Raw genomic sequence first — 72,089 nt, forward strand, 5'->3', positions numbered from 1 at the left:
AAGGGAAGGGGAGGATAAAGATGCCAGATCATGGTAGGAAAGAGGGGGGGGAGGAGGAGGAGGGAAGGAAAGGAGAGGAGAGGAGTATGATACCAGACCATAAGAAGGGGAAAATGGAAGGAGAGTGAGATGTTAGACTATTGGAGGGGAGGAAAGGAGAGAAAGATGCCAGACTGGGGAAGGGAGAAGGAGGGAAGGAGAGGAGAGATACCAGACTTCAAAAAGGGGAAAAAGGGAAAGAAAGAGATGCTGGACTACTGGAGGTGGAAGGAAAGTAGGAGAGAGAGATTCCAGGCTAAGGGAGGTGGAAGGAAGGACAGAGACATGCTAGACCATGGAAGGGAGGAGGGAAAGGAAGGAAAGGAGAGAGACCCCAGACCACAAGAAGGGAGACAGGGAAGGAGAGAGATGTCACTGGAAGGGGAAGGGAAGAAGAGAGAGAAGCCAGACCAGGGAAGGGAAGAAGGAGAGTTTCCAGACTAAAGGTAGGGGAGAGGGGGAAGAGAAGTACAGAGAGATGCCAGACCTCAAAGGGGGAAGAGAGAAGGGGAGGAGGGGAGAGAGATTGTCAGACTATATGGAAAGGAGAGGAGAAAGATGTCAGATCATCAGAAGAGAAGAGAGAGGGTAAAGATACTGTGCAGGGATGGAGAGGAAGGGGAGAAAGAGGGAGGAGATGGTGCACAGGGATGGGAGGGGTGAGGAAGGGAAAATGAATGGAAAAATGTTGTTTAAGAAAAGATGGGAATAGGGGAAAAGAAAGAGGAAGGAGATGATACAAATGGATGGAGGGGAGGGGAAAGGCAGAGAGAGGGAAGAGATGGTGCACATGGATGGAGAGGAGGGGAAGACATGGAAAAGTAGACAGATTGAGAAGGAAGCAGAAACATGGAAGAAAGCTAAATGTTAAAAGTTAATGCCAAAGATGGATTTAGTTAAGACCAAACACAGGGACTTTATGTAAAATGTAGTCAGTAAAGAACTATGATTATGAATGAAAAAACTGACTATAATAAATACCAGTAAAGAGAGAGCGAATGACTCCTTAGATGTATGCTCAGAGAGGGTGAAAACCTCCTCTTGAGGTAAGAGTTTACTGTCCAGTCATTGCATATACTTTGTAAATAATCATTCTCTGAGAACTGGTAAAATATTATACTGGTTGTAAGACTTTTCTTAATCCTTCCAAAGATAGCGTGTATTCTTTCTAAATTTCTTATGACAATAAATCTCGCCAGAATGCTGATGCAATACACTTATCTTGTGAATATAGATCTTAGGGGTCCCAACGTGGCCCCGTTTCGTGTTCTGCTTCAGGAGACCCAGATACACTCATTTAAGTACGCTGTGCAACTGTAATTAAGTTCCATGAGATAACCTGAAATACAAAAACTCTATCAAAACCACACACATAACGTAGAAAAATGCTTAAATAAACTACGCTATGGAGAGTCTTAACATCTTGCTGGCAATAAGTGAGTGAGAAGCACAAAAAATTACATACCATTTGCAAAATTCATTTAAAAGTTCCAAACAACGGAGAACGCTGCTCGCCTCACCAGATTTAAACCAAAGGAGAGGGGGGAGTAGAGACTCCGTATGAAAACGTGATGACGTAATAACGTCAAGAGAACAAAAATGCTTATGTGGATGAAACACTGTCACTGTTAATAAAGAGAATGACATTTTGAAAAAATGAAAAAACAATTTAAAGAAAGGCAACCCATTCTATTTCATTATTCAATCCATGCGGATGTAATGTATTTAATTCATATATTCACTTTTGTTCTTTTCTCCAAAGAAGTTTGGCTGTATCACCACCTCTAGTGGTAACTATAGTGTCTAATACCGAAAATTTCAAGTCAGCTGGGTTATGCTGATGTTTAAGCCAGTGCTGAACTAGGGGAGCTTCTTGTGTGCCAGATCTGATTCTGCTAATATGCTCGCCTATCCGGGTCTTGACACTGTGGATCGTACACCCTACATACTGTAAGCCGCACGGGTATTGTATTATATACACCACTTGTTTGGAGTTGCAGTCGGAGGCCATCAGTGTATGTTTCTTCTTGATGGTGAGACGCATCTGTTGTAATGTGACACAGTGCTGGCATATTTTACAGTGACCGCACGGGTTGTGACCACCCGTGATGGCGGGAACATCCTTAATTTGATTTATGAATTGAGAATGAACCAATTTTTGTTTCAAATTCTGATTTTTGGAAAATGCAAAACGAGGGAGTTCTTGAAACTCTTGATGATATTGCATAATATGCCAATGTTGTTTAATAGTTCGTTTGATTTGAAACGCTAAATGTGAGTATGGTAAAACACACACTAAAGGTTGTTCCTCAGATTTGGGATGGGATTCTAGCAGCAGTGAACGATTGGCATAGAGCCCCCTCTTATAAGCTTTTTGAATAACTGTGGTGGGATAACCTTTTTCCCGGAACCTCTCTTTCATGGCATCTGATTTATAGATGTAGTCCTTCACGGAGGTACAAAGTCTTCGGAGCCTTAAGAATTGCCCGGCTGGGATGTTATTCCTCAAGTGTCTTGGATGGAAACTATCATATTGTAAGAGATTGTTCCGATCTGTGGGTTTGCGATATATGCTGGTTTGGAAACTACCATTTACCAAAGAAATACTAATGTCCAGAAAAGGTACTTGGTGATAGTCCTTAGTCATGGTAAATTGTAGATTAACATCACAATTATTGAGCCATGCTAGAAACTGATCTAATTCTCCTGCGGTGCCCGTCCACACTCCCAGGATGTCATCAATATATCGCTTCCAAAATATGAGATGTTGCCAATGTACAGAGGGGTATAGAAAAATTTGTTCAAACTCCGTCCATAGCCTGCCTTTACGTTTCCAAGTTTGAACAAATTTTTCTATACCCCTCTGTACATTGGCAACATCTCATATTTTGGAAGCGATATATTGATGACATCCTGGGAGTATGGACAGGCACCACAGGAGAATTAGATCAGTTTCTAGCATGACTAGCTTAAAAATTAGCGAAGACCACTGGCATAGGCCCTTAAATTTTTTCTTTTCTAGAGTTTGAACTGTGGTATACTAAAGCACATTTGAAAATCTTTGAAATCTGCTTGAGATTAGGCCTCAAAATAAATCTGAGTAAAGGAATGCGTTGTGCTATTAGGACCAGCTTGAGCTGCAAACCATTCTGGAAGCCATTGTTGGACCTCCCTGGTGTCTAAAGAATTGCAAAGCTGTTTTCCAAATCATTTCAGAAATTTCCAGTTTGATAAAATAAACTTGCAGGAAACTACTCATATTTAATATGTTTTGTTGTTTCATGTCCTGCCAGTCAGCTTCTACAAAAAGATCAGAGTGCTTAACTAGGTCACTGTTTGTAGACAAAATAAAATTAATCCCATAAATTTCATGGTTTAAACAATGGAGTCAAATTTTGAAACTGTATTCTGTTTAACAATAAGATACATTTTCTTTATTTTTTCTGTCTTTTCTTTGCATGAGCAGAGATGTAAAGCTTATTAAATTATCTTTTGGTTAACAGCATGAGAAACCATTTGAATAACAGCAGGGGGCTTATTTGGCATTACTATAATTCTCTATGAATAGCTACTCCAGTACTGAATAAGGAAAGGAATAAATGTACTTTTAATCACAGAAAATTACACTGGGTTTCCCTGCCAAATACTAAAAAAGTTGAGAAGCTATAGGGCAGGGGTGTCCAATGTCGGTCCTCGAGGGCCGCAGTCCAGTCGGATTTTCAGGATTTCCCCAATGAATATGCATTTGAAAGTACCGTATTTTCACGCATATAACGCGCGCGTTATACGCGTTTTTACCTACCGCGCATACCCCTCGCGCGTTATATGCGTGAGCGCGGTATACAAAAGTTTTAAAACATAGTTCCCACCCCGCCCGACGCCCGATTCACCCCCCCCAGCAGGACCGCTCGCACCCCCACCCCGAAGGACCGCTCGCACGCGCTCCCACCCGCACCCGTATCCACGATCGGAGCAAGAGGGAGCCCAAGCCCTCTTGCCCGGCCGACTCCCCGACGTCCGATACATCCCCCCCCCCGGCAGGACCACTCGCACCCCCACCCCGAACGACCGCTCGCACGCGCTCCCACCCGCACCCGCATCCACGATCGGAGCAAGAGGGAGCCCAAGCCCTCTTGCCCGGCCGACTCCCCGACGTCCGATACATCCCCCCCCCGGCAGAACCACTCGCACCCCCACCCCGAAGGACCGCCGACTTCCCGACAATATCGGGCCAGAAGGGAGCCCAAACCCTCCTGGCCACGGCGACCCCCTAACCCCACCCCGCACTACATTACGGGCAGGAGGGATCCCAGGCCCTCCTGCCCTCGACGCAAACCCCCCTCCCCCCAACGACCGCCCCCCCCAAGAACCTCCGACCGCTCCCCCAGCCGACCCGCGACCCCCCTGGCGACCCCCACGACCCCCCCACCCCCCTTCCCCGTACCTTTGGTAGTTGGCCGGACAGACGGGAGCCAAACCCGCCTGTCCGGCAGGCAGCCAACGAAGGAATGAGGCCGGATTGGCCCATCCATCCTAAAGCTCCACCTACTGGTGGGGCCTAAGGCGCGTGGGCCAATCAGAATAGGCCCTGGAGCCTTAGGTCCCACCTGGGGGCGCGGCCTGAGGCACATGGGCCCAACCCGACCATGTGCCTCAGGCCGCGCCCCCAGGTGGGACCTAAGGCTCCAGGGCCTATTCTGATTGGCCCACGCGCCTTAGGCCCCACCAGTAGGCGGAGCTTTAGGATGGATGGGCCAATCCGGCCTCATTCCTTCGTTGGCTGCCTGCCGGACAGGTGGGTTTGGCTCCCGTCTGTCCGGCCAACTACCAAAGGTACGGGGAAGGGGGGTGGGGGGGTCGTGGGGTTCGCCAGGGGGGTCGCGGGTCGGCTGGGGGAGCGGTCGGAGGTTCTTGGGGGGGGGCGGTCGTTGGGGGGGAGGGGGGTTTGCGTCGAGGGCAGGAGGGCCTGGGATCCCTCCTGCCCGTAATGTAGTGCGGGGTGGGGTTAGGGGGTCGCCGTGGCCAGGAGGGTTTGGGCTCCCTTCTGGCCCAACTACCAAAGGTACGGGGAAGGGGGGTGGGGGGGTCGTGGGGGTCGCCAGGGGGGGTCGCGGGTCGGCTGGGGGGGCGGTCGGAGGTTCTTGGGGGGGGGCAGTCGGTGGGGGGAGGGGGGTTTGCGTCGAGGGCAGGAGGGCCTGGGATCCCTCCTGCCCGTAATGTAGTGCGGGGTGAGGTTAGGGGGTCGCCGTGGCCAGGAGGATTTGGGCTCCCTCCTGGCCCGATATTGTTGGGGAGTCGGCGGTCCTTCGGGGGGAGGGATGTATCGGACGTCGGGGGGGGGGCATCAGGCTTTCAGGATGGGGACAGACCTTCAAGGGGGGACAGTGCACGGAAGTCAGGGGGGGTGAACGGAGAGTCGGAAAGTCAGGGCGGGCGAAAGGAGCGTCGGGCAGCATGCGCGGTATACCCGTGAGCGCGGTATACCAAAGTTTTTGTACATATCATCGTGATTTCTGCGCGCTATACCCGTGTGCGCGTTTTATACGGGTGCGCGTTATTTGCGTGAAAATACGGTAGTGCATGCAAATAGGTCTCATGCATATTCATTGGGGAAATCCTGAAAACCCGACTGGATTGCGGCCCTCGAGGACCGACATTGGACACCCCTGCTATAGGGTATTCACAAGAGAACAGCAGAAAATAGTGTACATTGTCCCTGGAATAGCTAGCAGTTTCTTACTTTTTAACAGTCGTCATGGTACTCATCTATTGTCACAACCAGACTCTTTAATGAACATAGCATCCCATGGATTTTATAAAGGCCACACAAATGTGCATATCCAAAAATTGGACTTGGATATCAGACCCACAAGCAAAGTAATTAATGAGCTCTAAAGATTTAATTATTAGGGTTAAGAAGTACTTAATTTGCATTAATTATGATTTGCATGCAGATCTGGTTTCATGCTATTCTATAACAGGTATTTAAATTGGATAATATGCAACTCAAAAGGAGGCATGGCCATGGGATGGCATAAGTGAGTCAGGGGTATCCCACAAAATTTAGGCACAGTGTAATAGAATACCAGAGATCCAATCTGCATTAGAGAATGACAAGGGGAAAAAATGTATCCCCGTCCCCGCCCCGTCCCCAGCCGACTATCCTCTGCACCACCCCGTCACCGCCATTCCCTTCACCGCCCCGTCACTGTCACCGCCATCCCTTTCACCGCCACTGTCATCCCATTCACCGCCCCGTCACCGTCACCGCAGCATGCATAAAAGCCTCAAACAGGTATGATTTTATATACTTATCTTTATTAACGTATAAAGGAAACATACTTTACAACTTAGTTAACTATACAAAAACAAAACACAACCTGTACTTTTAATTGTCCTTATTTTTTAACCCGTGGATGAACAACAAATCATCCACAATCTCTGGATTCAATCTACTTCTCCTTTCTTCCACAGTCCTTCCTGCAATAGAGAATGCCCTCTCTGAAGATGTGCTGGTAGCTGGAATGCACACCCCTGACCCCCATCCCCATCATAATAGTAAATAGTACTAATTGTAATGCAATTTCTTCCATTCATTTTTCATGTACACTACTGTATATAATATTAATTCATTATGGTAACCACAAAATTAAAAGAAACACAAAGCACACTGTATGCAGAAAAAATATTAATTAATATTTGTTTCATTTTTCAAAGAGGTCAAGACAGATGACTAAAATATGCAATGTCATTTCAGAAACAACTATAGAAAAATAGACAAATATAATGCAAAATATAGATAACTGATATAAATTCTCAAAACTGACACATTTTGATCACTAAATTGAAAATAGTCATTTTTCATACAATTTTTCTATCACTAATCTTCCCCCACCCCATATATATTCCGCAGGTTTTCAAAGAGGTCAAGGCAGATGATTTTATGCAATGTCACCTCAGGAACAACTATACAAAAATAGACAAATATACCCCCTCCCCTTTTACTAAATCGCAATAGCGGTTTTTAGCGCAGGGAGATGCGCTGAATGCCCTGCACTACTTTCAATGCTCATAGGCTCCCTGTGCTAAAAACCGCTATTGTGATTTAGTAAAAGGGGGCCATCGTGCAAAATATAGACAGCAGATATAAATTCTCAAAACAGACACATTTTGATCACTAAACTGAAAATAAAATCATTTCTTCCACAAGTGGACATGCTTAGTTACGTCAGCTCTATGGCTGCTTTAACTGTAAGGTGCCTGAATCTAAGGCTATATGCTACCATTCTGTAAAGGAACCTGGGAGCCCATTCACTGCTATAGAATAGCGTTCCCTGTACAGTCTCAGGGTGCCTACGAGGAAGAACCCACTTGGAGAAGTGCCCCTTATTTTTTTTAAGGATTATAAAAACAGAAGCAATAATGTGAAAAACAAAACCCAGCCTTAAAACAGGCTGAATTAATTTGTGAACCATTATTTAAAGGATACTCAGAAAAAATATTGTTTTCCCTTAACTTAAATGAAATAAACATATTCCTATCCATCATTTGACTATAGCTAAGGGCAAAAGAACCTCATAGAGCTGCAGTGAAATAGAAAAGTGATTTTGTTTTACTGTAATCTCTGCATTAAGTAGATTTGCACACCCCAAGCTCCTTAAATCCTGATGCACTTCTAGCTTTTCCTGTATCAGACTTTGCAAGATTAATAAATGGAGCATTCTTCTGCCTGCCAGTTAAAGGATGAAAAAAAAAAAAAAAAAAAGCCTATAAAGTTCAAATCACAGCTTGACTAAACTCGAACTTTTTTGATTTCATTCTTCCTGGCTGACCACAATAAGCACCAAGGTTGGGGAAGGGGTAAAACGCGGACCTCACGGACCTGGCGGACCTAAACCTTAAAAATCTGAGGTCCGTGTCGGTCCGTGTCCGTGGCGAGAGCAAGCAGAATCAGGTCCAATGTCCGTGCGTTTTGTTTTTTCTCAAATTGTATACCACTACACTTGCTGCTTTTACTTGCTTCGGGCCTTTCTCATTGCTGGGACCTGCCTACTTTCTGTTTCCGCGAAGGCAGGACCCGGCAGCGAGGAAGGCCCGAAGCAAGTAAAAGCAGCAAGTTGTAAGCTTCCCTCCGGGGCTCTATTGTGTGCGTGCTGGCTTCCCTTCTCTTCCCTCCGAAACCAGAAGTAGCGTCCCGGGGGGGGGGGGGAAAGAAGGGAAGCCGGCACGCACACGATAGAGCCCCGGAGGGAAGCTTACAACTTGCTGCTTTTACTTGCTTCGGGCCTTCCTCGCTGCCGGGTCCTGCCTTCGCGGAAACAGAAAGTAGGCAGGTCCCGGCAATGAAGAAGGCCTGAAGCAAGTAAAAGCATGCAAGGCAGGCGTCAAAATTTTCGGTGCGAGTCAGCCTGGGAATGAGCAAGATTAGCTGGGCGGTCATCTAAATCTGCCGGGGAGAACACTTACTTGTACCTGACGAAGTTTTCAGGCTTTCAGCTCCTCCCAGTGAAATGAGTGAAAAGTGAATCCAATCGAGCAAAAAGAACTGACCAATGAAGAGCCTGTATATTAGGGGGCGGAGTCAATACGGCAACGTGCAAGTCGGGTAGAGAGTTGGTGGAGACAAACATGGCCGCCGGAAAAAATCTGACACCCGGTCCCGAACCAAAGACACACGGTGAAGACAAGGTAAATAGCGGTACATAGAAGGAGGGACATTTGCCTGCGGGGACAAATCTTTTCACCGTTTTTGCGGGCGGTGAAAACTTTTGTCCCCGTGTCTGCGGCGATTTGGCTATGGAGTCTCCATAACCCGCAGCCAAATCGCAGCCACGCCGCGGTTCCCTGCGGGGATCGCTCCCTGTGTCATTTTCTAATCTGCATGCCAAGATTCATACCAGGCTGCAGCATATATTCCTTGCATTCAATGTTGTGTGTGGAAATCCACACTAAGAGGGGGATTCATCAATAGGCGTTAAGTGATTTAGCACATGCTAACTGCATTAGTGCATACTAATGGTTAGTATGCACTAAGGTCTAGATTCACTAACCCCCGATTCTGTATCTGATCCATTCCCGATTGCATGCAGGCCAACAAATTCACAAAGTGCCTGCATGCAATGGAGATGATCGTTGACACGCCTCCCCCCCCCCCCCCCCACATGGCATGGATCGCTAGAGAGTGATCCTTGAGCATGCGCAGACCCTGACAGTAGTGACAGGAGAATCAGCCTCCTGTCACTGCTGTCAGGGCTTCTGTCGGCTTTTTAAAAAAATTTTTAATCAGGCAGATATTTTGCCCCCACGAAGTACTTCCTCCCTTCTCAAACCCCTAAAAAATGCCCCTCCTCAAATGTTGCCCCGCCAAAGAACAAAAGAAGGAGGGATGAACATAAGAATTACCGCTGCTGGGTCAGACCAGTGGTCCATCGTGCCCAGCAGTCCACAAACGCGGCAGCCCTTAGATCAAAGACCAGTTCCCTAACTGAGACTAGCCTTACCTGCGTACATTCTGGTTCAGCAGGAACTTGTCTAACTTTGTCTTGAATCCCTGGAGGGTGTTTTCCCCTATAACAGCCTCCGGAAGAGAGTTCCAGTTTTTTACCACTCTCTGGGTGAAGAAGAATTTCCTTACGTTTGTACGGAATCTATCCCCTTTTAACTTTAGAGAGTGCCCTCTCGTTCTCTCTACCTTGGAAAGGGTGAACAACCTGTCTTTATCTACTAAGTCTATTCCCTTCATTATCTTGAATGTTTCGATCATGTCCCCTCTCAGTCTCCTCTTTTCAAGGGAGAAGAGGCCCAGTTTCTCTAATCTCTCACTGTATGGCAACTCCTCCATCCCCTTAACCATTTTAGTTGCTCTTCTCTGGACCCTTTTGAGTAGTACTGTGTCCTTCATGTACGGCAACCAGTGCTGGACACAATATTCCAGGTGAGGGCGTACAACTTCTTCCTGCCATCTCAAACCTGTCCTGTCCGGGCCTGGCCCCCACCCTCCCTGTACCTTTAAAATTGTTGGGAGTAGGAGGGGTGTTCAGTCCCTCCTGCTTTAGGTCTCCTCTGACACCAACTGCAGCCTTAGGCACATCATGTGATGCACGGGGAGGGGCCTAAGGCTCTGATTGGCTGAGGCGTCTCGGGCTCCTCCCTTGGGAAGATCCTGGGGCACTTCAGCCAATCAGGGACTTCCTTAGGAAGGAGTCTAAGTAACTCTCTTATTGGCCAAAAACAATGGACAGTCAGGGACTTCCTTAGACTCTCTTGGGCTCCCTCCTGCCGGTATTATTGGGGGTTTCACGGGTGTTCGGGGGGACCTGCGCTTTGGCAGGAAGGCTTTGGCTCCCTCATGTTGGTATTTTCTCAGAAGGGTTGGGGTACTGGCAGGAGGGCTTGGGATCCCTCCTGCCGGTAGTCATAGGAGGGTTGGGGTGCTGGCAGGAGGGCTTGGGATCCCCCCTGCCGATATTCAAGAGGAGTGCACATTTGGCAGGAGAGATTGGGCATCTCTCCTGCCGGTATTGAGTTTTTCGGGGGATGCCAGCAGGAGCGATTGGGCTTGGGATCCCTCCTGCTGGTATTCGAGGGGGGTACGCTGTGGGCAGGAGGGCCTGAGATACTTCCTGTCCATATTTGAGGAGGGGGGGCCTGCGCCTTAGCAGGAGTGTTTGGGCTCCCTCCTGACGGTATTGTTGGGGGTTTGGGAAGTGGGGGCCTGCGCCTCGGCAGGAGGGCTTGGGCTCCCTCCTGCTGATATTGTCATGGGAGGGTTGGGGTGCCGGCAGGAAGATTTGAGATTCCTCCAGCCGGTAGTTGCGGGAGGGTTGGGGTGCCAGCAGGAGGGCTTGGGATCCCTCCTGCTGGTAATTGAGGGGGGATACTGGCAGGAGAGATTGAGCATCTCTCCTTCTGTAGTTTGCAGCAATTCGAGGGGGATCATGATCGCGGCAGGAAAGATTAGGCATCTCTCCTGCTGGAATTGTTGCGGGGAGGCGGAGGGATTCTGTAACCGGTGTTGTTTTTGACAGACGCCGGTTATACAGTTCAGCTTTTAGGCAAAGGACTGGCCCCTCCTTCACCTAAAAGATCTTGTTTTGGGCATTTGGGACTTGGGGGATTTTTTGGTTGGGGAACGTGTTTTAATTTTACACGTAGTGGTGGTCTGGGCAATTAAACTGCTGAACGTAGAGGTAGGCCATTCTAAAAAAAAAAACAACAAACCCTCATTTTGGATGGTTTTTTTTTTGAGAATGGACATTTTCCCTGCTGCTACTTTCAGGGTTTAGGGCTTTAGGCCAAAAGAGGACTTAGACATTTTTTTTTTATTGTGCCCCTCCACTTCTTAGAGACTTTGTTGAGAGTACAGAACCTATAAAGAAACAAATCTGTTTATTTTTCCTTTAGTGCAAAAATAAAGTTTTCCTTTTGACCTTTGCACTACCTACTGTTTGCATTTTATGAGGAGACCAGGTTCTCCGATTGCTCATGTGATCACATGGTCAAAACTAAAATTGGGTGCCTAAATGTTCACTTATGTTAGCATTCTACATCAGATAAGGCAGTGGTCTCAAACTCAAACCCTTAGTGGGGCCACATTTTGGATTTGTAGGTACTTGGAGGGCCGCAGAAAAAATAGTTAATGTCTTATTAAAGAAATGACAACTTTGCATGAGGTAAAACTCTTTATAGTTTATAAATCTTTCCTTTAACTGTTAAAGGAAAGATTTATAAACTATAAAAAGTTTTACCTTAAGCAAAATTGTCATTAACTATTTTTTCTGCGGCCCTCACATTTAAAGTTTAATATCTTTCCTTTCTCAAAACTGACACATTTCAATCACTATATTGAAAATAAAATCATTTTCCCTGGCTGGTGACTTTATTTTTCTTTGCTTTTAACTATGTTTCCAGGGTCTTTTTGTCCTTTGACTGTTTTTCTCTCCGTCTTCACTTTCTGCCTTGCATCCATCTTTGTTTCCACTTTAGCAGGGACAAGGTAACTAGGAGTCAGAAAAAGCACTAGACTGTGAAAAAGACAGACTGACTCTATAAATTAACACAACCCAGGAGAAGGACCTGCTATACAAAAATTTAGCTCAGAGAAATTATTATATCTTGCATGGGTTTGTGGCTTTTTGAATGTATTAGCCCATATCTATTGCACATTTTGACATCATGTTTTTGCATTTCAGACTCTTTTTTTGAAATTCTTATGGTTGTTACTCTTCAGCAGTAGTCAATTAATCAGACGGGGTCTCCTGAAGCAGACACTGAAAGGGGGCCGCGTCGGGACCCTGATAAGTACCTTTGATTATCAACCAAATGAATGTAAAGTGTCCAGTGCTAACCTGAATGCAAGAAGTTTATTTGTTTTGACAGTTTTGAAAGCATACAGCAGCATATTAAGAGATTTATACAGTTACAACAATTTACACCCTTGAGTTGGACTTTCTTTTAACATTTATGAAGCAATGATTGGAAGATAAACTCTTTTCCCAAGAGGGGGTTACCTCTCCCTCTTCAGAGTTTTATTTCTCTGAGCTAAATTTTTGTATAGCAGGTCCTTCTGGGTTGTGTTAATTTATAGAGTCAGTCTGTCTTTTTCACAGTCTCTTGCATCCATCTTTGGCATTAACTTAATATTAAATTTTTCTGCTTTCTTTTCAAAATCTACATTTCCATGTCTTACCTTCCCTTCTATCTCTCTCTTCTTCCGTCCCTATTTCCATGGTCTGACATCTCTTTCTTTCCTTTCTTTCCCTGCCTCCTTCCTTTCCCCTGGTCTGTCATCTGTCTCCTTCCCTCCCCAAACTTTTTATTTCTTTCACCCTGCCCCCTTCTTTATTTCTCTCTCTCTCTCCATGCCCCCTTTCTTTCTATATGTCTTTCTCTCTCTCTCTGTGCTTCCTTTCTTTCTTTTTTCTTTCTCCATGCCCCTTTCTGGCTGTGTCCCGTCTCCCTTCTTTCTTTCTGTCTCCCTGTCCCCCCCTTTCTTTATTTCTCCCTGCCCTCCCTCAAGCCACCACCATTGGGGAACAGCCCGCCACTGCCGCAATTCAGGGAACATGCCAGTGCCAAGGTCTTAGCTCTCCCTGCTTATCTTCCCCAGTGTGGGACCGACCAATTCTTGCTGGCCCGGAACTTCCTCCCCGACATTAGAATTGACGTCAGATGGCGAGAATTGGTCGGCTTCGAGCTGGAGAAGATAAGCAGGCAGAGCTAAGACCTCAGCGCTGGCTTGTTCCCTGATTGTAGTGGCTTGAGGGAGGGCAGTGAGAAGGAAAGGGAAGCAGATTGGGGACCCCTGCTTTAGGCGAGCCGCAGTCGCGGTCTGTATGCGATTGTCCTCTCCACAATCGGAAAACTTGTCAAGTGGAGAGGACAGATCGTGGGCCGCAAAATAGTCCCTGGGGGGCCGCATGTGGCCCACGGGCCGCGTGTTTGAGATCGCTGAGATAAGCTGTACTAATATGCCATTATAGAATACTAGCTGAGCACTCTAATTTTAAGCACCTAAGTTTGCATGCCCTTTATTGAATTGACCCTCTGGTCCAGGTGATTTATCACTTTTTAACTTGACGATTTGACTTAGTACATCTTTCAGATGCACCGAGATTTCTTTCAGTTCCTCTGCATTATCACCTTTGAAAACCATTTCTGGTTCAGGTAGATCTCTTACATCTTCTTCTGTAAAGACCGAAGCAAATAATTAATTCAGTCTCTCTACTATGGCCTTATCCTCCTTGAGTGTCCCTTTTGTTCCTTTATCATCCAACAGTCCCATGGATTCCCTCACAGGTTTTATGCTTCTGATGTATCTAAAAAAAACTGTTATGAGTTTTTACCTCTTTGGCAAGTTTCTCTTCATACTCTTAGTTTTCTTTATCAATACTTTGTATCAAACTTGTCAGTGCTTATGTCTCTTCTTATTTTTTTCATTCAGATCCTATTTCCATTCTTTAAAGGATGTTTTATTTTGTTCTAACAGCCTTTTAAACATGCCGGCTCTCATTTCCTCTTTTTCCACCTTTGTTAATACATGGAATACATCTGGTCTAGGCTTCCATGATGGTATTTTTAAATAATATCCAAACCTAGTTTATAGTCTTAACATGTGCAACTGATCCATTTAGATTCTTTTTAACTATTTTCCTCATTTTATCCTAGTTGCCCTTTTGAAAATTAAATGCAGTTACAGCAGATTTCTTTTGCGATGTCACTCCAGGTATCAGCTCAAATTTGATCACATTATGACCACTATTTCCCAGAAGAGTCAACATAGTTACCGAAGGACCAAATCTAAAATGGCTCCCCCTCTTGTTGGTTCCTGGACCAGTTGCTCCAAGAAGCAGTCATTTATGACATCTAGGAATTTTATCTCCCTAGCACTCGCTGATGTAACATTTAACCAGTCAATGTTGGAGTAATTGAAATCACCACAATAGGTTTTTGTTGGTTGGAGCACAGTTATCACACAATATCAAATAGCCTGCTTCAGACTAAATAGTGAATTGAAGCACTCCTATCAGTTGCTTCCACACACCCCTCCCCCCCCCCACACACACTCTGCTATAATTCACAAGGTAAAGTACAACAGTAACAGTGCTGGCAAACTATGATGGCAAGAAGGGAGTATTTACAGCGAGGCTGTTCCCCTCCTCCCTTATTCTCCAGCCAATCTAAAAAAAAAAAATGCCGACCATTCAATGTGGACATTTAATCTGCTAGGGTGCAGCAAATTCAAATCATGGATCCAATGTTGCTCCGTCTAAGATAATGTCTCCAATCTCCTTTCCTAACAGATCTTTTACATTGTTCCAAGACAGCACATTTATGTTGCCTTTTTTTACAACCGTGAATTCTAGTGCTATATTTGAAGTGATCCTCTTATTGCGAGTTGCTGTGTTTGATTTCCCAGCTACAGTCTTTTCTTCTGAAATTTTTTTATTCTGGTTGTATCCCTTAGGGGATCTGTTGGACTTTATAGAAGTGGAGTTTTTTTTCTAACCTATGAAGCTCAACTGAGGTTTTTTTCTCCACTCCATTACTATTCGTTATTTTGGTGAGATGAATGTGGAAGTGACAGTTAGGAGTGCTTCAGTTCACTATTTAGTCTGGAGCAAACTATTTGACATTGTGTAAGTGAAATCACCGATTATACTGTTGCCCAATTTGCCAGCTTTACTAATCACTGAAAACATTTCTTCATCTGTCTACCTTTATATTCCTTCCCTTCACAAATGGAATTTCTATCCAGATGGATTCCACACTATCTATATTATGCAGAATGTTTATTTTGTTTGATTCCATTCCCTTTTTAACATCCTCCTCCAATTTGATCTACTCCATTCTTGCAATATTATTTGTATCCAGGTGACACAGTGTCCCATTGATTATCCTCCTTCCACCAGATCTCTGAGATGCCTATTATGTCTACTTCATCATTCAGTGCTATATGCTCTAACTCTCCTATTTTATTTTTTAGTCTTCTAGCATTTGTATACAGTCACTTCAGATTGTGTTTCCTCCTTGTATCTACAGGCTGCTGAGAAGATGATGGAAAATTTGAGTCTTTTACTCTGTCTTCCTCTTAAGCAATACTGGCTTTCTTTCACCATTATTGAAACATTTCTACTAGAATGCCCTAAATAGAGATACCGGTTTCTGAAATGGCGCCTATATTAGAGGCGTCTACAAAAATAAATTCCAGCTGCATGTCAATCATGCTTAGATGCTATTAACAGAATCACTAATGATACCTAAGAAAAAACTTATATGCCTGCAATGTAGGTCAGTAAAATGGTATCCCAATTTAATCAATGTAGGGAAATAAATCACAAATTAAATTAATACCACATTAAACAAACATAAGAATAGCCTTACTGGGTCAGACCAATGGTCCATCTGGCCCAGTAGCCCTCACAGTGAATTCTTCAGGATCATTCAAAAGTGACCGCTGTCAACAAACACTTTAGTGCTTACAATCTATGGTCAACAATCACCTCCTCATTGGTCCACAGTATACAGGGTGTCCCAAAAGTCACTACACACTTTTAATAAATTATTAAAAATTACAATAAACTGAGAGGGATATGGGTGACTAAAACTACATCAGGTATACACCTGACTGGGCCTCCGCTTGTGCGGATCACCGGACTCGATGGACCATGGGTCTGATCCAGAGATGGCAGTTCTTATGTTCTTATGAGTTTATTCATATTCTTAGCATCAACAAAAGAGTTGTTGCAGTTTTACTTCCTAGGCTTGCCATCACGTTCCAACGCCATGAAGACTAGTTGTATACCTAATGTGTCCGTCCTGTTTTCAGATCCCCTGTCCCGTTGTCCCCACACACAGCTTTGGGATGCTGAAATGTCCCATTTTCAGAGACAGCGTCCCGAAGCTGTGTGTGGGGACAATGGGAGAGGCGATCGCAGAGAATGGGCTCTTTCCCTGCTTCCCTGCCTGGTGCTGCAACTACAAGAAAGCAAGGTCCAGGTGCTAGCCCTCAAGTCTTCTCCCCGACGTCAATTCTGACATCGGAAAGGTAGTTCTGGGCCAGCCAATCGCTGCCTGGCTGGCCCAGAATTTCCTCTCTGATATCAGAATTGACGTCGGGGAGAAGGCTTGAGGGCCGGTGCCTGGACCTTCCTTTCTTGCGGTTGTTGCAGCGGCAGGCGGAAAGTAGCAGCGGGCTACAGCGGTGTACCGGGTGGGGGGAGCAGAAGAATTGGTGGTAAGCCAGACTTCGGATGGAGGGAGGCAGACAGACAGACAGGCAGGCAGGTAGGCTGGCTTCGGCGCATCAGGGAGGGAGGCAGGCTGGCTGGCTTCAGGGGAGGGGTAGGACAAAGGCTAGAATGCAGTGAGAGGGACATAGGAAGGAAGGAGGGAGGAAGGAAGGAGAGAGAGAGAGAGGCAGAGAAGGGGGGGTGTTGTAAGCAGAAGAAAGACTAGAGAAAGAAAGGCCTGGACCAAAGGGGAAAGGCAGGAGGCAGATGCTGGACTATGTGAGGTTCAGACAGTAGGAGAGTTCCTAAGGAAGAACAGAGAGATGGAAGATCATAACAGAGGACGGAGAGAGAGAGAGACCTGGAACAAATGTGGTGGTAGGTACAAAGGAGAACTGACATTGGATCTTGGGAGGGTAACAGGGAAAAGAGAGAGAGATCTGGACCCAAAGGGGATGGGGCTGGATTGTGAAAGAAATATTGGATGAGAAAGAAAGAAAGAAAGATTGCATGCACAGTCAGAAGGAAATGTAACCAGAGCTCATGAAATCACCAGACAACAAAGGTAGGAAAAATTATTTTACTCATATTTTCAATTTAGTGATCAAAATGTGTCAGTTTTGAGAATTTATCTGCTGTCTATATTTTGCACTATATTTGTCTATTTTACTATAGTTACCAAGGTGACATTGCATATTTTAAAGTCATGTGCCTTAACATCTTTGAAAACCCCCCACAACTCATAAATGATAATTAACATTTTCTCTGCGTACAGTGTGCATTGTGTTTTTTTAAAATTTTATGTGTACATGAAAAATGAATGGAAGAAATTAGGGGTGGGGCTGGTGTGGGGCTAATGTGGGATTGGGGGTGGGGCTAGGATGGGATTGGGGCGGGACTGAATATTAATAGATGTCCCGTTTTGATGAAAAAAATATATGGTCATGTGGCATACCTCCACATGAACGCCTCCATTTTTGATAACTTTCAGCCACCTTCGGACACAAGCCTCTCCGATGTTTTTCAGCATCTCTTCCCTGACCTCAAGCTGTGACAGGTTACGGGGCCTATGCTTTTGCTGATGGCCTATAGTCTCTGCAAATGATACCTTGAATGAAATAGAAAAGAAAGTGTGTAGTGACTTTTGGAACATCCTGAATTTTTCTTATAAAACTTTTCAATACTTTGGAACATTAATAGAGAGCTTCTATTTCAATAAACTAGAAAACACAAACTTATCTTTTAGGCTGTGTAAGAGAGCCCTTGCTAATATAGCTATGTTTCGGTTACTGCATCAGAGCAATGGGCCCCTAAAAACAAAGAAAAATATATTTTAAAAAATTCACACTCAGCAACAAAAAGTTCAAAAGAACACAATTTAAAAAAAAAACATATTAAAAAAAGCCTTTTATTATCCCAACTAAATGAAAGTTACCTTAAGCATATGCACATTCTCCTCAGCACATCGCACAAAAAAATGGTGTCCATAACTCTGTTTTCAACATAGTAACATAGTAGATGATGGCAGATAAAGACCCGAATGGTCCATCCAGTCTGCCCAACATGATTCAATTTAAATTTTTTTTTTTTTTTTTTTTTTCTTCTTAGCTATTTCTGGGCAAGAATCCAAAGCTTTACCCGGTACTATGCTTGGGTTCCAACTGCCGAAATCTCTGCTCATCTACACCCTCCCAGCCATTGAAGCCCTCCCCAGCCATTGAAGCCCTCCCCTGTCCATCCTCCACCAAACGGCCATACACAGACACAGACCGTGCAAGTCTGCCCAGTAACTGGCCTTAGTTCAATATTTAATATTATTTTCTGATTCTAAATCTTCTGTGTTCATCCCACGCTTCTTTGAACTCAGTCACAGTTTTACTCTCCACCACCTCTCTCGGGAGCGCATTCCAGGCATCCACCACCCTCTCCGTAAAGTAGAATTTCCTAACATTGCCCCTGAATCTACCACCCCTCAACCTCAAATTATGTCCTCTGGTTTTACCATTTTCCTTTCTCATGAAAAGATTTTGTTCTACGTTAATACCCTTTAAGTATTTGAACGTCTGAATCATATCTCTCCTGTCTCTCCTTTCCGCTAGGGTATACATATTCAGGGCTTCCAGTCTCTCCTCATACGTCTTCTGGCGCAAGCCTCCTATCATTTTCGTCGCCCTCCTCTGGACCGCCTCAAGTCTTCTTACGTCTTTCGCCAGATACGGTCTCCAAAACTGAACACAATACTCCAAGTGGGGCCTCACCAATGACCTGTACAGGGGCATCAACACCTTCTTCCTTCTACTGACTACGCCTCTCTTTATACAGCCCAGAATCCTTCTGGCAGCAGCCACTGCCTTGTCACACTGTTTTTTCGCCTTTAGATCTTCGGACACTATCACCCCAAGGTCCCTCTCCCCGTCCGTGCATATCAGCTTCTCTCCTCCCAGCATATTCGGTTTCTTCCTATTATTAATCCCCAAATGCATTACTCTGCATTTCTTTGCATTGAATTTTAGTTGCCAGGCATTAGACCATTCCTCTAACTTTTGCAGATCCTTTTTCATATTCTCAACTCCCTCTTCGGTGTCTACTCTTTTACAAATCTTGGTATCATCTGCAAAAAGGCACACTTTTCCTTCTAACCCTTCAGCAATGTCACTTACATACATATTGAACAGGATTGGCCCCAGCACCGAACCCTGAGGGACTCCACTAGTCACCTTTCCTTCCTTCGAGCAACTTCCATTAACCACCACCCTCTGGCGTCTGTCCGACAGCCAGTTTCTGACCCAGTTCACCACTTTGGGTCCTAACTTCAGCCCTTCAAGTTTGTTCAACAGCCTCCTATGAGGAACTGTATCAAAGGCTTTGCTGAAATCCAAGTAAATTACATCTAGCATATGTCCTCGATCCAGCTCTCTGGTTACCCAATCAAAAAATTCAATCAGGTTCGTTTGGCACGATTTACCTTTTGTAAAGCCATGTTGCCTCGTATCCTGTAACCCATTAGATTCAAGGAAATACACTATCCTTTCTTTCAGCAACACTTCCATTATTTTTCCAACAACTGAAGTGAGGCTCACCGGCCTGTAGTTTCCTGCTTCATCCCTGTGACCACTTTTATGAATAGGGACCACATCCGCTCTCCTCCAATCCCCAGGAATCACTCCCGTCTCCAGAGATTTGTTGAACAAGTCTTTAATAGGACTCGCCAGAACCTCTCTGAGCTCCCTTAGTATCCTGGGATGGATCCTGTCTGGTCCCATCGCTTTGTCCACCTTCAGTTTTTCAAGTTGCTCATAAACACCCTCCTCCGTGAACGGCGCAGAATCTACTCCATTTTCTCGTGTAACTTTGCCAGACAATCTCGGTCCTTCTCCAGGATTTTCTTCTGTGAACACAGAACAGAAGTATTTGTTTAGCACATTTGCTTTCTCCTCATCACTCTCCACATATTTGTTCCCAGCATCTTTTAGCCTAGCAATTCCATTTTTTATCTTCCTCCTTTCACTAATATATCTGAAAAAATTTTTATCTCCCTGTTTTACATTTTTAGCCATTTGTTCTTCCGCCGGTGCCTTCGCCAAACGTATCTCTCTCTTGGCTTCTTTCAGTTTCACCCTGTAGTCCTTTCTGCTCTCCTCTTCTTGGGTTTTTTATATTTCATGAACGCCAACTCTTTCGCCTTTATTTTCTCAGCGACTAGGTTGGAGAACCATATCGGCTTCCTTTTTCTCTTGTTTTTATTGATTTTCTTCACATAAAGGTCCATAGCCATTTTTATCGCTCCTTTCAGATTAGACCACTGTCTTTCCACTTCTCTTATGTCCTCCCATCCTAACAGCTCTTTCTTCAGGTACTTTCCCATTGCATTAAAGTCCGTACGTTTGAAATCTAGGACTTTAAGTATCGTGCGGCCGCTCTCCACTTTAGCCGTTATATCAAACCAAACCGTTTGATGATCGCTACTACCCAGGTGAGCACCCACTCGAACATTAGAGATACTCTCTCCATTTGTGAGGACCAGATCCAATATCGCTTTTTCCCTTGTAGGTTCCGTCACCATTTGTCTGAGCAGAGCCTCTTGAAAGGCATCCACAATCTCCCTACTTCTTTCCGATTCCGCAGACGGAACATTCCAGTCCGCATCCAGCAGGTTGAAATCTCCCAACAGCAGAACCTCCTCTTTCCTTCCAAACTTTTGGATATCCACAATCAGATTCTTATCAATTTGCTGCGATTGAGTCGGAGGTCTATAGACTATACCCACGTAGATAGAAGTTCCATCTTCTCTTTTCAGAGCAATCCATATCGCTTCTTCCTCTCCCCAGGTCCCTTGCATTTCGGTCGCTTGGATATTGATCTTTACATAGAGAGCTACTCCTCCACCTATATGACCATCTCTGTCCTTCCTAAAAAGATTATATCCCGGTATGTTTGCATCCCATCCATGTGATTCACTGAACCATGTCTCTGTGATAGCAACAATATCTAGATCTGCCTCTAATATCAGGGCTTGCAGATCATGAACTTTGTTGCTTAGACTGCGAGCATTTGTGGTCATCGCTTTCCAGCTATTTTTCAGCGATAATCTCCTTTTTTGTATGGATTTTTGTGTCGTTTCACTTTCCGTTGCAATACTAAGAAATGAGTTGCTGATATTGCTTATGTTGCAGCCTTTACTACTATCACATCTTTTCTTTTGCCGGGGGTGGTCTCTATAATTGTCCTTCGTACATACACCACCCCCACCTTCTAGTTTAAATGCCTAGAAAAATATTGTCTAAATTTCTCTGCAAGGTTTCTTTTTCCTGCTGTATTAATATGTAGCCCATCAGTGCAATATAGCTTCTTGTCCTTCCATGTATTTCCCCATCCTCCTATGTACCTGAAGCCTTCTTGATGACACCAGGCTCTGAGCCATCTATTAAAGTCCTCTGTGTTTTTCATTCTTTGCTCTCCTTTTCCATATGCAGGCAGTATTTCAGAAAAAGCTAAAGTCTTTACAAAAGGTTTCACGCCCTCACCAAGCTCCCAAAAAGCTTTCTGTGCTGCAAGTGTGGAGTTGTTGGCCAGGTCATTTGTTCCCAGATGGATAACAACATCAGTGTTAAAATCCTTAGTTTTTTCCTTAATTATAGTCAGTATTTGCCTGGAACTCCTGGTAGCTGAGGATCCTGGAAGACATTTCACTATTTTGGTCTCCTCGCCAAGGTTAATGCCTCTGATGATGGAATCCCCCAACAGTAATAGTTTTCTGTTTTTGGCTTTTTTATTTGTACTTAGGGTGCGCTTTGTTCTCTTGAGTTACCTTCATTGGTTCCAGTCCCACCTCCCTTCTGTTTTCCTGAGTATCACAGTGCACTAGTGGAGCGAAGAAATTCTGTAGAGGTAATATTAGTGAAGGTGGATGTTTCTGTGTTACATGTCGCAGTCTTCCTGAGCCTACTGTGACCCATTTATTCCTGGGCTGTTTTATTCTTTGAGGTAGAGGTGGTAAGTTGGTATGATTTTGTGGAGTGATGGAAGCTGCTTTAATTGTATTCAATTCCTGTTTAAGTTTGCAGAGCTCCTCCTTAATACTGGCAAGTTGAAGACAGATGGGGGCAAGCCTTAAGCCTCCAAATAGTATGTCTTGGAATTAAAGCACCACAGTGATTGCATAGAATAAAGGTCATCTTGATTGGTTGTGAAGTGACTTGATTTGAGTAGTCTTGATTATATGGGTCTCTATATATGAATAGTGGTCCCTGGGGTTGGTGGGACTATAAGTAAGACTACTAGTAAGGCAGAAATATAGGCTCTATACCACCTAAACAAAACTGCAGGTTCTATCAGTGCTACCCTAAAACACAGGATTTATAACAGGATTTTCCCTACTTTAGTCACCCTGAGCCACAGGCACCACTTTTCCAGAGAAAGGAAAATGGTAAAACCAGAGGACATAATTTGAGGTTGAGGGGTGGTAGATTCAAGAGCAAATTCTACTTTACGGAGAGGGTGGTGGATACCTTGAATGCACTCCTGAGAGAGGTGGTGGAGAGGAAAACGGTGACAGAGTTCAAAGAAGCATGGGATGAACACAGAAGATCTAGAATCAGAAAATAATAGTAAATATTGAACTAAGGCCAGTACTGGGCAGACTTGCATGGTATGTGTCTGTATATGGCCTTTTGGTTGAGGATGGGCTGAGGAGGGCTCCAATGGCTGGGAGGATGGGCTGGAGTGAGATTTGACGGAGACTTCGACAGTTGGAACCCAAGCACAGTACTGGGTAGAGTTTTGGATTCTTGCACAGGAATAGCTAAGAAAAAAAAATTTAGATTTAAAAATTTAAATTGAATCAAGTTGGGCAGACTGGATGGACCATTCGGGTCCTTATCTGCCGTCATCTACTGTGTTACTATGTTAGACCAGAAAGCAAGCAGAAGGTTACATATTGTAACAGTGGTGAGATCTGAAGAACTTCATGTTCAGAAGTATTGGAGAGAGAAACAAATCCATTGGTGTACCTGGATAAGGAACAGACCATAGCCCTGTCAGGATGAGCTGATGTTATCAGTTTCCTTTGATAAGAATACATAGGGAAATAAATGATTCATGGTGGGTCATGGTTTGAAGAAAAGGGGGGATAGGAGAGAGAGATTTTGAATGCTCACCTGAAAGTCCCATACTTTGTGGTGTTTTCTCTTTTTCTCTATAGGATTTTGTGGTCATCATGGAGCAATGGACTGTTGTCATTTGGGCTGCAGGACCGAGACCAGATCTGCAAATGACCCAATGTCAGAAACCATGAGGCAGATAGTTCAAGTGGAGCACGTTTGCAGCATCCCTTTCTGGATTTGATGAGAGAACAGATACAAGCCTTTAATGACAAAAGTTAATCAAGGAGGGCCCTCTGTCTGTGCCTCCCTGATTAACTTTATCATTAAATAAGATGACCTTAGAAGATGGCTACTTGTCTCAAGGGGGAAGCATTGGCAGCTTATAGGGCTTTGACCCCTGAGCTTGCTGCATCTTATGAAGAAGTAAAAGCCACCATTTTGGATAGGGTAGGCCTGACTGCTGAACATTATAGGAGAAAGTTTTGAAACTTCCATATGAGTAGAGCAGATAGGCCTAAGGCTTTTGTGCAAAAAGAAACTACAAGATTTGGCTAATAAGTTACAGCCCTCCAAAAAGATGGCCCTATTGAACACTATTTAGGGGCAGTACCCAAGGAATTTTAGGAATGACAGGGGAAACAAGGAGTTAAGACCCTGGGGCAGGCCTTTGCTATGTCCAAATTCTATTTTGACATGCTTTTTGGAGAGAATGGGAGGACATGAGGGAAAAAGGGAGAACCTGTCTAGGGAAGTTCCCTTGTATGTCACAAAAGGGGCTGGAGCCAAGGGGAAGGGAGAGTCTGTCCACAGAACCCCAAGTGACAAGTTTGGCATCAAAAGCATTGGGGGGAAGGATGCCCCAGTGTTATGCCTGTGGGGATATAGGACATTTCCAGAAGAGTTGTCCTGGGAGGCAGGATCTTTGGGGGCAAGGGTCAGATGAGAAACAACCTCCTCTCCACTTCCAAGTTCAGGTGTTGGTAGGGAACATTTAGTGGAATGCTTTATTGGACTCAGGGGCCAAGCAGGCAATGATATCCAGGAAAGCCTGGGAATGGATACAGGCCTGAGTTCAAAGATTGTAGGACAGTTTTGCATATGATGCATCCATGATACTTCTACTATGTATCCACTCAGACATATCAAGTTGTCACATGAAGATAGAACCTTTTGGGTTAGGGTAGTGGTCTTAAATAGATTACCCTATGACATAATCTTGGGCAGGGATTGAAATGTCTTTAAGAATCTGTTCCATTCTCATGTGATTGGATTAGATGCCTACTTTTTATAGAATTGTGTTTTTTGAGATAGGTGCCTAACTTTCAATTAAGTCCAATTAAAACCAATTATGAGGTATTAAGTGCCAATTATTGGCACCAATTAGGCTTATTAATCAATTAAGTTATGCACCTACATCAGAGTTTATGTGGGCACCTAACTTGACTATATAGAATTTGCTTATATACACACACATACATCTATATATCTATATAGATATAGATATATTCTGCAAATAAATTGTAGTCTTCTTTTATTTATTTTTATTATCAAGAGCTACGAGCACGTTTATTTATTTAAGTTATTTATATTCCGCTTATCAACGGAGGTTATCTAAGTGGTTTACATTCATGTATTCAAGCACTTCTATCGGTCCAAAATAAAAAAAACTGATATATGAATACTGCTTACTTAAACAAAGAATTACCAACTAGACCGCTGAAAGGGATTAATTTTGCAAATACCTTCTAATGTTTTTTGTTTAATCATTAATCATGCACCCACAAACATCTGGTTTTCTTTAAAGTGTTCTCTCCCCAAGCTTCAATTAATTTGTTCCTTGTGCAGGCATTTATAGTACAGATTTATCTACTTCCTTTTCTTAAAAAGAAAATAAGAACATTAGAAAGATGATAAAGGCTGAAATATTCAGTGAAATTTTTCAGTAGGTGTTTGTAAGGGGGTTAGGTTTATAATGGAACATTTAAAGAGAACAGCTCAGCCTTTAAATAACTAGAAATTGTTATCTCTGAGTTTATGTCTCAGTTTATCTGACACTGTATCTTAGATTCATTTATTAGCGTTTGAAATGTGCAAAAGTAAGTAGTAGTTCCATGTAACACTGCAAGCAGGGGGGGGGGGGGGTATCTGATCTGATACACAAACAGTTATACACAAGCATAGAAGGGAAAGGAAAATTCTTTATTAACTCAAAAGGAAAAATATCTGGTACTCTGTTACTTTACAAGGCCAGGCATACAATGAACAGTCTTTTGGTTCCAAAGTCCTGAGATAGGCCTGTGGCAGACAGGACCCAAAACATGGACTGCCACTCCCCAAACACAATCCTTCAACAGTTTTTCTCAATCAAACAACAGAGTTTGACCCCCAGCTAGACCTCATAGGTCTTCAGCAACAAAAGGAATATTGGTTTACCTCAGCCAAGCAGAGTATTTAAGGGTTGTAGTCAAGATGAATATGGGAATCACCTCTTCTTCCTTCTTTCCCCAGGGCCTCCTCTGGTTTTGGCCTGGTCTTATACTTCCTGATTCATTTCTCACTGACTCCTCCTTCCCGTAAAACTTCCCCCTTAGGAGAAATTACTTATCTTAAGGTAGCTCTGGCATTATGAGGGAGTATCCAGCAAGGGGAGTGGCAGCATCCTATAGACTCTCTCACATACCCTCCCTCTCAGCTCATCCATGCCCAGTTGAGTGCCTGCTATGATAGGGTCCACAGCCCAAGACATAAAGTCAGCATTCACATTCTGCCTGATGTTGCACCTCAAAACCGAAGGCTTGAAGGTGGAGGAACTACCTCATGATGCGAGCATTGGAGTCCATATGGTGAGCCATCCACTGAAGGGGAGCATGATTCATGATCAATATGAAGTAGCAATCTAAAAAATAGTACTAGAAGATTTCCAAGGCCCATTTGACAGCTAGGGCTTTCTTCTCGATTACTGCATTGTTTTTCTTTCTAGGGAACAATTTGCGGCTAATGTAAGCCACTGGGTGTTCTTCTCCATGAACCTCCTAGGCTAGGACAGCCCCATTCCACCTCTGAGGTATCTATCTGCACCACAAAAAGTTGATTGAAGTCTGGGTCAACCAGAACTGGCTCCGTAGCTATGCTATTTGTTTAACGCTTTAAAGATCAGCTATCTGAGTATTCCTCTGAGTGGTTCAAATGTATTAAGATGTAGAAAAGATTTTTGGATAATATTTTCATCATCTGGACATGGACTGAAGTTGAATTGACAGCATTTGTTGAATGGATTAATAGCTGTGATAGTCATCTTCAATTTATAGTGCAATTTCAACAGAAATATATTGACTATTTGGATGTTCATATTTTAAAAGATGAATTGTCTCTATCTACTAGGCTATATGGTAAACCAGTTGAGTGTAATGTGTTTTGGATTTTAGAAGTTTTCATCCATATACAGTACATTGAAAGTCAGCATACCAGTGAGGCAATTTTTACATTTATGCCAGTTATGTTCTTCTCTGACTGATTATAAACATTTTGCTAGAGATTTGAAGATCCGTTTTATAGATCAGGATATCCTCCTCAGATTATCCATAAAGCATACCTATGGGCTAAATATGCACAGCGTGATCTATTTCAGTAGTGAGAAGATTCAGGGAGACCTTTTGACAGCAGTTTGTCCTCATTCTCAATATGATTCCATATTGATATCTTTGCTGATGAAACATTGGGAAGGTTTATCTTTATATGGGTGCTTCAAGATTCAACCTATTTTTTCATTTAAGCAAAGCAGGAACATCAATGAAATTTTAAGTTACAAAAGAATTGATTATAAGCATGTTGAGAATGGAATTTTAGGTCAGTCTAGTTGTGGTGCATGCCAGTGATATGTCTGGGCTATTGTGGGTCCAGTATGATGTGATCTTTTTTCAGCTTTTTAGTGAGAATGGACATTATATGTGATTCTAGTGGAGTAATACGAGTATACTACATTGTATACCCATGTGATTTGATGTATTTAGGGCATACATCAAGGATTCAACAGAATATATAGTCTGCACCACTGGTTGCTCATTGAAATGAGAAATAACATTGTATTGATGATATCCATTAGAGAAGTTTGGATGCTATTGTGTTAGGGAGGGAGGATGGTCACTTTGAACACCAGAGAAATAGAAAGAAATGCATTTCATCCTGAACAGTATAAAATATAGACAGGTTAAAAAAGGGGATAAATCAACTTTACTCTCAGAAGTACCCTTTTTCTCCTTTTGTATTTATAATTGTTCTTCTACTTAATTCCTACAAGGTTTTGGAAGTGTCAGTGTCAGTGGCTTAAAATGTGTACAGATTACTCATTGCTGGTTTTATTAAACTGGAAATAAAAATATGCAAACTTTATCGGGTAGGTCACTTCACTAAAATCTTTCCATCAAAACAACAAAAGCCCATGTTGAATTCAGACTAATCTCCTTCCCTAATGAGCTAATTAAAGCAACACCCTAGCTGGAAGAATTTCTTTCAGGTTGAAAAACGTTCTGCCCAAAGCATAACCTTTTCTTTCTCTAACCAATCAACAGCACAGCTGGACTCCTTCTATGATGCTCTGCAGATCCTGTCCATTGCAAGTTCACATGGTAGACTGACTGAACTGTTCAAACTGTCTGGTTTAAAGCCAATTCAACAAAAAGAGAGTTGCCACAAGTTAACTGGAATCCCAGCAGCTAACTCTCTTGTCTTCATATACCACAATGATGAAAGTGATAAATAATTATTATGGGTGTATATTTGTTTGAAACAGAGGAAATATCAACAACATGTCCGATGTTGTTTTATGTCATTGACAAAGGTGGTCTTTTACTAAGTTGCAGAAAGCACTAACAAGTAGTTACCACAGGGTAAAAAGAACTACTGTGATGCGTGCTCCCAAGCATCCAGTGATAGTTTTGGGATTGGCACATGCTTTCCATGCACTAAAAAAATAGAATATATTTTTCAGTGCTGGGGGCATGTTTGGAAGGTGGAGAGTAGGTGTATTCTGCACTAATTGGTTAGTGCAGCTACTTTGATGGTTGGTAAGTGCTCACATGCTAATAACCACACACTAATAGGGAAATTAGCGCATGGCCATTAATAGGAATAAAGAAAAATGGGACCATTTTATTGCCACAACAAAGTGGCCTTAGTGCATGGCAAAGACCCGCGCTGGGGATAGGACTAGCCATGCTTTAGCATAGCATAGGAAAATGGCCCCAAAGTGAGCAGAAAAACACAAAATTTGGTGCCATCTGTAGTGCACACTATTTGCAGATAGAACCCGGATTCTACAGGTATATGTGGTGTTTTGAGTTGCTCATACAAATTTAGCCGTGCAGCCAATAAGACAATCAGCACCGATAATTAGCCACTAACAAGCAACTATTACAACTACAGTACAATTTATGTGTGCATCTTTTCAGGGATATTCTATATACAGGTATGTGTAAATTCTAGTTCATGGATCCAAAAAGGAACATGGCCTTGGGAGGGTCATGGGAGGAGCAGGGTCAATGCTACAATTTATGGGGTCCTTTTACCAAGGCACACATGCCGTTTTAGCGCATGCTAAATGCTAACACATCCATAGGATATAATGGATGCGCTAGCATTTAGCACACGCTAAAACAGCTAGCGCACCTTAATAAAAAGATCCCTATGTGCATTGTTATAGAATTAGGGGATCAGCATCCAATTTACACATGTGAATTTATACCAAGTTGTGCATAAATGTAACTGTGGTTCCCGGTGATAAGCGCAATTCTATAAACTGAGTCCAACTGTAATAGAAACATAGAAACATAGAAAGATGACGGCAGAAAAGGGCTACAGCCCATCAAGTCTGCCCACTCCATTTACCCACCCTATTAAGTCTGAGTGCTAATGACCTAGTTCCTTAACTCGACCGTCGTAGGGATCCCACGTGGATGTCCCATTTATTCTTAAAGTCGAGCACACTGGTGGCCTTGATCACCTGCACCGGAAGTTTGTTCCAGTGATCTACCACCCTTTCTGTGAAGAAATACTTCCTGATGTCACCACTAAATTTCCCTCCTCTGAGTTTGAGCGGGTGCCCCCTTGTGACCGAGGGTCCCTTGGGAAATAATATATCGTGGGAAAGAATATATCGTGCTAAACACTATTTTTTCAGGACCAATGTTTTAGGTGTCATTTATAGAATTCAACCCCCCCCCCCCTCCATGTGTACAAACTTTCCAAATAGTGTGCACATGCCTGCGAGAGTGTGCATAGTTTCTAAATAATGTGCATTCTTCAGGAAATATCTGCAGTATTTCAGAAAGAGTGCGTGCTCTTTCCAAAAGAGCACACATTCACATACTCCTGTGATCCGAAGGCACAAAAAGGGACACATGTTTCTGGAAGTCCAGGAATTGTATGTTTATTAAATGTGCGTCAGGTATAAATATTGTGTCACCAATGTTCAATACTCACTATGTGAACCTTGGACCCTATATGATCCATGTTTCAGTAACAATAAGCCTTCCTCAGGGGTCCGTAGAGTGTAGACACAATGGCCTAGATTCTCTATAATACGTCTAAACTTAGGTGTGCTTTAGACGTCCAGCAAGCTCAAGTGTCAATCAGCGATACTTAGACGTCCGGTAGACGTCTATAAAGACGCTGAGCGCAGGGTAGATGCGGCTTTCTGAAATGTCATCTAGACGTCTCTACATGGTCGTGCTTAGACGTCAGATAGACGTCTGTATGATGTTTTTAATATAAGTATATATAAATAAGTACTCTTTACTGATTTATTATCAGTCATTCAGCATTGTAAGCTTTCACATAATTTACCCAAAGTATAGGATGATGAAAAGGATAATCAAAGCACAGTATACCATTTTGTAAACTCTATATTTTTTTTGTAATATATTAGTTTTAGTGGGAGTTGATCTGGGAACACCAGTAAGTATATTGAAAAGGATGACATGCAGAAAACACTGCTGTGTTGTATCTTTTTCCTTTATGATTTCAGAATTGTAAAGTTTACCATTAATACAAACTAAAACAATATGTCATGTTTAAAAGGAGAACTAGAAGATGAAACGTACCGAGTGGGTGTTGAACTTACATTATCAAATACGGAAGGTGGGAAACTGTAGATGTATGCTACACAGAAAGTTGTACAGTAATGTTCTACTCACCTCCTATTAGAAGTGGAAAGGATCGGACTTTGAACACCATATAGACTTCTGATAAACCTAGTTTAAGTTCCACAAAGACTGGCAGGAAAGGCACCCTAAGTCATCCAATGATCTTTCTCTGGATTTCCCAGAGACATTATTTGAGAGAGGATGGTTTAGAAGTGATATCTTGCTCTAAATAACACTCTCCTGGTCTTAAAACATTGCTACAATCAGCTCATTCTTCAGAACAAAGGTAAATCCCAGAACTTAAACTGGCCCAACTTAGAAACAGAATCAAAACACAGATCAGACCTGAATGTGGCTTCTAGTTCATAGGAAGAGGAAGTAACCAGCAGCACAATGCTGACCTCATTGTGACATCATCAAGGTGCACCTGGAAGGTAGATATGCCACAAGTAAAAGACAAGCCGGGAGTTGAACTCACAACCTCCGGATGATCGATACAGCGCTTTTACTCACTGAGCTTCAGCACCTTTTACTCCAGTGTCTCTGGCTCCCTTGTCATAGCATACCTTAGTGATGTGCTAAGGTATAATCTACTTAGCTATCATCTCAGAGTCAGTTGAGGCAAAAAACTGGTAGCTCAATGGTGTAAAGCACTGCTGTCACGGATGCAAAACCCATATTCTTAAGTATGGTTCAATAAATGTAATACAGAGTCAAATTATGCTGTTTTTTTATGATCATCTCAGACCTGCTAATGACCCTGGGGAATAGAGAAATAGTTAATGGATAATCACCAAAAGAAGAAATCAGTTTTCCCTGAAGATACCAACTGGAATGTCTCTAGGATATATCAAAACATGTACACCTTCCTACAATACCTGTCCATGCCCTCTGACGTTTTAGTAAACTCTTCTATCTGTTGCCCTGTGCGGATATTGCATAGCAGGAAATCCATTCCTACCACAATGGCTTGTAGCTGAGAGCAAATGAATGTATCTGATGCACAATGCTGATGAAAAACAACAAAGTCCACATACATACATACTTCTTTCAGAGCTAATAAGAAGCTGTGCAAAATAGGAATGGTGAGGGTGGGAGTTGAACCGGTGACCTTGAGAGATTTCACCAGGCGCATTAACCTGGTGAGCCAGAAATGCTTTCTTTGAGCTGATTGTGACTTGATAGGTTAATACTGACGCCACTCTTGACCTAATCTTCAACGGACTAGGGGGGCCAGCAAAGGAGGTGACAGTATTAGCCCCGCTAGGTAACAGTGATCACAACACGATCCAGTGCAGGCTAGAAATTGGATCATCAAAGGGGAAAAGAACCACAACGACGGCACTCAACTTCAAAAAAGGAAATTATGATGCCATGAGGGAAATGGTGGGAAAGAAACTCAAAGGCAACATAGGGAAGATGGAATCCGTAGAAAAAGCCTGGACCTTACTCAAGGGAACTGTGCACGAAGCGCAAAACCTGTGCATCCCCAAGTTCAGGAAAGGGTGCAAAAAAATAGAACAAAAAACCCAGTGTGGATAACAAATGCAGTGAAGAAGGCGATAAGCGACAAGAAAGCATCGTTCAGAAAATGGAAAAAAGACTAAACAGAGGAGAACCAAAAAGTGCACAAAGAACACCAGAAGGAGTGTCACCGAGTGGTTAGAAAAGCAAAAAGAGAATACAAAGAGAGACTGGCAGAGGAAGCAACAAACTTCAAGTCGTTATTCAGATACGTCAAGGGGAAGCAACCGGCAAGAGAAGAAGTGGGACCATTGGATGATGGAGATAGAAAGGGAGTAGTAAAAGAAGAGAAAGAGATAGCTGAAAGGTTAAATGAGTTCTTCACGTCAGTCTTCACGGTGGAGAATACAACCAACATTCCGGGACCCGAGGAGATCGCAATAGGAGACCAAGATGATAAACTGGTCAATTTAGAGGTAAGCCAAGAAGATGTACTCAGGCAGATAGACAGACTAAAGAGCGACAAATCGCCAGGTCCGGACGGCATTCACCCAAGGGTACTCAAGGAACTAAAAAACGAAATAGCGGAGCCACTTCGACAGATATACAGCCTATCCTTAAAAACTGGAGAGATCCCGGAGGATTGGAAAATAGCAAATGTTACGCCCATCTTCAAGAAGGGTTCAAGGGGCGACCCAGGAAACTACAGGCCGGTGAGCCTGACCTCAATCCCGGGAAAGATGATGGAGGCACTAATTAAAGACAGCATCTGTGAACACACCGAAAAAAATGGGCAGCTAAAACCAAGTCAACATGGCTTCTGCAAAGGCAGGTCATGCCTCACCAACTTATTGTACTTCTTTGAAGGGGTGAACAACCAGGTGGATAAAGGGGAATCTATAGACATCATTTACCTTGACTTCCAAAAAGCCTTCGACAAGGTTCCACACGCGAGACTGCTTAAGAAGATATGGAACCACGGGGTGCAAGGGGAGGTCCACCGATGGATCAGAAACTGGCTGGCAAACAGGAAGCAGAGGGTTGGAGTAAAGGGCCATTACTCAGGCTGGAAAGGGGTCACGAGCGGAGTTCCACAGGGGTCGGTGCTAGGACCGCTCCTGTTCAATATTTACATAAACGACCTAGAGGCGGGAACCAAGTGTGAGGTCATTAAATTTGCAGATGACACCAAACTATACAGCAGGGCTCAAACCAGGGAAGACTGCGAAGATCTCCAAAAAGGATCTAACGCAGCTGGAAAAGTGGGCCGAAAAATGGCAAATGAGCTTCAACATAGGGAAATGCAAGGTCATGCACGTGGGGAAAAAGAACCCGATGTTCACATACAGAATGGGGGGAACACCGCTAGGGGTCAGTAACCTGGAGAGAGACCTGGGAGTGATGGTAGATGCAACACTGAAGGCATCGGCGCAGTGCGCCACAGCCTCAAAGAAAGCAAACAGAATGTTGGGTATCATTAAGAAGGGTATTACGACCAGGACGAAGGAAGTCATCATGCCGCTGTATCGTGCAATGGTGCGGCCGCATCTGGAGTACTGTGTCCAGTACTGGTCGCTGTACCTCAAGAAGGATATGGCAGTACTTGAGGGAGTACAGAGAAGAGCAACTAAACTGATAAAGGGAATGGAAAATCTGCCATATACCGACAGATTGAAGCAGTTGGGACTTTTCTCACTAGAAAAGCGGAGACTTAGAGGAGACATGATAGAAACCTTCAAGATCCTGAAGGGCATAGAAAAAGTAGACAGGGACAGATTTTTCAAATTAAGGGGCACCACAAGTACAAGGGGGCACTCGAAGAAATTGAAAGGGGACAGGTTTAGAACAAACGCTAGGAAGTTCTTTTTCACTCAGAGGGTGGTGGATACATGGAACGCGCTTCCAGAGGCTGTTGTAGACAACAAAATATTAAATGGTTTCAAAGAAGGTTTGGATAGATTCCTAGAAGAAAAAGGGATTGAAGGGTATAGATAGGTATAGACCACTACTCAGGCGATGGGCCTGATGGGCCGCCGCGGGAGCGGACCGCTGGGCAGGATGGACCTATGGTCTGACTCAGCGGAGGCAACTTCTTATGTTCTTATATGTTTCCTGTGTGGGTTTCTCAGATGTATAATCTAACAATGCAGCAGGTGAGGGTAATGTTATGCAACTGTAGCTAGATGAGGTGAGATGATATGCAATGTAAGCAGAAGGCTATGTGTGGAACGGAAGAGTAGTGAAACCCAGGTGTGTAAGAAGGAAACTATTTCCCTACAAACCACAAGATGAAACAATACCACCTTGTCCGTCCTCCCTAGTAATGCCATCTTCTTAATTATGCTATTTGCAGGCTCTGAGGTCATGTCATTGTACTGGTGAGCAAATGGGAGACATGACAACCCCTAGTTCCCCCCCACACACACACACACACCAGTTTGCTACCCCACTTCTTACCTTTCCAACCTGGCCCTCAGACAAAGATCAATGTGATAAGAGTGATCCATTTACAGTGGTACCTAAGGAAACAATAATGCCTGTGCACTACTCAATGTATCAGACTGGGCCCTGGCATTCCTTTGATAAGTAATCACAACATCCTTAAATGTTTTAAGATTTTTATTGTAGAAATCTAAGGAGACCAATATACCGCTCATCTGTCATATCAAGGAAGTTGTCCCTGGGCCTTTATACCCTGGGGGCCCGTGGTCGGCGTCGGCCTGGGCCTCTGTCTCTAAGCTGGCCAGGCCCCAGGAACGGGGCTGGACCCCTTCCTCTGCACAACAATCTATCGCGGGCAACCACACATACGACAAACTCCAAGTAGTCAGCCATCTCTCAAACCAACACCAGCCCAAAGACACCAATTGACAAGTACACAAGAAAAGGGAGAAGATGGGGGACAGGAGAAACAGTGAGATCACAACACAAAGTTACAATATCACAGATCAAGCACCAGAAGCACGAATGCACAGGAGTGTAAAGGAGACAAAAATTTGATGTTTTACAGCCCTCTATATACTATACACGTCTAATTAACGTCTGACGCATAGGCGTTGTTAAATCCTACTTTGTCCCGCATAGGCGTCATATGCGGAAAAACGGCATCCTTAGCGTTTTGCGGATCTATAAGTACGCCCATGTGGCGTCGAGTGACGTCATGCCGTTTCAGCATTGTGACATCACAGAATCGCCGATTTTTACAACGCAATTGATTTATGAAAAAATAGCTGCTAGAAGGAGTCCTAACTTCAGCTCTGAGGACTCCCGCCTCCTAGCAAGCCTCTTCCTCCCGAAGGAACACCATTTTTTTAAAGTGGCAGGGCGCAGGAGGACTTTCCTGCAATATCGTGCCTCCTGGGAGCGCCTCACCAGGAGGTATAATCGCCTGGCTTCCTATCCCAGGAATGTAAGTATTCATATTCAAGTGATCAAAGAATAAAGTAAATATATTTTCTTTACATAAATCTGTACAGAATATTGCTTACTTATTAAACCCCCGCCCCCCAAAGGTGGCAGAGTGGGATGTGAAATTGCAACCTCCAGTTCTTAATCATGGTCATTCATAAAGTGCACTTTTTAATCTTTGTGCCACATGTAAGTGATTCCAAACAGGATAATGTGGAGGGGCATAATCAAAAGAAACGTCTAAGTCCGTTTTAGACCTAAATCACTAGTCACCCAAAGTTGGACAAAAGTCGGACATGGGAAAAGTACCATTTTTGAAAAATACGTCCAACATATTTTTATTTTTGAAAATCGTCTAACTGTACATCCAGCCATCTGATCATGTAGACCGCGAAGTCATCTATCTTTCTACCCCATTTTCATCCAAAAATTTGTCCCAGTCAAAAACGCCTAGAAAAAGACCTTTTAGATATGGGCGGGGTCAGCAAAGTGATGGACTGGACACCCAAACATTGCACCAGGGTAGTGAAGTTATAAAGCTTACAGGGCACTGCTGTGAACTTCACAAAAAGGGTGCCACATAAACATCTCACCACAACTCCCTTATAGTGACCCACCAAAACACCCCTATAACCTAATAGACCACCCATCTACCACCCCAATAGCCCTTATGGCTGCAGGTGCCACTTAGATGGCAGTACAAAAGGGTTTGGGGGAGTTTGGGGGGGTGCACATGTTTCACCATAAATGCAGTGATTAGAGTGCCTTATGGGCCTGGGTCCTCCTCTCCATGGTTCACTAACCCACCCCCAAGACTACTTAAGCCACCTCTGTGGAGCTCTACTAGGCTTTCCTATGCCAGGCTGCCAGGTGCTGATGTTCTGGAGGAAGATATGTAAAGTTGTTATAATTATTTTTATGGGGTGGGGGCTCAATGATCACTAGGTCAGTGTGTGGGGGTCTGTGCATTTTGTCTGCAGTGCTTATCTGGTCACTTTGGATACCTTCTGTGGACTTAGATCTGATTTTAGATAGCCTAATTCACAATGTCTAAGTTCCTTCTAGGCAGTGTTGTAAAACTTTCAGTTATACATGTAGTACGACTTAGGCCCTCTTTTACTAAGGTGCACTAACCAATTAGCACGCGCTAATCGAATTAGCGCACGCTAAATGCTAATGCGTGCATGTTAGTCTATGAACACATTAGCGTTTAGCATGCGATAATTTGATTAGCGTGCTAATCAGTTAGCGCACCTTAATAAAAGAGGGGTACGTCTAGAACGGCCCACATCCCGTCCAAATCCCACCCTCAACAATCCACCTGAAACACCACTTTTAGCTCTGGGCATACAGCAGCACTGTGAAGGCCTAAGTTATTTTTAGATACATCTAAAACCTGGTTCGACTATCAGCACGTGGATGACTTGTGTTACTGATTGTCCAAATGCTGATTTAAGCCGGTTTTTAGATGTATTTCTGTTTTGATTATGAACCCCTTATTGTTTAGATGGGCAAAAAAAATCATAGGATATTTACAATATGAAATTAAAAAGTACACTATACTAAACTAACTACCTTAAATTAGTTTCCGTGATGAAAATAGACCTGGTTGTCCAGGCCAGTCTATGTATCTCCTGGATTGGAAGAATAAATAGCTTGAAGATGAATGCTTTAACTAAGCTTATATATTTTTCCCTCCAAATGTTATATATATAAGTGCCTATAATTGAATTAGTTCAAGATAGTTTGGGGGTTTGTTTTGTTTTTTTCAAATTTATTTGGAGGAACATGCTGCCTAAAACTAGCAGATCAGTTATGATCTGAGAAAAAAATTAAGAGACCTCAATTAGAATTTAAAGCTTGTTAGGTAAGAGCTGCTTCTGAATGGCAAATTTTAAACAATAAAACTTGATATGATCTAACCTAATCTAATCTTCGATTTATACAGTATACAGGGTCATCTCCCAACGGAGTTCGACTCGGTTTACAAGTAATTAAAGACCAGAAAAATAAGAATAAAGGCATAAGAGGAAAAAATGTTATAAAGCTATCAGTTCGTTGAATCTTTAGGCATATTGTTCAGGTATTGTGTATTTATGAAATTGTTGTAACTGACCTATCAATCTGACAGAGTCAGGAAGCCTGTTCCAAGTTTCTACCAGTTTGTAAGCGAAAGATTGACTCAGCTTCCCGGCTGATTTAATTCCTTTAAAGGAAGGAAACAGCAGTTTATATCTCTGTGTATTCCTCGAATAGCAAGATCTAAGGGTATTCCAATATAAAGGGACATGAGAGCCGAATATTCCGTAAAGAAGCTTAAAAGTGACACATGCACATTTAAACTGGATCCTAAAACGGGAGACAGTTGGTATATGTTCACTCTGGCAATTTTTGTGAATGCTCCCCTCAAATTCTATATGTGAATGTGGTGTATTATCTTGCACAGTCTTGAACTAAAAAGGTATGATGGGATATAAATAAAGCTATTATTATTATTATTATTATTAATTAATTAATTAATTAAATATTTGTGATTGCTGTAAGGATATCTTTCTTAAACTCCCTTCAAGATTAACCTTATATCAAACAATTGTTTACCCAAAATTACAGGTGGGCCTTTAATGCACTAATAAATACTATGTTTACCATGTATAATACTATCCCCCTCTTTTATGAAACTGCTATAGCAGTTTCTAGCACAGGGAGCCACGCTGAATTGCCCGCGTTGCTCCTGATGTTCATAGGAACTCAAGCGTCGGGAGCAGCACGGGCCATTCAGCGTGGCTCCCCGCACTAGAAACTACTATCGCAGTTTCATAAAAGAAGGCCCATGTTTGCCATGCTATGTTTGTATATATGTTTCCTTATGTTTGTGTATACAGCATATAAGACTATGTTTGCCATGCTAAGTTGTCATCCTATGTTTTGTCATACAATGTTTATGTCATGTTATGTTTTACCATGTTTTGCTACATGTAAACTTGTAACCCATTCTGAACTCTTCTGGGAAGATGGGATATAAATAATGTGACTGACTTTTAAACATTTTAACAAGCTTAATAATTTTTAATGCATCAGAACATTAAGCATCAGAACATTAAACAAAAGAAATATTTTGCCAAGCTTTTGTCTCTATTGGCCTTGCAGAGCTCTTAAGAAGTGTGCCAAACAAGAGGACATTTAGTAGAAATGATGTAAAGGTCCATTGTTGCTAGGTAATCCAGTGATGGATAGAGGGGCTGCTGCAGAACAGCACGGCATCACGAAAGAAATGCTGAAAAGGGATTAAAAATAGATCTTTTCTTTTTTAGAAAAGGATTTTTTGTTTTAACTTTTTTTCCATCTTTTCCTTCATGGTGCTATGCCAGTCCCTGGCAGCTCTGCTGTCCATCACGGGGTTGCCTATCAACAATGAACCTTTAAATCTCATGGCTTTTACAGGCTCCTCAATGTCGGTAGAAACAAAGGCTCTGCAACATTTTTCTTCTGCTTTTTAACCTCATGGCAAAATTGTTTCTTTTTCTTGTTTGTTCTAAGAGCCTGTTCTTGCACAGTCCCTCATTCTTTAGCAGTATGTACCATTTAAGTTGACTTGTGTACAGTATTGTGATTTAAAGCACATTCTCAATAAGAAAATAATTTGTATAAAACTACCTACAGAGACATTGTTCTGCAGAAGGACTTGTGGAATGGAAACCATAGAAGTAAGACAGGATGCCCAAGCTTGCAGGGTCACTGAGGACATATAGGTACCCCTGCCCAGATAATTGAACTATTTGAGTGTATTCTGGTACTTGTCCTCTTTTCCTGAGAATCCATCAGTTACCAGAATGGGAGCTGGAAGTGCTTCATCTCATATATATATATTTATAGCAAATTATGCAATTCTTAAAATAGTTTAATTTCTCTGTGACCATGTGATCAATTGTCAACGATCATAATCACTCAACCAATTTCCATCAACATTTTAAACTATGTTTACCACTACTCCAAATTACATAAAATCAACAATATTTGATGCATTGGAATAATGGATTTTAGTATAATTCAGGCCCCTTTTCCAAAGCCGCGGTAGTGATGATCCTGCGGTAAATGTACTAGAGTCCATAGGAATTGAATGGGCTTCAGTGCATTTACTGTGGCAGCACGTCTGCTCTGGCTTTTGTAAAAGAGACCCATAGACAGTTATGAGAAGAAGGGAGATGTTTGAGTTTTGCTAGGTTTAAGTAAAATACAGCGTATCTCAGATATGCTAAAGTATAAGGGTGATATTTAACACCATTTTTAATACTGTAAACCGGCCAGATACCTGTGATGGTTGGTATACCAAATTATAAATAAACTTGAAACTTGATCCAAGATAAGCAAGTATTCTTTCAGGTCACAAAGAGATACTACAGACAGTGTTGTTCAAAGTACTTAAGTAAAAGTAAAAATAAATGCATATTTAAATACTTAAGTAAAAGTACAGTGAAAAACATATTAAAAGATTTACTTAAGTGAAAGTAGAAAAGTCATTGCCTAATACTTTTTGAATAAAAGGCAAAAGTACTGCAACTACAATGAATACTATTAACATTTTTATCTCAATAACTTTATTGCTTTATAGTTCAAACCACTTTGCTTTTATTAAAACTAAATTTTTGAAAATCAGTGTCACTCATGCAAATGTGCTTGCAAGTCATTAATCCAGCACAACTATAAAGGTGTTCAACAACTGCATTTATAGAAAACGGATTGTTCAGTCTGAAAAAAAGTTATTTCAAATCAGGCTGGGCTGCAATATTACAAGGTACTGGTGTCTTCTGACTGGGCCTACTCTGAAATACGTGACTTTCATATAGCAAAAAATACTTTACCATCATTATTTTTAATTCCTCGCTTGTGGAAGGGCAGCTGCCTATAACACTAAAAAGAGCTTTGGTGTGCTCCTACTGAAAGAGATCCCTTGATGAGGACAAGCTCAAAAATTACTGACTAGTCTATAGCATTCTTTTTCTGGCAAAACTTATAAAATGGACAGTCTGCATTCAACTTAATGACTGGCTAATTGAAAGTAATTGGCTAGAACCATGTCAATCTGGGGATCTGCTTCGATACTAATGTTGCTGGATTTCTCAGCAGCCTTTGACACTGTGGATCACACACAATATCATGCTTACAAGACTGGCAGAAACAGGTATCTGTGGCACAGTATTTACATGGTTCAAATCCTATTTGTCAGAAAACAATCAGTTCTGTTCAACAACAGCAAATCATTACCTTGGGCACTGAACTGTGAAGTGCCACAGGGTCAATATTGTTTCCCATCTTATTTAATATCTACCGTAAGCCTCAGGCTGAGTTGCTTTAGTCCATGGACACAAAATTCTATATCTGTGCTGAAGATGTGCAATTATTCATATCCATTGTACGAGATCAACCCGTGGAGGGGCAAAATAAAAAAAAACATCTAAGTCCCCTTTTGGCCTAAGTCCCTAAACGTTCAACCCAGAAGCAGGGAAAGTGTCCATAACCAAAACATACGTCCATGTTTGGATTATGGCCTTCCTCTGCCTAAACGCCCAATCTCCACTACGTCTAAAAGTACCCCCACAGCACGTCTACACTTTTTAACCATAATAAAACAAAAACACGCCTAAGCCAAAAACGTCCAACAGAAGGGCTTTTAGGCGAAGGAGGAGCCAGTCCTTTGCCTAAAAGCTGGATTCTGTAACCGGTGTCTGTCAAAAACAACACCGGTTACAGAATCCTCCCCCCCCCCAACAACGATCCAGGCAGGAGGGTGCCCAAGCCCTCCTGCCATGTCAAATCACGACCCCCCCTCCTGACGATATCGGGGCAAGAGGGAGTCCAAGCCCTCTTGCCCTGTTGAAGCCGCGACCCCCCCCCCCCCGATAACATCGGGGCAAGAGGGAGCCCAAGCCCTCTTGCCCCAGGCACCCGCGGCACCCCCGACTCATTCGGGCCAGGAGGGAGCCCAAGCCCTCCTGGCCCAGGCGACCCCCTACCCCCACCCCCACTACAGTACGGGCAGGAGGGATCCCAGGCCCTCCTGCCCTCGACGCACCCCCTCCCCCCAACGTCCACCCCCCCAGAACCCCCGATCGCCCCCCCCAGCCGAACCGCGACCCACCCGGGCCATGTGTCTAAGGCCCCGCCCACAGGAGGGGCCTAAGGCTCCTGGGCCTATTCTGATTGGCCCAGGCGCCTTAGGCCCCACCAGGAGGTGGGGCTTTGGTGCCCCTAGGCCAATCCAGCCCCATTCTTCGTTGAGCTGCATGCCGGACGGACGGGTTTGGCACCCGTCTGTCCGGCCAACCTAAAATAGGTACGGGGAAGGGGGGGTGGGGGGGTCGGCCGGGGGGGTTGCGGGTTGGCTGGGGGGCCGATCGGGGGTTCAAGGGGGGGCAGACATTGGGGGGAGGGGGTTGCGTCGAGGGCAGGAGGGCCTGGGATCCCTCCTGCCCGTACTGTAGTAGGGGTGGGGGTAGGGAGGTCGCCTGGGCCAGGAGGGCTTGGGCTCCCTCCTGGCCCGAATGAGTCGGGGGTGCCGGGGTGCCTGGGGCAAGAGGGCTTGGGCTCCCTCTTGCCCCGATGTTATCGGGGGGTGGGGGTCGTGGCTGCCACAGGGCAAGAGGCTTGGGCTCCCTCTTGCCCCGATGTTATCGGGGGGGTCGCGGCTTCAATGGGGTAAGAGGGCTTGGACTCCCTCTTGCCCCGATGTTGTGTTTGGAGGGGGAGTGATTCATCGAGGCAGGAGAGATGCCTCATCTCCCCTATCACGATGTCATCACTCCTCTACCCGAACTGCCGCGGGTCGGGGCAGTTCAGGTAGAAGAGTGATGGCTTCGCGGTAGGGGAGATGAGGCATCTCTCCTGCCATGATGGTTAGGTTGCCGGGCCGCTGAACTGATGGCGCCAGCAGCCATCAGCTCAGCGGCCCGTTTTTCGGCACTTAGACCTGGTTTTATTTCGTCTAAGTGAAAAAGGTCTAAGTGCTGACTAAACTGTATTGGTTATACCTGTTGTACGATAGGTGTAGGTCGGCCCACCTCCCGCCCACTGCCCACCCTTTCCCCTCCTCTAAACACACCTCTTTTCTCTCTGTGCGTTTAGAGGCAGGGGAAAGGCCTAAGTTGGTTTTAGATACGTCTAAAAACCAGCTTTGGTTATGGGTACTTGGACGATCAGGCTTTTTGATCGTCCAAGTAACCATTTAGGACACTTTTTAGACGTTTTTTTTTTTTTTTTATTATTATTAATACCCCCATAACTTTTAGTAAACTAACCGCAACTCAGGAATGAGCAGACAACAACAAACTCTGCCTGAATCCAAGCAAAACAGAGATTTTTTGGGTTCCTAACACACATAGACAAACACTTGACTTCAAAATATCTTTGGGAAGTATGAACTCCTCCTAAAATTACAGGTCAGGAATCTCAGGATACTACTAAACTCATTACTCACTCTGATCCCACAAATTCAAACAACTTTTAAAAATGTTCTCTATCATCTACAGCAGCTATGAATTCTCTCTCCATATACTGAAAAGAAAAGTGTGACCACAGTGGTCCATGCCATAATAACAACACAACTAGACTACTGTAATGCCCTGTACACTGGTCTAACCCAAAAGAGTTCGCATCAGCTGCAACTAATTCAGAATGCTGCAGCATGACTAACGTGACCATTTATTTTTTTCATCAAAATGGGACATCTATAAATTGTCAGTCCTGCCCCCAATCCCACCATAGCCCCGCCCCCAATCCCGCACCTAATTTCTTCCATTCATTTTTCATGTACACATAATATCTTATTAATTCATAATGGTAACCATAAAATAAAAAAAAACCACAAAGCACACTATACACAGAGAAAATGTTAATTATCATTTATATTTGGGGGGGTTTCAAAGATGTCAAGACAGATGATTTTAAAATATAGAAATATAGTAACTATAGAAAAATAGACAAATATAGTGCAAAATATAGACAGCAAATATAAATTCTCAAAACTGACACATTTTGATCACTAAATTGAAAATAAAATCATTTTTCCTATCTTTGCTGTCTGGTGATTTCATGAGTCTTTGTTTGCGTTTCCTTCTGACTGTGCATCCTTTCTTTCTTTCTGCACTCAGGCCCAACAATTGTCCCTTTCTATTCCCTCCCTCCTTCTTTCCTATATCCTAAGTGCTCCCAGTGTCTGCTTTCTATGTCCTTTGTGCCCTTTCCTATGTCCTTAGTGCCCCCAGTACCTCCTTCCTGTGTCCTTAGTGCCCCTTCCCATATCCTTAGTTCCCCAGTGCCTCCTTCCCATGTCCTTAGTGCCCCTTTCTGTGTCCTTAGTGCCCTCAATGCCTCCTTCTATGGCCTAAGTGCCCTTTCCCATGTCCTTAGTGCCCCCAGTGCCCTTTCCCATGTCCTTAGTGCCCCCAGTGCCTCCTTCCCATGTCCTTAGTGCCCCTTCCCATATCCTTAGTGCCCCCAGTGCCTCCTTCCCATGTCCTTAGTGCCCCTTCCAGTATCCTTAGTGCCCCCAGTGCCTCCTTCCTGTCTTTAGTGCCCCTTCCTATGTCCTTTGTGCCCTCAGTGCCTCCTTCTATGGCCTTAGTGCCCCTTCCCATGTCCTTAGTGCCCCCAGTGCCTTCTTCCCATATCCTTAGTGCCCTCCAGTACCTCCTTCCTGTCCTTAATGCCTCCTTCCTATGTCCTTAGTGCCCCTTCCCATGTCCTTAGTGCCCCCAGTGCCTCATTCCCATGTCCTTAGTGCCCCTTCCTGTGTCCTTAGTGCCCCCAGTGCCTCCTTCCAGTCCTTAGTGCCCCTTCCTATGTCCTTAGTGCCCCTTTCTATGTCCTTAGTGCCCTCAGTGCCTCCTTCCTATGTCCTTAGTGCCTCTTCCCATGTGCTTAGTGCCCCTTCCTGTGTCCTTATTGCCCCAGTTCTAACTTCCTATGTCCTTAATGCCCCTTCCTATGTCCTTAGTGCCCCTTCCTGTGTCCTTAGTGCCCCCAGTGCCTCCTTCCTATGTCCTTAGTACCCCTTCCTATGTCCTTAGTACCCCTTTCTGTGTCCTTAGTGCCCCTTCCTATGTCCTTAGTGCCCTCAGTGCCTCCTTTCTATGTCAGTGCTCTTTCCTGTATCCTTAGTGCCCTCAGTGCCTCCTTCCTATGTCCTTAGTGCCCCTTCCTGTGTCCTTAGTGCTCTCAATGCATCCTTCCTATGTCCCCCTCACTGCCTTCCAGCCCCCACCCCCTCCCCCGAAGCCAGCCAGCCAGCCTGCTTGCCTACCTCCTTCCCTACCTCTGCGCAAAAAAAAGCCACCCTCCTTCCCTCCCTCAATCCCCACCACCCACCCCCGTCCGCCGCCACTGCTGCTGATTGCCAGCCTCTCTCCTTACCTCCCTCCAACGCCAACTCAAACCCGCCACCACTGCTGCTAATTGCCGCCCAGAAGCCTTCTTCCCGACGTCAATTCTGATGTCTGAGAGGAAGTTCTGGGCCAGCTAATCACTGCCTGGTTGGCCTGGAACGTCCTCTCTGACATCAGAATTGATGACAGGAAGAAGGCTTCTGGGTGGCAATTAGCAGCAGCAGGGGGCAGTGTTGTTGAATCGGCGCTGGAGGGAGGTAAGGAGAGCAGCAGCAGTGGCGGACCGGAGGGGTTGAATCGAGCGCTGGAGGGAGGTTTTTTTTTTTTTTTTTGCACGACAGGGAGGGAGAGAAAATGATCTCCTGTCCCGTTGTCTCTGCGCACAGCTTTGGGATGCTGCAGTCCTTGAAAATGGGATATTTTGGCATCCTGAAGCTGTGTGTGGGGACAATAGGACAGGGGATCTAAAAACGGGACTGTCCTGTTCAAAACAGGACGTATGATCACCTTAAACATGACTGATAAAAGGTCACAAGCAGTGTGACCATATTACACCCTTCCTGCAAAAACTACAAGGTGCTTCTAGCACCTTACAGGGCTAAAAGTAAAACTCTATGTTTGATTTTCAAGGTCCTCAGACAAAATGGGCCAGAATACTTAAATAATAAGCTAATCCTTTATACCCCTTTGAAACTTCTGAGATCCTCTCAAGGAGCATCACTATCTTTACCAGAGGGCTATGTCTAACTCGACTACTGCTACTTCAGGAAGCAGGTGAAAGCCTGGCTTTTCATCCAAGCATTTAATACATAGGGTAACTGACTATGCACTCATTCTGTACAAGGACTAGCTTCCTACATACACTGGGTCATATTCTATAAACAGCACTTAACCTAATTGGCAAAAGCCATCAAAAAATCATTAAAAAATGTTGGCACCTAGAGGTGCCTAATAATGTATACTTTGACCTTAGGCATTCTAAGGTGCCTCTGTAGACACAATTAAGGCACCTTTATCACATCTACAGAGGCACCTTAGAATGCCTAAGATCAAAGTATGAATTTTCCAGGTTCATTTGTGGGGGGGAAGCCCCTAGGTTGGCAAAGAAGATTTTATGGGCACCGAGGGAACAGGGAGAGAGGGAAGTCCCTAACTTGATATGGTATTACCAGGCAGCGCAATTGAGGTTTATGTTGGATTGGACTGTCTTAAGGGAGAATTTGGGGGTTCAATTAGAGCAATTTTTGTAGTGGGGGAGCGGTCATTGGGGGTTAGATGTGGGCATCTTATACCCATCACGAGAGATGCGGGATGTGTTGAGCCCATTTGTTCACCACTTGGTGGATTTGGGGGCAGCATATGGGGGAGAGAGGGGGTGGTATCTATATTAGCGATGCTTAGGGGAAACCCTGATTTAAAGTGTGGGGGGAATGGGGTGTATTTACCAGATGGGACACTTTGGGTCTTAAGGTCTTTAGAGATTTTCTGCAGGGTGGGGTGCTAGTAGATTTTGAGTCTTTGCAAGATCATTATAATCTCCCCTCTGGGGACTTTCCAGCCTATATGCAACTGCAACACTTTGTTCAATATCAGGGGGGGGTGGGATGGCACCTGTGTTAGGGGAACATGTGGAAAATTTATGGTGCCTGTTGGGGAGAGTGCCTTATCCGATTTCAGTTCTTTACTCTTATATAAGGGGATGAGATAAAGTTCATTGTACTTTTCAGAATCAGTGGGAGGCCGATTTGGGTGGGACTTTTATTTTTTTTTCCAGTTCAAAGAGTTTTATTTATTTTATTTGGGCGAGTCTTTTACTGATTCCCAATGGAACATATATGTTGAAAGGTGCAAAACCTATGTTTTGATTCAGGAAAATGCATATAACGTGCTGACTAGATGATATTACACTCCTGAGAGACTATATCATCTGTTTCCTGCTGTTTCTAATCTCTGTTGGAGGTGTGGGAGTCAGGTGGGGACCTTTTTACATGTTTAGTGGTCCTGTGCTTTGCTGCAATCCTTTTGGAAGTTAGTGGGTGTTAGACTGGTGCACTGAACTAATTGTCATGTGATATTGACTTCTCAAGTCTGTCGGGCTTGTATTCTGAGAAACCCTTTAAGTGGCAAACTCGATTATTTTGTTTGGTCTTCTCTGCAACTAAATGCCTTATTGCATCTCACTGGAAGCAGTCTCATGCCCCAACTTTAGTGGCATGGTTAAGTCGGCTGCAACAACATATTCATTTGGAATGTGTGGCTGATAAGAGAAGAAGACATTATGATCGCCATTATAAAGATTGACAATTGGTCCTGATTCAAGTATGCTCCCAATTGGTTGAAGGGTGGAGTGTGGGATTTGCTTTGTCTAAGTTTGAGTATGACTATTTTCTTATCATATTTAGCATGGTATTTTATGGAATACGGGGGTGGAGGGAGCGATTGAGAGATATGGTTGTTCACAGAAGAAAATCCTGGAGAAGGACCGAGATTGTCTGGCAAAGTTACACGAGAAAATGGAGTAGATTCTGCGCCGTTCACGGAGGAGAGTGTTTATGAGCAACTTGAAAAACTGAAGGTGGACAAAGCGATGGGACCAGACGGGATCCATCCCAGGATACTAAGGGAGCTCAGAGAGGTTCTGGCGAGTCCTATTAAAGACTTGTTCAACAAATCTCTGGAGACGGGAGTGATTCCTGGGGATTGGAGGAGAGCGGATGTGGTCCCTATTCACAAAAGTGGTCACAGGGATGAAGCAGGAAACTACAGGCCGGTGAGCCTCACTTCAGTTGTTGGAAAAATAATGGAAGTGTTGCTGAAAGGATAGTGTACTTCCTTGAATCTAATGGGTTACAGGATCCGAGGCAACATGGCTTTACAAAAGGTAAATCGTGCCAAACGAACCTGATTTAATTTTTTGATTGGGTGACCAGAGAGCTGGATCGAGGACATATGCTAGATGTAATTTACTTGGATTTCAGCAAAGCCTTTGATACAGTTCCTCATAGGAGGCTGTTGAACAAACTTGAAGCGCTGAAGTTAGGACCCAAAGTGGTGAACTGGGTCAGAAACTGGCTGTCGGACAGACGCCAGAGGGTGGTGGTTAATGGAAGTCGCTCGAAGGAAGGAAAGGTGACTAGTGGAGTCCCTCAGGGTTCGGTGCTGGGGCCAATCCTGTTCAATAAGTTTGTGAGTGACATTGCTGAAGGGTTAGAAGGAAAAGTGTGCCTTTTTGCAGATGATACCAAGATTTGTAACAGAGTAGACAACGAAGAGGGAGTGGAAAATATGAAAAAGGATCTGCAAAAGTTAGAGGAATGGTCTAATGCCTGGCAACTAAAATTCAATGCAAAGAAATGCAGAGTAATGCATTTGTGGATTAATAATAGGAAGGAACCGTATATGCTGGGAGGAGAGAAGCTGATATGCACGGACGGGTAGAGGGACCTTGGGGTTATAGTGTCTGAAGATCTAAAGGCGAAAAAACAGTGTGACAAGGCAGTGGCTGCTGCCAGAAGGATGCTGGGCTGTATAAAGAGAGGCATAGTCAGTAGAAGGAAGAAGGTGTTGATGCCCCTGTACAGGTCATTGGTGAGGCCCCACTTGGAGTATTGTGTTCAGTTTTAGAGACCGTATCTGGCGAAAGACGTAAGAAGACTTGAGGCGGTCCAGAGGAGGGCGACGAAAATGATAGGAGGCTTGCGCCAAAAGACGTATGAGGAGAGACTGGAAGCCCTGAATATGTATACCCTAGAGGAAAGGAGAGACAGGGGAGATATGATTCAGACGTTCAAATACTTGAAGGGTATTAACGTAGAACAAAATCTTTTCCAGAGAAAGGAAAATGGTAAAACCAGAGGATATAATTTGAGGTTGAGGGGTGGTAGATTCAGGGGCAATGTTAGGAAATTCTACTTTACGGAGAGGGTAGTGGATGCCTGGAATGCGCTCCCGAGAGAGGTGGTGGAGAGTAAAACTGTGACTGAGTTCAAAGAAGCGTGGGATGAACACAGAAGATTTAGAATCAGAAAATAATATTAAATATTGAACTAGGCCAGTTACTGGGCAGACTTGCATGGTCTGTGTCTGTGTATGGCCGTTTGGTGGAGGATGGGCAGGGGAGGGCTCCAATGGCTGGGAGGGTGTAGATGGGCTGGAGTAAGTCTTAACAGAGATTTCGGCAGTTGGAACCCAAGTACAGTACTGGGTAAAGCTTTGGATTCTTGCCCAGAAATAGCTAAGAAGAAAAAATATATATAAAAAAAATTTAAATTGAATCAGGTTGGGCAGACTGGATGGGCCATTCGGGTCTTTATCTGCCGTCATCTACTATGTTACTATGTTAGAAGGGTTTTGTCTTTACTAGATTCACTAAGCTTACCAATCAAGTCCCGACCACTTAGCAACCCGGACCCGATTCACTAACCTTCCTCCCGATCCAATTCCAATCTGCACTTGCAAATGAGGGGAAGGGCATCCAAAAGTAGGGAAGGCAGCGATTCATTAAAAAAAGTAAGGAACTCTGACTGGGCTGGCCGATCACAAAAGAAGCGACTGCTGAGGACCAGTTGCACATGTCCCTGCTGACTCTCCTGCGCATTCTTACCTATGGGTCCCCTGAAAAAGCAACCAGACAGCTGAGGCACATCTCCTGCTGTCTGCCGCCCTTCCTCGCAGTGCGAGCCCGTGGTTTTAACCCGTGGGTTTATGTTCAAATCTTTTTTATTGTGAATGCCAAACAACAGACACCAAGGAATAGAACAAAAGCAAAAGAACCAGCATCCAACAATACAACATTTGTGGTTAGGTGGTAAAACAAAAGCAGCAATCCCTCCCCCCGCTCCCCAACCCTACCAACCAGCAAAGACATCAAACACAAGCTCCTCTCCCCCCCCCAGATAAACACACAGAAGATGACCAATAGGTCGCTAAGATCCCAAAGGCTCGTACTCTTGTGGCCCTTGGTAGCTGCTGTAAGAAGTCCCCAAAAGGAGAAAAAAAAAACCAAATTATGCACCAAAGATCTCCAGGTCCAGAAAGAGGGAGGCTCAGAAGCAGTTCAGCTTTGCAAAATGCATTTGCGAGCAAGAATACACACCTTTCGACACCAGAGAAGGCCCCCGGTAGGTCTAGAACCAATTGCGCTACAGTACCCGCAATGGGACTCAGAAATAAGCCCCGTAAGTAAAGGACTATAGACTGCCAATAAACTTGGACACTCCAACAATCCCAAAAAGAATGAGCAAAGGTATTGGGATCCCGGCCACATTTCAGACAGAGGTGAGTCGATACCCCCAATTTTGTTCAGTTGCCCCTGAGTATAATAGGCCTTATATATCACTCACATATAACACTCTCGAAACAGCGACCCCGTGATCAAGCGAGGAACCTCCCGCAGGGTACATAGAATATCCCAACGGCTAAGATCCATATGAAGGTCCTAACCCCAGGTCCCTTGTATTCGTGATACATCTTTGGGCCCAGTAAACTCCAAAAAGGCCCTATGTAACACTGACACCGAAGTGGAGTGGATCACCACCCCTACAAAGAAAACCCTAAGGCGCTCCCCCATCGGCTGTGCGATCCGGTCCTTAGGAAGTGAGAGAACATAGTGTTTAACCTGACAATAGGTGAAAGTATCACCCCAGCTCCCATCCAAGCAATCCCCAAAAGCTGGGTTTAAAGTAGGGCTGCACTGTGGGGAAGGGCGGCAGAGAGCAGGAGAGTCGGGGTGGCACGGACTTCCATTTCGGTCTTCTTGCTGCTCCCAAACCATTAGCCTGTCGTCGCGCTGGGCACAAGCTGCAAATTTCTCCTCTGCAGCCCCCCTTGGTTCTCCTCCATCCCCTGCAACAAGTCGGCAGTACTCGCACACTAGCGGAAGAGAGGAGACCCATTGTTGTCCCTCTCTCTTTCCCTTCACCTGGAAGCGTGGGCAAAATCAGGTCGGAATGCCACCCCGCGGCTCCTTTGACTGGACGAGTGTATGCAATGGCAGAGTTATTTAGAGAACAGAAATTATTAAAGAAAAAGCTTTCCTTGATCACAGCATTCAAGTAGAAGCTGCAGCAACGGACCATTGTATAGATATATCAGAAACTAGGATAAATAAAATAAATATAAAAGTTTCCTGTTAAACAGAGTATTGATGTAAGAATGACATTTCCCTCACAAAGAAAAAATTATCCCTCCTGCTGTCAAGGTTAAAAACCAGAGTTGGCGAAGAGGGTGCTGCCACCGGAGATCGTCCTTCCTTGGGAGAGCAGGAGAGTCGGGGCCTGTAAAACCCCCCCAGCCAAAACGGACACAAAACGCATTCGCAGACCATCTGCAGGGAAAGCAGATGGTCTCTGCATGCATCAGGATCGCACACTAGCGATCTGTGCGGTTGGAGGGGGCGTTCCTCCGATCGCCCTCATTTTAATTTTTTTATTTTGTGAATTGGTCAGACCTGCATTGATCGGCCACGGATCGGGCACGGAAAGGAGGTTAGTGAATCTAGCCCTTATTTCTTAGCTATATAAGATGTTGCTGCTGTGTTTACTCTATGGTTATTTCTTTTTTGTGTTTATATGGCAAAATTCTCAATAAACATTTAATGAAAAAAAAAAAAAAGAAGAAACAACTGTTTCACCTTTTTTTGGCCTCAGAGTATCTTATCAATGTTTATCAGTTAAAACCTAAAATCAGAAGCCCTAGATAGGATTCAACGCCTGGTGAACTTTTTAACTCAAAAATATTGGATAAATAAACACCCACAAGCACCCTAAATCCACAGAAGAACCAAACCAGAGGATTTAGAAGATGGTAACAAGAACCTTCAATGTCATCCTAAAGATTGAAGATTTTATTTTTGCTGTATTAGACCCCTCTAAGTTGAGCTTCTTTAATCCATCATTCAAATACACATATATTGCCAATTTCTGCTTATACAAAGAAGGAAGTGAATATGATCTATACCCAGAAAAATGTGTGAAGAACAAGTTGACATGAGAGGAGCAATTGTCTTCAATATTTGTGAAGCAGCACTTTTGTAAAGATGGAAATTAAAGCCTCATCTCAAGAGGATTATTGTATTACTAAACTTGGTGCTTTCAGCTTTGTGGTAAAGTTGCCTGCTATAACAACCTTTCAGAATACTGCACTTTCTTACTGCCAATTACTTTTCATTTAACCACATATTATCATCACTTTACAAATACAACCTGTACTGCCCATCACTGTTTACCGCATGTATAGCCTGCTTCCGCATATACAGACTAGTTACCGCAAATACACACTAGTTACCACCATTCCCCAGCTAAGCACCACCTCTGTTCCTATCTTACTAATTAACAATTGCTAAGCTCCACCTCAGTCTTTATCTCACTATTAGCAATTGTTAAGTTCCACCCCCGTTTGTATCTCACTAGAATCAACTAGGTGCGTATTCTCCTTCAGTTCTTAGTCCTTCTCCCGTTTCACTCAGTCCTTACCTATACTCAGTTCTCCTCCCTCCTGCCTGGCAAGCTCTGCCCCAACCCCTCTCATTAGTTCTCCTTGATCCCACAATGAAGCCACCTTCATGGCTCCTCCTTCTTCTTCTCTGCTCTTTCACCAACACATCCCACTGCCAAAAACCTCTCCCCCCAAACTTCCCGACTCCACAAACTCCAACAACGTCTGCCCTGGTCTCAGAATCCCCGCACTAGTATGCACTAGAACCCACCCTTTCAAAAAACACCGAGGAGTCAATCACACCTCTTTAAAGCCTGTTCCTCCAGCCAACCTACCCAACCGTACCTCCAACTCTCTCACCCCAGTCCCAACACTCTACTGTAACACCAGATCAGTCCACAATAAGACCCAAATACTAAAAGACCTACTCGGAGACTTTGATCCAGGTTTCTTGTGCATCACAGAATCATGGATCGAAAAAGATGATTTATTCACACAAAATGAACTCTGTCCCCCTGGCTACTATGGTCTCTTCTCACCTAGAATCAACCGGAAAGGAGGAGGCCTGGCTCTGCTTTACAAATCATTCTTCGATGTCCAGCTCCTTGAAAAGGGCAGCCATACCTCTTTAGAATTCATGTTAGCTTCAGTCAACGATGAACTTCATCCCTACCCATTAGGTATCCTGTTACTTTACCGCCCACCAACCCCCTGGAACAAATCCTCTGAACTCGTTCTCGAGACCATAACAAGGGCCTTCCTAAAATTCCAGAGACTACTGATCATTGGAGATATTAATCTCCATCTAGATGATAACACCAGCAAGGATGCAACCGAATTCAAAGACTTCCTCACCTCCCTAGGCTTCACCGCTCCTTTGCCCACCCCTACCCACGATAAGGGGCATACACTAGACATCATCAGCTTCCTTGACCTGACCGAGCACAAAACTTCTGCCGAAGAGGCCCGTTGGGAACATGTCCCCTGGTCTGATCACCTTTTAGGCTCTTTCTGCCTTCCCATTTTCATGTCTCATCTTGGCACTCCACCTCGACCCACAAACTCTATCACCTACCGCAAAAAAATCACGAGTGAACTGTTCTGGACCCAATTTCTCAACCAACTCCCCCCTTTTCCTAAACATGGCGACCCAGATTCCAACTGGCATCAAGGTTCTTTCTTCTCCCAATGAAGTGGAACAGCAGTATCTGGGGCAATTAAGGTATCCGCTCCTGTTAAATGTAATTTTGAATCTATAAATGACACTTCTCCTATACCACCAGAAGTTTTACTTAAAGTTATTTTAACTGCTATAACTAAAATGAATCAAACTACAAAATTATTTAACAGCTTATAGCAAGTTTATAAAAGAAGCATTTACTAAATTTGTTGAACAAGATGAGAAGCTATCTCTTAAAGAACAGAATCTAGTGAAGTGTGAATCTCAAATTAAAATGTCAAACTGTGGTTGTTTCAGTAATGAAAGATAATTTAATGATTCACATACAAATAAAAATGCTGGCGAATGCATCTAGGACAACTAATTTAAGATTGCTCAAATTTCTTGTTATTCACTATGGGGCTCATTTTCAAAAAGGATAGATGCCCAAAAGATGGCATAAACTGGCACTTGGATGTCTTACTAGTCAAATCGTTGAAGTGGGCATTTTCAAAACTGATTTGCTAGATGTCTTTCTGGTTGTTTTGTCTCCAGTGTGTCTAAATATTAAGGGGGCACATTAGAGGTGTGTTTTGGGTGGGATTAGGGCAGACTTAGCACTTGGACATTTTACAGCAATAATAATCAAACATTTCATAAAATGTCAAGAGCACAATTTGGACATTTTGGATTAGACATTTTGTATGTTTTTAAAACATACAAGGGCCAAAAAGGTACAAAAACAGACAGGATGGCCACTAGAGGGATAAAAATATGACCCTACACACTTCCCTAGTGGTCATTGTCTCCCTCCCAGCCCCCAGATATCTGCATAAAATAGCGCATATCTGTCTCTATGACAGCTACAGATACTATGGCCATTCCTAGTAGAGCTGCATGAAGTTCTCTGTTCTAGTCTAGTGGGCAGAGCGTTAGTCTGCAGAGAAGGGGACGCAGGTCCATATGCTTCCCTAAATAGTACACTTCTGGTGGAAAGGGTGAGCCTATCAAAACCCACCAAAACCCTATCATACTGCTATATAGGTGATGCCTGCAGGCATAATGGCTATTGGGGTGGTAGACAGGTAGGTACAGTAAGTTTCGGAGGAGCTTTGGAGGGCGCACCATATAATATATGGAGGTTATAGTTTCAAGTTTCATAAGAACATAGGAACATAAGAATTGCCGCTGCTGGGTCAGACCAATGGTCCATCCTGTCCAGCAGTCCACTCATGCGGCAGTCCCAAGGTCAAGACTAGTGCTCCAAATGAGTCCAGTCTCACCAGTTTAGCATGAACTTGTCCAACTTTGTCTTGAAACCCTGGAGGGTGTTTCCCCCTATAACAGACTCCGGAAGAGCGTTCCAGTTTTCTACCACTATCTGGGTGAAGAAGAATTTCCTTACGTTTATATGGAATCTATCCCCTTTCAACTTTAGAGAGTGTCCTCTCGTTCTCCCTACCTTGGAGAGGGTGAACAGTCTGTCTTTCTCTCCTAAGTCTATTCCCTTCAGTATTTTGAATGTTTCGATCATGTCCCCTCGCAGTCTCCTCTTTTCAAGGGAGAAGAGGCCCAGTTTCTCTTATCTCTCGCTGTACGGCAACTCCTTCAGCCCCTTAACCATTTTAGTCGCCCTTCTCTGGACCCTTTCGAGTAGTACCATATCCTTCTTCATGTACGGCGACAAGTTTATTAGGATTTTATATACCGTCTATCAAGGTTATCTAAGCAGTTTTACAATCAGGTACTCAAGCATTTTCCCTATCTGTCCCGGTGGGCTCACAATCTATCTAATATACCTGAAGTGTACACCTACAAAGAACAGTGAAAGAGAGCAAAGTTGTTGGGATACTTTATTCTTCAAGTAAAGACTCGACACATATGTATTTCAGCCCAATTGCCCGTCAGGAGTCTACAGATTGAACAACACAAGATACATACAAACAGGGCCAGTTTTAGACATGCTGGGGCCCAGGGCAGAAATTAAGGAGGGAGCCCCTCACCCAATTTCCCCAACCACCATTACTACCAGATAGGGAGCGTCTGAATGAGCCAATTACTCCGGAAGAAGTGTACTGGGCAATTGGGAATAGCCCTCTGCTGAAGGCGCCAGGTGAGTATGGCATGCGAGTGGAATTTTATAAACTATTAAAAGAAGAGATTATCAATCCACTTGCTAGGATGTTTAACATTATGGTTAGTGCAGAGATTTTGTCTGATGGTATGAATACAGCATGAATTCTGGTGTTGCTTAAGCCGAATAAAGACCCTGAAAAAGTGGGATCATATCATCCTATTTCTTTATTGAATACGGAGGTTAGTGAAGATTATGGCAAATAGGATGGCTTCTGTTCTGCCCTCCCTCATTCATGATGCTCAAGTAGGGTTTGTGAAGGGAAGGAGAATAACTAAAAATATAACAAAATTGTTGCTGTCTTTGGAACAGAGGACGATGTATAATTTACCTTCGGTGCTGGTCAGTTTTGATGCTGAAAAGGTGTTTGACAAGGTACGATGGGATTTTCTATATGATACATTAAAAGTATATGGTTTTGATGGTTTTTTTGAATTTGCGGTCCGTGCTTTGTATGCGCTTCTACAAGCTAAATTGATGTTAAAAGATTTTGAAACTGATAAATTCTCTATTTACAGGGGGATGAGACAGGGTTGTCCCTTATCTCCGTTATTATTCGTTCTTACTTTAGACCCCCTTATTCGGGATATATATGCAGTGTCGTCTATACGAGGGATTGATATCGGAAACACAACTTTTAAACTCTCGGCTTTTGCAGATGATATTTTAGTACACCTCACGGATCCTTTGCCTTCTTTAATGGCATTATTGGAGTTGATTATGCAGATGACTTTACGATCATCATCCCATTTGTTAATTCTCTCTCGGAAGTTACTCCCAAATCATCAGAAGCATTAAATTTGATGGAGCAATGGATGTCAGAATTCAAACTGAAACTTAATTCAGAAAAAACAAAATTTTCTGTAGCTTCGCCAAATCTGCTTGACATCAAAACACCACTATGCATCAATAAACTTAGTTATCCTATTCAGACTACTATGAAGGTATTGGGTATATCACTATATCAGTGCCTAACCATGAAAGACCAAGTGGACTCCTTGATCAGAAAGGCTTTTTTCACTCTCTGGAAACTTCGATCCATCAGAGCATATTTTGATATGTCAGCATTTAGAATTCTGGTACAATCCCTTGTACTGAGTCAACTTGATTACTGTAACATCGCCTATTTAGCAATTTCCCAAAAGAATATGTGATGATTACAACTAATACAAAATGCAGCGGTCAAACTGATTTTTGGTCTGAGGAAGTTTGACCACGTGACACCTTACTACCGACAGCAACATTGGCTACCAATGGAGGCACGTGTAAAGTTTAAGTTCACCTGTTTCTGCTTTAAAGCACTATATGGTCTAGCCTCTAAATACATAACTGATCTTTTTTCCTTCTCAGCCAACAGACATAAGAGAAGCACACACTTGAACTTCGTTTCCCCCCCAGTTAGAGGATGTAAACTCAAAAGACACCACCAATACCTTCTCTCACATCAAGCAGCACTATGGGGTAAGGATCTAGAAAAATTGCTCACGCTTTCCAGTTATGGGGAATTTAGGAAACGCCTAAAAACACATCTGTTCCTGAAGTATCTAGACAGCTGACCCGTACAATTCTTTATCTTCAATAACGGTTCCCTTGAACTGTTAACCACTATCTTTCACCTCTGTTAAGTTCTTTCAATTTGTACCATCTCTGTTAAGATCTTTTTATTTGTACCATCTTTTAATCTTTGTAAATCGCATAGAACTTCACGGTCCTGCGGTATATAAACTGTTATTATTATTATTAAAGAATACTGTGAATATGCATATTCCTTATAAATTTAGGTAAATTAGAGGCGCTAGCGTCCTCTGTGGCGGTAAAGGCCTTATGGGGTTGGAGTTTCCATTGACTTGGGCGCAAGGGCAATTTATGTATTTGGGGACAATAATGACTATGTTGACTTCTCAATTATATCATCTTAATGTGGATAGGCTTCAACAGAATATGGAACTATTGTTGGATACCTGGCAGACATTACCCCTTTCTTTAATTGGTCGCATCTGCTTGGTCAAGTTGTTTATCTTTCCTAAATGGTTGTATATGTTGCAAACTTTGCCGTTATGTTTACTCAAGAAAGATTTAAAGATCTTTTATAAAAGAATTACTCGTTTCTGTTGGGCTGCTAAGAAATCTAAATTAAAGTTGATATATTTGCTGGGTAATTGGAATAGAGGGGGGTTGGGTTTACTGGATATGCGGGTTTATAATTATGCGTTTGTTTCGTCATTTGGGTGATTGGGCAAATGTGACAAGCATTTACACTCCACTTCAGATGGAACAGGAGTTTTTAGCTCCTTATGACATATTTGCGTTACTACATAGTGCGTAGAATGCATTGCCATCTCTTATTCGTTCAAGTGTAGTATTTAATACTTTACAGATGGCTTGTGCAATTATTGGGAGGGAATCCGATGGTTACTGATCTCTTGCCTTTGCAGGGTAATCTGGCTTTTCTTCCGGGTAAAGACTAGGGAGTACAGATTATGGGGAGCAAGAGGAATTTTAAGATTGGAACATATACTGGGAGATGAGGGGAAGCTATTGGCTCATGCAGAATTGTTGGCTAAGGTGGGGGAGACTTGGGGAGCCCAGTTTGCATGTATACAAGTGGAACATTATGTGAGATCCCTTGACAGAGTCCAGTTGAGTTTGCATTTGGGTGCTAGATTGAGAGAGTTGTTTGCTCAGGAGGAGGGGATGTCTCTTTCGGTGTCTTGCATTCATTCTATTTTGCAAAAAATACAACCAGACAAGGACTATCAGAAAATTTGGGAGAAATGGGAGAAAGATTTACAGCTTAATTTGAGACATTGGGATGTTGCCCGTACTATAAGAGCGATACCTGGGGTGACTTCATGTGCATGGTTAAGAGAAGCGTATTATAGGGTTACATTACGTGCCTATTACACACGTACACAATTGTTTTATAGTGGAGATCTTCCTACACTATTATGTCATAAATGTGGGAGGGAGGGTCATACATTAGGACATGCATTTTGGTTTTGCCCCATAATTCAGCACTTTTGGAAGCGAATAATAAATTATATGTCAAAGATAATTGGAAGATCTTTGCGCTGTTCTCCTTCTCTCTTTATTTTGGATTTGCCAGAAGCTTTTGGCCATTTGCCTAAGGGACATAAGGCGCTGTGTAGGAAAAGGAGTCTTTTGGCTAGAAAATGTATACTTCAATATTGGACGATCCCTGATCCTCCAAGGTTTTGGCACTGGCGGAACCAATTACATCAGTTGGCCATTTGGGAAGCTAGAGATGCTGGAATTACATGAAAGCGAAAGATGTTGTTTATACAAACTTGGGATTCATATTTGCAAGCTTTGCATCTTAAGGGCTGTAGTGCAATTTTAAGTTGGGTCTCTTAATTGGGCTTTTATTTAGTTGAATGAAGAGAGTATCATTGGGAAGAGAGTATCATTGGGTGGGGAGGGAGGGGGGTGTGGAGAGGAGTGGTAGAGGTTATTGAAAGGTTCAAACACATAGTTATATATAGATAAAGTGGGGGTTTATTGAAAGTGGAATTTTTTTATTATGTATATTATATTATTATATTTGATGCATTATTGTTGTTCTTTGATGTTGTATTTGTTATATTTGATGATGTTTGCATCAATAAAACTGAATCTAAAACAATTTTAAATGACTTCTTCATACACAACACACAGATAGACCTTCACCAAATACAGAACAATGGATCACAAATTAGAAATAGAAATATGAATACCAAAACTGAACTGTAAACCCCAAAACAAACTCAGTAAGTATTTCATTTTGTACTACACACAATTGGTGGCATAAGCATGAGAGAGGGTTGGACCTCCCACTTTGAGCTTAGGCCCCCCTCAAAATGAATATATCTGTTGTTATAGCTGGTGGGAATCCCCAAGCCTTACCAGCTGATGACCAGCTCCTCAGGTCCAGAGACCAGAACTTTCCAAGTTCTGGAGCTTGCAACAGTATTTCAGAGCTGTTGCTGCTACATCCCCACCCCCTTGGCTTTCATTCTTGAGAATAAGGCTACTAGCTGCAAAGCTTGGAGATTTCTGGATGCTAGACTTGAGGAGGAGATTTTTAGTTGTCAGGGCTTGGGGATCCCTACCAGCTCAAATATTTATATTTTGTATTCAGGTGGGGAGAAAATTTGGTGCCCTTCCACCCATTTTGGGCTCCAGCCCCTCCACATCCTCAAATTAGTTATGTGGCTATGCCACTGAATAGAATACAAGTATATTTGTGATGCACATGTCCCAAAACCAACATATTCCAGTTAATAAATTCAAAATAAGACACTTTTTTCTACCTTGTCTGGCCATTTTGTTTTCCCATCATCTTGGTCCCAGTTTCTCTTTCTGCTTTTGTCTATCTTCTACTAATTCTCTTTCCAGTGTCTGCTATCCATATTTTTCTCTTCTTCCCTCTTGCTCCATTCCCTCAAAATGTGTCTCCAACATATTGATTTTCCCCTTTCAACTTTCCTCCCTTTTTTCTTTACTGCCACTGTCCACTCAAATCTCACCTTCTTTCTTACCCTTCTTTTTAAATTTTCAGCTACTTATCAATTTTCCACCTCCTCTCATTCTGGAGCTCTCCCATTTCCCATCTCATTCCTTTCCCTGCCTCCTATTTCCTTCTATCTACTCCCCTTTACCACATTTCTACCATTGTACTCAGTGGTCTCTTTCATCTTATCATCTGCTTTTTAACCTCTTCCATGTGGCTCACCACTTCCAGAATCGCCCTCCCTCTCTCATCAGGCTGCATCTCCATGCCCCTTTCTCTCCTTCCCCTAGCATCTTCTTATTCCACTTTTCTTCCCCCCATGTGGGTCTATCTTTCATCCTCTCTCCCCCATGGTTCAATATCTCTCCCTCTCTTTTCTGTTCTTCTCTCCCTCCTTGATGCTGAACAATAGATGGTAGGGAGGGAGAGAGGGAAAAATGATGTTGCATCTATTTTCCTTCCAACCCCAGACCTAACATTTCTCCCTCCTTCCCTCCTTCTATGCCCAGGACCAATTCTTTCCCCTTCTCTTCCCAACTGCCCTCCCATGCCATATGTCTCCCTTTCCAACTATCCTATCCTCCTATTCTATATATCTTCTTCCCTCCCTCTACACCACCCCCAGGTCCACCATCTCTGCCTTTCTCTTTCCAACTGTCTTCTGTTCAAGTATCTCATTCCTCTTTCCTTCGCAGCACCTCACGTCCAACGATTCTCCTTTTCTCTCCCTCCAGACCATTGCCCACCATCTCTCTCTTTAGTACACTCTGTGTCTGGCCCTATAAGTTTTTTCCCTTTACTCTCCACCCCCAGTCTGGCACAACAGTCCAGGGGTCTTACTGGCCTGGCATGTCCTCCCCCTTCACCTCCACTCGCATCCACACAGCCTGCAACCTCCCTCCCCGCTTTCATTTTTTTTAAAATAATTATTTATTTTTTATTTGAACAAATTATCAAGAATAAACTTCTTGTACAGAATATGATTAAGACATCCATTAATATAACAATAATAAAAAAGAAATAATAATTAGAAGAAAAATTATTTGCTTAATCATTTTAAAGTCCCAAATATAGAGATCCAAGATGCTAATCATGAGTGAAAGAACAAAATAAAGAAAAAAGACACTATCAAATTACCAATTAGGTGGATAGCTGAAAATGATACAAGAGTATTCTGATTAATTAAGTTGTTACTATCTCTCCTTCAAGGCATTTCCTGGAGAGAAATCCCGTTAGCTGTGAAGGTTAAAAGAATATATAATTACAAGACTTATACTTTACATTTGCATGGATATCGTAATAAAAATAGTGCACCCATTGCAATGACTCCTGGCTTAAGGAGCAAGGACTGTTTCCTACGTTTCTGGGTTTCTTTTGTCACATCAGGAAATATCTGAACTTTGTGTCCAAGAAATTTTTTATGTCTATTCTTGAAGTACAACTTTAATATCCAGTTCTTACCAGGTGATAGAACCACCGTGACTAATAAGGTATCTGGTCTAGCTACCTCCTTCATTGAAGTTTTTGTTAAGTCCATCTGTTCACCCTGTTCTTGTTGTTCTAAAGGATATTGTTCCTCCAATCTTCTTGTTGGAAGATAATATATTTTTGAAAAGGAGGAAAAATAGCTTGAGGAACTTTCTCCCCACTTTCCTTGTGCTGCGGTCCGCCCACAATGACGCAAATTTATTTTATAGTCCGGGCAGACCGTGGCACAAGGAAAACACGGAGGGAGGTCACATTTCAGAGCTGCTGCTGTAGCTGGTACATTCCTGCAATAAAAATGGATGTGAGCAGAGGTGAAGGGGGTGGACATGCATAACTGTGGACATACAGTAGTATTCTATGACAGTAATAAGCGCGCATGCGCACTCTTATCCCGTGTTCCCTGAGATCTGATCTGTCAGGATGTGGCCGGCAGAGTGCGCATGCGCGCGTCGGACCGGCCAGGTAATACACCATGACTCCCCCTCCTCCCCCCCCGCCGCCGACCTTACCCGGCACACCACTGACACGCCGTGACTCTCCCCCCCCCCCCTGCCAACCCTACCTGCCACACCAGAACCTCCTACTGCTACACGGCCGACAAACCTCGCAGCTCCAGCAGCATTCCAAGCACACTAAACACGCTGCTTCGGCTCTTCTACTGGCCTAATTTCCTCTGCTGCATCCCTGATGACGTCATCAGTTACGCTGCAGAGGAAATTAGGCCAATAGAAGAGCCGAAGCAGCTTGTTTAGTGTGCCTGGGATGCTGCTGGAGCTGCGAGGTTTGTCGGCCGTGTAGCGATGGGAGGGTCAACGGGGGTTTCTGGTGTGGCAGGTAGGGTTGGCGGAGGGGGGAGGGGGGTTAAAAACATGCTGCTCAGGGGGATGGCAGGCAGGCAGGCAGACTTGCATGGGCAGGCTGGCATCAGGGGTGGAGGTGGGACAAAGTCTGGAAGATAATGATGAGGACATAAGGAGGCACTGGGGGCACTAAGGACATAGAAATGGGCACTAAGGGCACTAAGGACATAGGATGCATTGAGGGCACTAAGCAGGACAGAGACACTGGGGGCACTAAGGACACAGGAAGGAAGAACTGGGGCATTAAGGACACAGTACGCTGGCACTGGGGCACTAAGGACACAGTACAGAAGCACTGGGGGCATTAAGGACATGGGAAGAAGGCAATGGGGGCATTATGGACATAGGAAGAAGGTAATGGGGGCACTAAGGAAATAGGAAGAGGTACTAAGGACATGGGAAGGAGGTACTGAGGGCACTAAGGACATAGGGAGAGACACAGACAGGCAGCGTGCAAGGAGAGCGATAGACAAAGAAAAAAAAACCCCAGATAGACAGACATCTACTCTAGCACCCGTTAATGTAACAGGCTTAAAGACTAGTTATATGCATAATTGTCAATATACTGTAGAATTTGTGCATACCACACAGCAACACAATGCCTAACTTTCAGGGACCATAGTTTTACTCATATGGATAAATGGGTATAAAATGGACATAGCATGGGTGGGGCCTACTATACACCTACTGTATTTGTGTAGGCAACAATATTAGGTAGCTACCACATCTAGTCCATGCGTTTGGTCTGGACATGCCAAAATCAGGCATAATCTGGAATGGCTGGCCAAACATATACTCTAGAAATCTATAGGCAGCTAATATTGATGTCTACACATGTAAGGGGTAATTCTATAATCTAGATGCCTAATTTATATGCACATTACATATTCAAGTGTTTAGAATATTAGCACATAAAGCCCATGCCCATAAAGTACTAGTAAAGCACCTAAGTGCAATTCTGCAAATACCCAGGACTTTAACTCTGAACCCTTTCCATGCATATATAAAAGTGTTAAAATATTTGTAAAGCAGTAATACTATCCGAAATATAAGTCTATATTAATAACCAAGTTTACAGTGCCTCTCAACTGCCTCACTCTACATCAATCAACTGTAATCCATATGTATGTATAAACAACCAAATCTGTAACTCCTCTAGTACGTTCCACTCCATGTATGTTAACTTGCAACAAAACAACAAGGCAAGCAGTCCACCAAAGAATCCAACATAAAACAAAAGAAGATTGGCAGAAAATAAGGAGATTCAAATCAGGTTAATTCAAGGTGCTCCCAAGAACCATGCCTGATGCATTTCGCCAAACAAGGCTAGTCAACGCTAACAAAATAACTGTCTTTCATAAAAACAGATTACAGAAAACACCTTCACCTAGTATGAAATATGTAATCACAAACTAACCTCTCCCCCATTTTACAAAACTGTAGTATGGTTTCTAGCCACGGGCCCATGCTAAAAAATGCTCTACAGTTTTGTAAAAGGGGGAATAAAATAGAAATACGTAGACAAAGGTTAAATAAAACTACCAAGAAGCTGGACTCTGCATACAATGCAACACCACAGAAACAGCGATGAATGTCCCCTAAAGCAAAAAAAATAAATAAATAGAAATTTATTTCTACCTTTATCTTGTCTGGTTTCTGCTCTCCTCATCTTCTTGTCAATATCTTCCTTTCATCTTCTGTCCTTCTGTGCCACTTCCAGAAACTGTTTGCCTCCTCCTTCCATCTTTCCCTTCACCCTCATTGGTCTGGCATCCATCTTTTTCCATTCCCTCCTCCAATGGTCTGGCATCTCTCTCCTCTCTTCTTCCCTTCCCTCTCCCATACCCCCATGGTCTAGCATTTTACACTATCCTCTCCCTTCCCCCCCACTTCCATCAGCATCAACCCCCTTTCTTTCCCTCCAACCCAATTCCATCCAGTATCCTTCCCTTTCCCTGCACACAATTCCATCAGCATCTGCCGCCTTTCTCTCCCTCCACCACTCTTCCATAGCACCCTTACATACCATGCTGCCCCACCATCCTTCCCACCACCCTTCCATACCACCCTGCCCCCTTTCTCTTCCTCCACCACCCTTCCATGCTCTTTTCTCCCCTCCAAACATTGCTGCCGACTCTGCCCTCTGAGCTTCTTTGCCCAAAAGCAGCATTATAACAGCTGAGGGCAACACCCCCCCTGCAGCAACAGCAATGCCCCCCCACAGCCACAGCAATGCCGCCCACAGCAAGGGCAACGGCCCCCCCTGCGGCAACGGCAATGGACCCCCTCCCAGCATCAACCGCAATGCAGCCGGATCTGTTACTGGAAGGTCCCATGATGACTGCGTCTGCCAGTCCATCCCCCTCCGACGTCACTTCTTCCAGAGCAAGTAAGTGACGTCGGAGGGGGATGGACCGGCAGAAGCAGTCATTGTAGGATCTTCCAGTAACAGAACCGGCTGCACTGCGGTTGATGCCGGGAGGGGGGCCCGTTGCCGTTGATGCCGGGAGGGGGGCCCGTTGCCGTTGATGCCGGGAGGAGGGTCCCATTGCCATTTATGCCGGGAGGAGGGGGCCTGTTGCTGTTGATGCCGGGAGGGGGGCCCATTGCCGTTCATGCTGGGAGGGGGGTCCATTGCCATTAATGCCAGGAGGGGGGCCCGTTGCCATTGATGGCAAGGTGAGTCATCCTCCTTCAGTGGGCCCCCTCATAGTTTCGGGCCCTAGGCACGTGCCTACTGGGCCTATTGATTAATCTGGCCCTAGTCAAAACAGAAAGATGCAGTAGAGAGTGTGGGATGCAGCAGAAGGAAGACCAATGAGCCAGGCTATGTGAATTGCTGCCTAGATACAGAAAGAGATTACAGATCCGCAGGGAGAAGAACATAAAGGATGAGAGGTGCTGGTTGGACCCATGGGATGCTGGTTGGACCCATGGGATGAAAAGTAGAAGGGTCTGGAGGGAAGGAAAAAGTATGCCACTTGAGAGGAGGAGGGCTAGAGGGAAGGAAGAAAGGTGCTTCTGGATCCATGGGAAGAGAAGGAGGGAGCTGGACATATTGAAGGAGAAAGGAGGTTGTAGAGAAGAGAAAAAGTGCTGCTGGACTTATGGAAGGAGGAGGTGGGTTTGGAGGGAAGAAAAGTGCTGCTGGACCCATAGGAAGAAGGGAGCCGGAGTGAAGGGAGAAAGGTGCTGCTTGACCCATAGGAGGAGGAAGAGGAAGACGGAAGAGAAGGGAAGGGAGTCAAATACTGAACCCACAGTGGAAAGGGCAGGCAAGTGAGCCAGATCCTGGGGGGAGGGGAGAAAAGAGGGATAGATGCTGGGTGGGGTTGAAGAGGAAAGAGATGCATTGTTGTGGAAGAGGAAGTGGGGGAGAAGCTTGGCACAGAGTGGTTACAGAAAGAAGGAAAATGATGTGCATAGGGAAGGACATGGACACAAAAGGGAGATGCTGCATAGGGATAGTATATACAGAGACATAGAGGGGCAATGCTGGACACAGAAGGGGGTATATGGTCACAGAGGGGCAATGCTGGACATAAGAAGGGATATATGGACACAGAGGGAATATGTTAGACATGGAGGCATAGGGAGAGAGATGTTCAACACAGGAAGAAAGGATAGGGAGATAGAGAAGTGATGGCAGATATGAATATGAGGGAGATACTGGAGATGCCACAGAAAAGGGAGATGCTAAACATGGAGGATAATAGGGACATAGAGATGGAAGATGGATATGAAAAGAGAAGAGATGTCAAATGTACAGGAGACCCTGGTGAGTGAGTTCAGAGAAGACAGAAGCAAGCCTGAGTCTAAGATCAACATGATTTGAAAAACAGAATGACCAGAAAAGAAAAAGTAGGAAAAAATAATGTTATTTTATGATTACGTGCCAGATTTGAAATGTACATCCTGTTAAAGCTGGTGTTAGGCATGGCTGGGGTCTAGGGCAGAAATTTGGGAGGGGACCCCAAAACCCACTATCAGGCTACACCTTTTTCAGCTTCCAACAGGCTTGGGGCTCTCTCTGGCAAGGACAGTTGCTCTAGTCACACTCCCTTATCCTTGACATGTGCCATATTTATATTTTGCATAGTACAGGAGTAAACAGATCTCTTTCCATTTCTCTGGAGTTGTACTACATAACACAGACTAGTGCAGATGGGGACAGAGCTAGAGACAAACTTTGTCCCCATGTCATTCTTTAGTTAGAAAGGAGGGATGATTTCATATATGCCTTTCTGTAGTTACAATTAAAGCAGTTTACATACTATATGTAAACATTTATTTTGTACCTGGGGTAATGGGAGGGTTACATGAATTGTTTATCAAAAGGAGTTACAGTGGGACTTAAATCTAGTTTGGCAGGGTCTCAAGACACTGTAGTAACCATTAGACTACTCCACAACATGTGAAGCTGGTTGAGTTAAAAGAAAAGTGTTCTTCTTGTTACCTACTAGACTACTTATATTACAGTGAATGGATAGAACAAAAGGAAAAACTGCAAATAATTTTCTTGGGAAATGGGAATTGTGGCACTGAGAGAGGAGAACAAAAGGACATTCTTAAATGTTATGGGGCTCATGATCAAAACTTTTAAACTTCCAAATATCAGCCTAAGTTGGCACTTGGATGTCCTAATAGCAGGGAAATCCAAGTGCCGATAATCAAAACCAACTTTAGAAGCACTTCTAAGCTGCTGTGCATCCAATGAGCAAAAGGACGTGTTGGGAGATGTGTTATGGGCGGGAACTGGGCGGGCTTCAATCTGGACATATCCCAGCCATAATCAAAGCTTTCCTAGAGGGAACTTAGACGCCAGCAGTTAGACCTGTTTGAATTGCATCTAAGTTCCACAAAGGTGCCCAAACTGACAATAAGCCCACTGGAGGATTTAAGGCATGACCCCCCGTTACTCCACCAGTGGTCATGATCCCCTCCCACCACCCAAAGAGTGAAAAAAAATCCCTGTAGGCTTCCCATCAGCTGATCGCAGCAGAGGAATCCCCACCATCTAAACAGGTTTTGGGGATTCCTGGCAGCTTAGCTGATAGGGATTCCCCTACCAGGTTCAGCTGAGCTGTGGAGTCTACACCCTTCCCCCTGACATCACCTTGACATCCCCCTCACATCCCCTACCTCCTCCAACATTCCCTGACATCTCCCTGTCATCCCGTACCTCCCCCAACATCCACTAACATCTCTGACATTGTTGTTGCAGGTGAAGGGAAGACCATTCCATGTCCTGTGTCCCTATTATACAAATGTTGAGTTGTGCAGCTTTTGCCTATATTTCCCTGATATCTCCGCCCCACACATATCCCTCTGACATTTCTGAGCCCCCTCCCATTTCCATGGAAACCCCCCCCCCATACCTTTGGAAGAGCAAACAGCAGGAGGAAAGCTCACTCACTCCTGCCTAAAGGGCTGTGTGCTGTAAATGATGGGGCTTCCCCTTCTCAATGCATCTTGAGATGCAATGGGAGGGGCTGAAGACCCTGTCTGGCCCTGCATTGAGAGGGGGAAAACCTGTCATTTGCAACACGAAGTGAGCTTCCCTCCTGCCGTTTGCTCTTCCAAAGGTATGGGGGTGGGGGATTCCGGGGTTGTGTGTGGGGGCCCAGGAATGTTAGGGGGATGGGGGCAGAGATATCAAGGAGATGTAGGAAGATGCTGTACAACTCAACATTTGTACACCAGGCACCCAGGACATGGAATGGTCTTCCCTTCACCTGCGACAATAATGCCAGTACAAAACCTAGAGAAAAAAATCTTAAGACTCATCTTTTCTCCTTGGACCTATAGCAAAATCCCAGGATTCTACACCCTGCTCATTCCTAATGTCCAGTCCTTAAATCTTGTTGTAACACTTTGATTCCCCCAATTCTACATCCAATATTCACGTTCTGATCTTAAATCTGTTGTAAACTGCAGTGAATCCTAGCAGAAAATTGTGGTATAGAAGAAAATGTATAGGATGGGATGCCAGGGGAGGTACGGGATGTCATGGGGATGTGGGGGATGTCAGGGGGAACGGTGTAGGGCTCAGTGGCTCAGCTCATCCTAGCAGGGGGAATCCCCATCAGCTGAGCTGCCAGGAATCCCCAAAACTGGCTCAGCTGATGGGGATTCCTTCTGTTGTGATCAGACAAGGTAGTTGGTGGGTACATCTACAAAACTTGCATTTTTTGTGTATTTTTCACGTGGAAGTTTTTATTTTTGAAAATGAACAAAAAAGGTAGATGTCCTAAGGACTAAAACTTATACCTAGCTCATTTTCAAAAATAAAAGATAGACGTTTGACAGATTTGAAAATGGACATTTTTCCTGCCAGGTTTGTGGACGTCTTGCACAAAACGCCCACCCTCAGACTTAGGCACACTTTTGATTATGCCCCTCCATGTGTAATCTTAGTAAAAAGGGGGGGGGGGGACTATTACATAGAATTTTGTATAGAGTTAAATATGTTACAAAGAATTGTACTGAATATGCTACATAACGTTATCAAATTATTATCAAATTATACATACATTCTGTGGTAATATATCATAAATAGCAGCTGACCATTAACATTGTCTTTGGGAAAAAAAACTGCAAACATGATTGCTAAAGATTTTATAAGTAAAAAATAGCATTATGTCTTCTCCATTAAGGACAACTGAATTGATAGCTCAGAGATTTATTTTAAAAAATGTAATAAACAGCAATTCCCCAAGAAACAGTCCTAGGAGAGTTTCCAGATGAGTAACCCCCAACAATAAATTTTATTTTAAGCTGAGCAGTGAACTGCAGCTAGGGAAACTATATAAGGTCTCCAGAAGGATGGACTTTAGGAATGTTTGCAAACTCTTCTTGCCTGAAGAAACTGACTATGTAACTACAGGCAAAAAACAAAAGGAATTGACCCCCAAAATATCCACAAAGAAGAAAATCCAGAGAAAACCAAAAAAAACTCTGGAGTGACGATGTTCCTAAATGGACTTTATTTGAAAGTGTCAAAGTTCCAAAGGTACACTGAAATCATCCACATAAAATAATTCCATCCACATAAAAGTAAATTATCCACATAAGAGCCTTAAAGGACCTAGTCCACTAGGGATACAGGACCCAACACGGTCCACGTTTCGACAAAAAGTCTTCTTCAAGCAGTGTCTCACTTCCAGCTCACCACACAATTGTTTCCCACGTACTCACCTTTATAGGACCCCCAGGGACCCCTGAAGAAGACTTTTTGTCGAAACGCGGACTGCGTTGGGTCCTGTATCCCTAGCGGACTAGGTCCTTTAAGGCTCTTATGTGGATGATTTACTTTTATGTGGATGGAATTATTTTTATGTGGATGATTTCAGTATACCTTTGGAACTTTGACACTTTCAAATAAAGTCCATTTAGGAACATCGTCACTCCACAGAGTTTTTTTTTTTGTTTTCTCTGGATTTTCTTCTTTATGTAACTACAGGAACAGGATTTAAATTACACAGACTCATAATGTGGATTTGACAGGTTACTGACTGTTACCTGGCTTGAACTTCTGCTAGATCATCTGCAAACAACCTCATGGTCATGCAGCTCATAAAAATAGCATTTTTATTCTTTTCCTAGGTATGTTACTTCATAGATAATAATACAATTTTCCAGTTCCCCTGAGGCAACGGGGCATTCCAAACATGTATAGGAGGTATTCAGACTGGCAAAACTCCCTTTTCTGCTTTTACATTGTAAGCTGTTAAACCCTCTAGCAGCAAACTCACAAAACATTCTTACACAGACACATTCTTCCCATATAGTAACCCTCAGTTTATCCTCACCCCACCTACTGTTGATCTTCCTGACAGCCTCCCTTCAAGAGAGACCTTGCTTTCTTTCATTAGCCATTCCTAGCTCCACAAATTAATGTTGCTACTCTCTATAGCATTAATAATAGAAGAAGGCTACTAAAATGGAGCTTGGTCTTCGTCATAAGGCGTATGGGGACAGATTTAAAGATCTCAATCTACTCTAATAAAACCCTAAGCGCGCATGCACACTTCAAACTTCGTGATCCCTGCGTCCGTGATCTGTAGCTCCGTGCCAGTAGAACGAGTCTGTGGCGGTTTTTTGGCTCCTACTGCGCATGTGGAGTTTGAAATGGCGACCACGGATGCAAGGAGGCGGAGAACACACCGGTGACTCCCCCCTCCTGCTCTCACTCACTCTAAGTCTTAACATGTCAAACTCTAGACCGCGGGGTAGTAAATCTGGCCCACCGGCACAGACTGCTGCCACCACTGCTGCTCTTCATTCAAGTCTTCCCTCCTCTTCAAAGCAGCCTGCTGAGGATCGACAACCAGCTGTAGCAAACCTTGCAGGATGCTCTCCACCTAAGTAGCACGTTCCCTCTGACTCAATCCCTCCCCTCCTCTGACATACAGGATCGCATCACAGGGAACATGCTACCGAGGTGGAGAACGGCCTGTGAGATTCGCTACAGCCGGCCGGCGATCCTCAGCAGGCTGCTTTGAAAAGGAGGGCAGATGTGAATGAAGAGCAGCAGCGGCGGCAGCAGTTTGTGCCGGTGGGCCAGAAGAGACCAGGAAGCCGGGATGGAGGGAGGGTAGGAATGGCAGTTTGGAAGCAGATATTAAGGAGCAGGGAAGGGGTGCTGCAAGGTCAGTGGGGAAATAAAAGGAAGGGTGAAGGGCTACTGCTGGACAGGGGGAATAGTGAAGGGGTGCTGCTGGACAGGTATTGATGGACAGGGGGAGCAGGAAAGAGATGCTGCTGGACAGGGGGGAGGTAAAATTAAGGGAAGAGGGCTGCTGCTGGACATAGGGAACAGTGAAGGGAGATATAAGGAAGGTATAAGGGCTACTGCTGGACAGGGGGAGCAGGGAAGGGGTGCTGCTGGACAAAGGGGAGGTAAAAGGAAGGGAGAAGGGGAAGCAGGCAAGGGGCGGTAGTAGACAGCCGAGGAAAGAGAGAGACAGAAAAAAAGACAGACAGACAGCGGCCAAGGAGAGAGAGAGATAGAAAGAAAGAATGACAGACAGACAGAAAGCAGCAAAGGCGAGAGAAAGAAAGAAAGACACACACATCTATGCATGTAAATAGATCTCATGCATATTCATTGGAGAAATCCTGAAAACCCAACTGGATTGCGGCCCTCGAGGACCGACTTTTACACCCCTGCCTTAGAGTATCTGGGCCTTCTCTTTGACACCCAGCAGGGTAGTGCATTTTTCCCCGAGCCACGCAGTCTGACACTTCAGCAACTGATCAGAGATCTCCTGACTCTTTCAGCTCTCATACCATGGCATTATCTGCAGGTGCTGGGGTCTTTTGCAGCCTCCTTGGAAGTGGTCCCCTGTGCCAGTGTGCACATGTACCCTCTACAGGAGTCCCTCCTCTTTGGTAGTCTCCACGTCATCCCTTTCAGATGCTGCTGCCCTGGATGGAAACAGCATGCAGAAGTCTACGCTGGTGGATTCATGGGGAGGCTCTCTGCTAGGACAAATTTATTCAGATCTTAGAATGGTTAACTCATGACGGATTCCAGCCTGTCAGGTTGGGGTGATCACTGCAGGGACTGCTCTATTCAGGGGCAGTGGTCTCCTTGTCAGTGTTGGTTGATCAATCTTCTGGGGCTTCATGCAATTCACCTGGAGTTATTTGCTTCCAATCCACTCTGGAAGACACAATGGTGCAAGTGTTCTCAGACAATGTCACAGTGGTGGAATATATAATTCCTTAAGGGTGCACAAGA

The sequence above is a fragment of the Geotrypetes seraphini genome, chromosome 6 (assembly GCF_902459505.1).
Source record: "Geotrypetes seraphini chromosome 6, aGeoSer1.1, whole genome shotgun sequence".
In the NCBI taxonomy this organism is placed as follows: domain Eukaryota; kingdom Metazoa; phylum Chordata; class Amphibia; order Gymnophiona; family Dermophiidae; genus Geotrypetes; species Geotrypetes seraphini.